The 72,089-nt window shown below is 39.0% G+C and overlaps 1 protein-coding gene across 1 annotated transcript; it reads right to left on the minus strand.

The window, feature by feature from the left end:
* Window positions 1-5,980: 5,980 nt before the first annotated feature.
* On the minus strand, window positions 5,981-52,581 carry fam20ca (FAM20C golgi associated secretory pathway kinase a). The gene is made up of 10 exons (XM_043235418.1): window positions 51,531-52,581; window positions 49,344-49,525; window positions 45,917-45,995; window positions 19,934-20,026; window positions 16,623-16,738; window positions 14,447-14,627; window positions 14,076-14,185; window positions 11,711-11,792; window positions 10,488-10,547; window positions 5,981-9,390 (listed from the first exon to the last, which is right to left on the minus strand). The coding sequence occupies exons 1-10, from the start codon at window positions 52,133-52,135 to the stop codon at window positions 9,126-9,128; spliced, it is 1,773 nt and encodes a 590-aa protein (XP_043091353.1). The 5' UTR covers window positions 52,136-52,581; the 3' UTR covers window positions 5,981-9,125.
* Window positions 52,582-72,089: the final 19,508 nt, after the last annotated feature.

Here is a 72,089-nt window from a genome sequence, read left to right on the forward strand (position 1 = left end):
GCCTGACACAGAGGAGTCATGTTAATGAGCGCTGGGTTCGGAGAGAGAGGGATCTTTGGGTCAGACGCTCTCATGAGCACATGAGCCTCATGATCAATGGAGAGGAAAGGTGTGTGTGTGTGTGTGTGTGTGCGCGCGCTGGGGGAGAGGGTGTCTCACTGTTACCATAGAGACGAGAGGACAGCGGTCTCGAACATCACCACCGGGCAGGAGGGATGCTCATACAAGCTGTGGGAAAGGTTATAAACGCCGCTGTGCATGAAAATAAGGTACGGGCTTCGGGTGAGACCGGGGACGCGGTGGCGTCGAGGCAGAGCCAGAGCCGATCTATCATTATTAAACATTTCAAACACTTCACACAGAAGGGCCGCGCGCGTTTTCGTAGCTGCTCTGCAGTGGCGCGAAAAGGCTCTCGCCGTCAGAGCGGCGCTCCCTTCCGACACGTTCACCGGAATCGTTCGGGACGCCGTCGTTCGTTCGGCGGACGCGGGAGGATACGCGTTTACTACGCCGCCTGCGGCTGAAGCGGACACGGCTCGGGCGAAAGCCGCGGCGATCGCGCAAGCGCCGCCACCTAGAGGTGACGCGCGCGGCGACACGACGCTTCGGAGGCGCGCGCGGTGTTTCGACGAGGATCAGAGAACTGCGCGCTGAACCCCGGAAGAAAAGAAACACTGACTTGCGTTTTAGGGTATTTAGCCAAATTAATTCATAAAGGAATAAAAATGTGGGAGAGTCTGTTGGCTTGAGTTGCTATTTATTGATTCCTGTCGCCATCTAGTGGATAGACACGGAAAGTGCTGCAGGTCTGAGACTGAGAGATGTTGCGTTTAAATTAGAGTAGAAATAATGTTCTTTATTTTATTTTAAATTCTAAGCAATTAAGCGTATTAGCAATACGTTTGCACCTGCTGTGCATTTCATTTTATATGGGTCCTACACATATTTATAGGCATTATCATTTTAATCAAATTCATTTACTTTCATTTATTAATGTTTTGAATCGCCTTTTTATTTTTGCATTTCATTTTCATTTTAGATGAAGCTCTAGTAATTGTAGTACACACATTTTCAAGCTAGGCGATGGCAATGGTTTTTAAACAAAGATTTGTAATTTTAGTTTAAGTTTTAGTTTATTATGTCGCTTGTCAATGTTTTTTTTTTTTTAAATAAATATTATTTTGCTTATTTAAATACTTTTTGTAAGTTAAGTTTCTAGTTTTCAAGTTTTTTTCAGTTTACACTCATTTAATATTTAATACTTTAATACTTTATTACTTTAATAACTAATTTAATTAATACTTTACTAAATAAAGTGTAAAAGTATACATATATATATATATATATATATATATATATATATATATATATATATAATTTTCATTTTAAGTTTTCAATTTTGTTATAAGCTGTTTTGTGTGTGTGTGTGTGTGTGTTTTTAAGTATTTTTATTTTACTTAAATTTATTTTAGTTTTAGTAATTTTAGTACCTTTTTCAGGTAGTTGCAAAGACACCATTTGTATTTTAATTTTCTACTTTTTTTTCTCGTCCAATATTTTGTTTTATTTGTGATTTTAAATAAATAAAATAGTTTACAGAAATAAAGGTATAAAAGCTGCCGCTGGGGCGGTCCCTTTTCAAAAGGTACGCTTGTACCAAAAGGGTCCATTTTGGTACCTTAAAGGTACGTATTAATACTTGAAGTGAAGACATTATAAACTTGCATTTGAAACAAAAAGCATAAAAAACATGTGCAGAGAATTTTTCTATAAACATAGATTATAAACACAGATCCTATCACTCTGCTGTGTGTTTCTGAAGAAGTCATTTGAAAAACAAGCTAACAATCATGATCTGTGCTGTGTTGCAGCCTTATATTAAGATCTGAGCTGTACTTTAAAATCCTAAAAGAGTTTTTTTGTGTTTTTGACACTGAAGAAAATTTCCGGCTGCTCTATAGGGGGATAAATACTCTACAGGTAATTAACGTACTGTAAATTGCATTTAAGAGTTAATTAAATGACTTATTAGTCATAATTAAAGGTAAAGTGTGCGGTTTCTGTGCTGCTAGTGCCATCTAGTGGAGGAACAATAGTAAAGCGTATTTTTAAATTTTTTAGCTTACCTGTGGAAAAGCAGTTCTGCAAATGAAACCCAAACATCCCATCAAACTCCTCCGTTGTCTTTCTCCGTGTATTTTGGTATTTTTTATTTCTATTATTACTAGCAGCCACTTCTCTAACGAAATCTGAATTGGTTTTGCTGCTCCAGCTAAACACCCTTTGGCCGAGCTAGCTGCAGTAGCCACGCCCCACACTTTCTCTATTGGTTGATTTGATCTTGATTGACTCGGCTGCAGCCCGAGAGGGGCGGGGCTTACGCGTCTCTCCGCCCAAAGATTGTTTCATTGGCTAATGATAATCAATGGCGGAAATGCGTTAAACGCGTGTTACCTAAAAATATTAAACAACATAACGAATATATTGTGAACGTTTTTACGACTTTTATTTTTAGTGACATCATCCAAATGTCCAATATCGACACTAAAAATACACTAAATGTCTATAAAATTATATTTTGGGAATATAAATCCTTGAATGGTTTATAAAACGCATTGAAAAATAAACTGGGTTACGAGAATGTATTTTGACAGATGCCTCCATATGCCTTTCAGCACTGACGGCCTTAAACCTGACAAATAATTTGTAATAATTTGAATGTGTTTCTTTAAAACTGCTACAATAATAAATGGGCAGTCATTTTAATGACCTTAGTAAGTATTAGTGCTGTCAAACGATTAATCATACACAAAATAAAGGTTTTGTTATTGGCGCGTGAACTGTGTATATTTATTATGTATATGTAAATGTATGTAAATGTATGTATGTATCAATATATCAACATATACGACAATTATCTTAAATATATATGTGAATATGTTTGAATTTATATATGCACAATAAATACGCACAGCACACACACATATATTATGTAAACATAAACATATTTTGGATGCAAATAATCTCAAATGAATCGTTCGACAGCACTATATTGTATCGACACTGGCTAATATCGGGCCAGCAATTGCACATGCATCTCGAACACTTATGAATTACTCATCGAGGCGCTATGAATAATAAATAAACAGAAAAATAAAACAAAACTGTAATTTTTCAATTGGTTGCGAACCCGCCCGAGCTCGACTTGCACCCCGAGGGCCGATGACACATGTAAATGCAGCTCATAAAGTAATATTAATTAAAAGCTACACAATCAAGCCACCTGTCTGTCTGATGAATATGCATGACCCGTTCGCATGATTTGTATATTAATTTGTCACCGTCACAGCACGAACGCTCCAAATCAGACCCCTCAAACCTCTTCCATATTAAACGCCTTGTCTTACTTAACATAATATTTCACTAAACTAAAAAAAAAAGTCAAGTCAATCTGTGCCAGACGGGAAATATCACTGCCCTGCGTACGAAAACGCAATTAGGGGCCACGTATTGGTAATGACCTCTACGAGTGACACGCGGATAGAGGCGTTTCAATCCTAAACGGCCGAGGCAAAAGCTCTTTCGTGCATCGGCTTTGAGAGTTTGGGTATTGCAGGTAGATCCTTTTAATTTCAGAAGAAAGGTGAAAAGGCGCCCCCTTTGAAAAGCGGCCTGCTGTTTAGCAAAAGGAGATGAACAGCGCACCAACATCTCAGTTTTGTTTACATGCGAGATACTGGCTCGCAGTGCGCCGCAAGCTGTTGCCTGGAGACAGCAGTTGGCCCTTCCGTCATCTCTCCGTCTAATCCGTTCGGCGGGGCGCAGGTTTAGAGGGGTCCATTTCAGGACATGAAACGCCTCCTACTGTACTCCTCACATGAAAGCCTCGGGATGATTCGGCTTTGTGAAGAAATAACTAAGCCGAAACAACAGTATCTGCAGGTGCTCAGAGAACTTAAAAGAGAGAAGAAGGCATCCCGGAGTATCTTGCTGTGCCTCGGTAATACGCATATTTAAAAAGCTTCTTTTTTTTGTGTGTGTGTGTTTGTAAAACGTTGTATCGCCATCCAGTGGTCACGTAATAAACTACACGTCCTGTCGCCTCTGATGCACTAAAATATTTAGGACTAAATTAGAGTTTTATGGAATTGCTAGCTAATAAACCTGATGCACATTTGTCATTTATAAATCATTAATTTATAAATCAGTGAAAGATTTGTGTAATGCTACAAATAAACTGAATGTGTTTTAAACACACAATGACCAACAAGTTTGGTTTAATCTACATTTAGCTGAATTTTAGTTGATTGATGGCACGCTGACATTTAAAAAAAAAACAAAACAATTTACAACACTTTAGAATAAATAACACTCTTGTTAACTATTAACTATGACTTTTTTCTTAATAAATTTAATGTGCTGCTTGTTAATATTTAGTGAGGTAGCTGTTAAGTTTTGGTATTGGTTAGAATTAGGGATGTAGAATAATGTCATGAAGAATAAGGCATTAATATATGCTTAATCATCACTAATGAATGGCTAATATTCTAGTAATATGCGTAGGTGTAAACATGAAATAAAGTGTTACCAATGATTTATGCTGATTCTAAGCGATTTGAGTAAATGCATTTGAAACTGCGATAAATTATGTAAAGAGCAATTAAATAGATGCCATGTTTTAATTTGAAAATCTTTTTTATTTATTTGATATTGATGCTGAAACATCACCTGTATCTTACCTGTTTTATGTACCGACAACTAGGAAAAAATTTCAATAAGTTCAATATGACAGAAACATATGCATAGCATGAAGCTAAATAGTTACTAAATCTGTATAAATGGTGTCAATTTTATATGTGAATAGGTCTTAAAAGTGTAAAATCTTAAAATACATACATCTTGACTCCATTTTATTTTTTTATTTTGAGTGTTTTTTGGTGACATTTGTAAAACGCATACGAACAGACAAATAAGTCCGTTTTGCTCTTTATCGAACGGTGACAGACACCAACAGATGTAATTGAAGACTAGAACTTCATCTTCAAGGTCACGGTGACATTCCTGTGTGTCCTGCAACCGCCTCAGCATGCCGATGATTATAACGTAACAGAAGTGAATATAGCAGGATATGGGTGAGAGAGATAGAGGGTTTACGGATTAGAGGGGTATTATGTATCGCCTCTAAATGTATGTCTGCATGTGACCCGGCAGAGTGTCAGAGTAAGAGCAGCCTCGCGCATCTGAAGAAGCACGGGACTGATAAATCTGCCTGCTTTCGAGCTCCGTTTCACGCACAGTCTAAGATATTCAAATACAGTCACAATATGCTCTCTTCATAGACTTGATTTGAGAAAGAAAGTTACCGGTTGAGCTTGAGGCAAGTCCACGGAAACGACCAGAACGAGACCAGACGAAAATCACTTCATGGCATTATCTTTTTATCCCGTATTAAAGGAGTTATAGTAGGTGAAACCGATCAACGTGGTGTGTACCGGGATATCAGAAAGGGAGCGTTCAAACAGAGAAAGGTCCAAACATACAACTGTAACCGCTTGTGAAATATAAGCGCACTTCAGCATGTTTCTAAAAAGAGCGCTTGTTATGAAAAAAATATACTGAGTGTCATGTTTTGGTATATTTTATTGTGTTATTTGCAGTTAAAAGAAGATGTGTTATAGCTCAAATGTATATTAAATGCAGGTAGTTGTCTTTGAAATGTGGTTTAAGTACAAAGCCAGTTAAACTAACATATATAATTGCCACTGGTATGAAACTAATGTGTCATGTGTTTAAATATATTTCCATTTATACATTAATAGTGATGAAGTTGCAATTTAATTGGCCTGTATTAACTAATTAATATTAAATGATTTTGTTCAAACGACTTTGAGCCTTGCATGCTCAAACTCTGGCTCAACTTGAAGCTGGGATATTCGTTTAAGTTCGTTCGTTTGATCCTTTTCTTTTCACGCATAAAAGATTTCAACAACATAGCTTCATTTATTGCACACTTTTATCATTTTGCAAACAGATCTTCACAGTAACAATGCCTAAGAGAGGAAAAGAAAACTGAAGCAATTGTTTTGCTCCGAAAACAGCCTTTTGGATCATATGTACAGATATGTACAGAAACACTGAGAGTATTGGGAACAAGTCTGTTTGGCTTATAGTAGCCTTGACCATCTCTTAATTACTTACTGCCAACAAAAAAAAAAAACGTTGAGTCCAGGCCATGGGCTACTAAAAAGGTCCGTTTGTGAATAATCCCAAACATTCAAGTTTCTTGAGCATTGCACAGGCACTGGGGTTAAACACAAAACACACGTGGCCCCTAATTTTACACAGAGCAGTCAGACTATCATCTTTACAATATCTGTGAGCGACAGGGACATTTAAAGCACAAAAAAAAAAAAAAAAAAAATCTCAAATGCAAAATAAGACCTAAAACCCAACAAGATTTCCTCGCAAATGTACTCTCTTTTAATAAATAGCAACGTGAGCTCTTAACATATAACACACGACTACTTCCAAAAGGTTCGTTTAGAGTCCGCCTAAAATCTCTTTAAGATTCAATGCTGTGAATATGAGCGAATGAACGAGACTGGAGGTGGCAGTCACCACTGCTATAAAGATAAAAGGCACTCTATTGCCTTTTTGGCCATGGTTTACGCAATACAAAATAAGTGAGAGCTGAAAACACATTTTATACAGAGCTGTGGAATAATAACTTTTGCTGAAAGGTCAGTATATGTGAGTAACGCTGTAAAACAAAACAGAACAGTAGGAAGGAAACGATACCCAATTATAAAACCATCTATAGGCCTAACCACTTTTCACAGTTTGCTAATCAGTGCTGGATTCATGAATGATTCTTAAGAGTAATCTTAAGCTATTCTTAACTGTTGTTTTCTTTCTACTTCAAAACCTAAAAAAAGCAACAGTTTAGGAACTATTGCGAATAACCTAATAATCCAAAGAAGATTGGACAACCTCCATCTTATCCGTTGCGTCAGATATTAAGCACTTCAACTACAAAAAAATAACTTATAAGACACCACCGATTGATAAACAATGTTCGGTCGTGATTATGAGTGACATGACTTTTGACTGCATGCGAAACGCAGTAAAACTCATGACATTATTACATCTCAAGAAGATTTTCATGAATCCAGCTCCAGATCTCCGAAAGTCAAACTGTCTAAAAATCATATTTGGGGAAGTGCAAAGGAACGCCGAGTAGATATTGATGTACGATCACGCTAACGTTGGAGCACACACGGAGTTGGACACTGTTAGGGTTACTCCACCTCAAAATGAAAAATGTTGTTCCAAATTCATAAAAGATATTTTTGATGAAAACTGGGTGGCTTGTGTCTGTCCCATTGACTGCCAAGTAAATAACACTGTCAAGGTCCAGAGAAGTATGAAAGACATATTCAAATTGCTGAATAAAGTCTTTTTTTTTAATTTCTGTACAAAAAGTGCATACTTTCTTGTCAGTGTTCAATGGGACAGTCACAGGCCTCCCGGTTTTCATCCACATTATCTTAAACTGTGTTTTATGGGTTCGGAACGACATGGGGGGAAGTGATTAATGACAACATTTAATTTTCAGGTGGAGCAACCCTAAACATTTGATGCATTAATGAGTCCAAATTTCCATATTTCATGAGACTAAAACCAGAAAAACAGGCAGCGTTTGATTCTCACAGAACAACAAGTGCTTGCACTGAGTACCATTATGTAGCCTCCCCGAACCGGTTTCCAGGACACGTCTTCAAAGACAGGAGCATTTGGTTTGCTGTGTCGTGTTTTGAACACCGAGCGGTGAACCGGATGAGCAATCAGATCCCACGTCTGACTGAATGGAACGCAGCATGACACACAAAAATGTAAAGCAGGATTTCAGACCAGTGGGAGTTCGCTGTTAGCAAAACAAACTAACAAAAAAAAACTGACTCAGAAACAGAAACCAACCAAAATATCTTATCCAGAGGTGTCCAGTCCTGCTCTGGCAGAGTTTAGCTCCAACCCTAATTAAACTCACCTGAACCGGCCAGTCAAGCTCTTTAGGCTTGCTAGATACATCCAGGCAGGAGTTTTGTGGTACATTGTAGGAAAGTGGCCCTGCAGGAGAAGGTTTGGTCTCAGGTCGCTGCTTATAAGCTGGACAAAAACTAACATGAAATGATTATCGTTTGTTGCTTCCTGGTTAGGACCGATTGGTTTGTTTCATTCCCTCTAGCCTGTCCCCTACTCTATAATCAAGCGCTGAAATCACTCCACCAGATGAGACTCGAGATACCTGCAGCGTGAAGTACGACTAACATCATTAAGAACTTCCTCTAGCATAGCATCAGCCCGTCCTTAAGGTTCTCATTAAGAGAGAGCAGGTGTATTCAGCATGAGGCCTGAGATTGGAAACACTGACTGCGGGCGCAGGACGCCCGAAGAACCAATCAGAGCAATTCTCTCGCTCTCCACGGAGACGTTTAAACACGTGCTTCACCACTGAATAACCTCAAATGAAGCGCGCACTTCACCTCCGAATCTCCCTAAGTGAAATAACAAACGTGATGAATCTGACACGGTGATTGAAGGCTTGACGGCACAATGGCGCAATTGAAACGATGGCTTAGTTCGGGTGATGTGGAACTGTGAACGCACAGGGGAGGATGGGTTCAAGTGTCCTTGCACAGTAGCGCTGCACTGCAGCACTATCATTAAAGCTCGTTTACGTGCCCTTATGTCGAAGACCTACATGAGCACAGTTGCGTATTTGAATATATAGATCCGAGTCCCGAAATCAACTCGTCTGTACACTCGCCGACTCGAAATGCGCGAATGTCATAAACTATGTCAGCGGACTCGTCGAACGAATCGGGATGCGACAGAAAAGTGTGCACTGCAGCTCCGAGCACAGCTCAAACACAAGCCTCGGCCATCCAGAAACAGCGTCTTCGTCCCAGAGGTCCGCATCCACACACACACACAACAGGGTGGCTCCTCGGAGGCATTCAGGTGGCTAGTCGTGGAATTCACTGAATTCAGAGCGTGACTCGAGCACGAGCCTCGGCGGGGCTCATGGCGGGGGCTGACTGGAAGGAACCGAGGTTCGGGCCTCACTACCTCCCTCCGTGCGCCTGGTGGTGGTGCGAGGAGGGCTGTCCGTCCAGGTCGTTCTCCACCACTGATGGGAAGCCTTCTTTCTCCACGCAGTCGGCCAGCACCTTGAGCACCAGACGCAAGCGGCGGTCCATGGCCTCCAGGTGGGGCTGGATGAGGATGGGTGCCAACTGGTCCTGCAGTAGCGACTCTTCCATAAGGGAGCTCAGCTTGAACTCCTCTTTAGCCAGCAGCTGTAGACGCAGGTACGTCGACCTCTTCACTCTGAGGGAGAAAGAGAACAGTAAAAGGTATAACGCAGAATATCAGATGATTTATTAGTGTATAGGGCTCTATGGACTTGAAATGAAATTTGATTTAAAGCATAACGTGGAAGGTCTGGAAATACAAACACGTGATCTTAATCTCTAGAGCTGCTCATTAGCATTTTATTAGATAAAACTTTCATTAGATGTCTTCATGACAGCCCGTCAGGATAAGTGTTTCTTTAAATTAAAGTAATAGATAGAAATTACTTTTTAGAATTAAAAAAAAGTAAATAAATAAATAATATAAATAATATATAAATATATAATATATATATATATATATATATATATATATATATATATATATATACACATTTTAAAAGATTAGTTATGGTTAGTTAAGATTAGCATGTCTATTATTAACATATTGGTTATTCATTAAAGTACATATTTTTCTGCATGACCAAATTCTACATTCCTAATTCTACCTAACACCTAAACTTTGCTAACTAACTAACTAACTATTAATAAGCAGCAAATTGAATAGTTTATTGAGGGAAAAATTTATATAGAGTACTTCAATTGCAATGTTTACACAGAACACATGAACGGCGAGCAAACTCTAGAGATTTATTTTTACTTTTATTAGTGGCAAATAATTTTTTTAGAACAACATGTTGTGGGCAAGATGGGCAAGTCTTGAGTGCAATAGACAACCGAACATAGAAAAATAATGTGAAAGTAGTCAAGCAGAATGCAAAACGTGTTTTATGTGAACGGCTCCCTAGAACAGCACATTTAGCCACATGCGGAATGTTAGCAACAAAGTGATGTGTATATACGACCGGCTTGCAGATTTATGCAAATTGGGAACACAGTCAGTGTTTTTTTTTGCAGCCATTCATATAGATTGTTCCAGCAAGAAAACATCAGCCACAGAAAATAAATGTAAAAGTGCAATAAAGGATACAGTTACAATAACAGTGCACAGCAGACAGCAGGATGTGGTTGTGTCGGTGCTATACTGAATTACTGCACTGCAGTCACTCTCTCAGTTGGGAGGCTATTGCCTCAATTCAAGAGATGCCTGAAAGTGGAGAAAAACAATCTTACCTGCAGCACTGAGTCAAAGGGACCAGGATGGACATTTCATCATGTGAATGCTTTCCGAATCTGAGAGGTGAAAGAGAAAGAGAAGTCAAATGTCTGATATTTTTAAACGGTTGCCTGGTAAAAAAAATGTGTTTAACTGTATTTCATGTGTACTTGTAGTGTAGTTCAAATCTTCAAACACACACACACACACACACACACACACACCATTATGACCATATTTCAAAGACAATAGAAGTAATTATGGTACTATTGGTGTCTCAAAAAGCACTTTAAAGTTCAACGTACATCTATTACACATTCAAAATAGTATACATTTTTATTTAATTGCAATTAACATGCAAATTACCTACCCTTTAAAAGTATGTCACGTGTACTTGGTTTTTACTAGGGTAAAGTTGCTAAAACAACTATTTCCAACATACTATATTTAACTTAGAATATGACAAGTTCACCAATCTGCACGTGCAAGTCTCTACTTACGAAACAAACAAAAAGCCACCATATAACATGAATCACTTAAATGACTTTCACTGTTACTTTCATATTGGTATGTAAAACTCTACAGCACATTACTGGGGTAGTTCAGCGGGGCGGAAATGTGTTTTCAGAAGCCATATCTCACAGTTAGATTCTTATTTACAAGTACAATAATATGTATTATGCAAAAATGCAAAACCGCACACAAGTAATGGCAGAAAGGCAACTTCAACAAAACCGACTTATAAAGAGTAGTTCTTTACATGACAGCACCTTGCAAATCATCTGTAGCAGTAAAACCCCATCAGAAATTCAGTTCGGTATAAATTTCACACAAATAGAAGAAAATAAATGTAAATTTTAGTCGGGGCTTAGATTAATCTGGCATTGAGAGACCTACGGCTCTACACAGTGGCCTGCTTCAGTAACAAATGTAGAGAATGAAAAAGCCGCCACTTCAGTCGAGCAGAATGTCAGTTTAATCAAAATCCTTTATCTGTGCGAGCACCTGTGTGACTTCTACCCACCGCGAGCCCTTCAACGCCACACATATTACACCCTGAGACATGACGCCATACGAATCTGACCTTCCACTCAACATCTACATATTCACGCCTCTTAAGATAGAAACACTCTGTTTCCATGGTTTCGGTGTCAAAAGGAAGTGGCTCGTGTGGAGCTGCTTTGAGGAGCGAGGTGTGAAGGACGGGCGAGGACGAGAAAAAAAAATAAAGACGGCTTACCCTCTGCCGTTGTCCAAATGAATAATGAAAGTCTCGTTTCCAAACTTCTCGAAAGTCTCGTAATGGTGGCGATCCATGTTGCCTGTTCAGTGCGATGAAGGAGAGAGGGAGAGTGAAATACAGAAAGATTGACGTGGGATGTTGTAGCAACTATAAAATCCATTGCTCCTCATTTCTTTCCCAGTTGTTTATCTTCAAAGACATAACCGACGGTTTTTGTAACTTGTGTGTTTTTAAAATAAACTCATGTATTTGACAGTTTAAGTGCAATAATAGATCATGGTATGAGAGAATGTAGTCATGTGACTGCCGCTTTCTGCATTCATGACCATTGAATGACCATGTAATATCATATTTAGGTTGATAAAACATTTTTATTAACATTTTAATTTGATATTTGTCTATTATTATAACATTTATACTTCAATGAAACACTAGCTTGCAGTATTTATAATTATAGTCTATTAATTAGACCAAAGATTAAACATACTATATGTTAAATTCAAGCATTAAACTGCATTGCAGTAAAAATGTCAAAAAAAAAAAATTAACATAAGAAGTCAAAGCCATGAGAAATTGATGTCGAAACCTCTAAAAACCATTTTTACGTTCTCACAAGTTATGACATTCCCACAATTTATTATTTTGCGGCCACAGCATATTATCACGTTCTCCCTCGTTAATATGTCATGGGCACAAAAACTAGGGGAATCGAACACATCCCCCTCCTGGTCAGGTAAAATAGACATGGGAATCAAAACATAGTTTTTAGCAGCATATGTGAGGTACCAGCTGTGAAAGCTCAACATTATTATGATAGGGGGAGGAAACAGCAACTGATTTGCATTTAAAGAGACTCGCACTAAAGCAGCCTGCTTCTGTTTCCACTCAAAACAGGCACTTTCCAAACGATATAATAAATGATCTGTGACGCGTTTTGGGCTGAAAACTCCCAGACACATTTTAGGAACGCCTGAGACTTATTCATATTGTAAAACGTGGGTCTCCTTTGAGTTATTTTCCAACAGATTCTAATTCTGCACTTGATAATTTTAGTCATCTTAATGACTAACCTTGACACTTGAAACTGCTGGAGTTGACGCTTGAATCAGAGTCTATATTTACCCACACATAAGTAGGGCTAGAGGAGTTGGTTTCTATGGTGTTCACATGTTCTCACAGAAAAGCACCAGGAACTTCTGATGAACAGGGGAAATTCCATCAGATCAACCTGAGGTTAACAGCCTCGCTCAAGGGCACACGGATCACGAACAGATCAAAACACTCTGGAGAACACCCACAGACTGCTCATAACCTTACAACTGTGCAGTTATATCTTGCAGTTGTGACTTTATTGACTTTTTTTATATATTATATTTAACGTAGTTGTGGCTGTATATCACAGTGTATATATCTCAAAACTGTGCCTTTATTTAGTCTTTACTTTATATGTTACTTTATATGTCACAATATGATTTTATCTCACAAAATAACTGTTATATACCGTATGTGACTCCTGTAATTGTGACTTTATACTTTTGGTGACTATATCTTGCTGTGTGACTTTTTTTAATCTCACAGTGTGACTACACACTATTCCACAATATCTTACAGTATATGACTTTATCTCACAATGTGACTTATTATACGTATGACTCTATTTGACTAATTGTGGCGTTATATTTAAAGATTGTGACTATATCTTGCAGTGTGACTTCTGCAAATCTTTCTTGCAATGTCTCTGCATATCCCCCAACTGTAACTCTTACGCAATTCAACTTTTTCATGCGACAATGTGACTTTTTTGACTCTATATTGACTTTATACCTTCAACTTTTTTTTTATATCACACTTTTTTTTTATATCACAATGTGACTTTGTTACATTTTGAACTGCATATCTTCCACTTGTGACTTTATATCTTACTACTTGACTTTATATCTCAAAACTGTGTATTTATTTCTCAAAAATTAAAACTTTATATCTCCCAGTTGTAACTTTACATCACAGTGTGATGCCGTTTTACAATGTGACTTTATATTTGCCACAGATGTGAGTTTATCTTGAGATCTGACTTTATATCTCACTATGACTTTCTCACCGTTTGCCTTAACTCACTTAAATTTGACTGTTTATAATCTCTCTTTTTTTACCTCACATTGTGACTTGCCACAATGTGTCTTTAAACCTGAATTTGTATGATAATCAACCATTTATATTTCACACTGACTATTTATTTCACACTTTTATTAGTTGCTACTATAGGAGGCATATTGTCACAAAAGCTGTATCCTGTAAAACACTTTTCTCCCCAGTTTCCCCTACTTCTGAGCTAAATTTTATAAACACTTTTTTAAACACTTACCCATTAGAAAGTCAAAAATAGTCATGTCCATGATGTCCAGGAGTCGTGTGCCTCGGTCATACGGAGGAGTCTGTTTGACTTCATCACAATAATCCGGATCCACTTCCCACCTTACAATAGAGAAAGCGACTAAGAAACTCACTTCACCTTTAAATTTGAGCTGCATTCTGTCCCTTCTCATATATAACCCTGCTAGCGTACAACTGCCATCTCAAACAGGATGGCCCATTGTTTTACTGCACAGATAGGATTTCTCTCAGAGTAAGTGAGAAGCGCAGTAGTCTTTTTTGCTGATAAAGCCAGACTGTAGTTTAATGAAGATATGGGGTGGTGCGTGGAGACCTGAGATAAAGCGGAGAAAAAGAGCTTACTCAGCTTTCTTGCGTTTGTGGTAGGAGCGGCGCCAGGGGTTCCTCCAGGTCTTGCGCTTAGCTAGTGCCAAGTCAGGAAGAAATGCGGCCAGGGAGCCCTCGATCTGGTCGGGCTTCCCACATAGGGCATGTTCTGTGGAGCAGTAGTAGGAGCACTCGCCGTAGAAGCAGATGTTGTTGGCTGCAAAAGTGAGGAAGAAAAGGTTTTAGGAACGAGAAAACCGTTCTTGGGGGTCTTACAATGGACCACCAGCGAGGCGAAGAGAAAGGATGAGGTTAAGTGTCTTCAAGCAAACAATGGTAATAGCTCATTGATCGCCCATTACTGGGTTTGAACCTACAACCTTTCACAATCCCTGGATATTTAAGTCAAGTTTTATATAATGTGAAGCAGCTGTTTTTTTTTACTGATGCACTGATTTTTTAATGAATACATAATCGTATCTTTTAGCTTGCATTTATCAATAATAAAACCTAAAACAATAGAAACCAACACAGATTTGGCATTAGTTTTACTGGTTATAGCAGGAATTGTACTGGTTTTAATGCAAACTGTAATGGTGCCTATTGGTCTCTATTAGTAATTGGTGGATGTTAAACCAATAAATCCTAATGGGATACGTCCCAAAACACACTACAGAAAACCATTTTGAATGGTTAAAAGTTGGTTATAACAATGGTTTGTAACGTTTGTAAAGGTATTTACAGCGGAAACCATTACAATGTCTGTGATATTTTCTATTGCTTTTTTCCAGCAGCAAAAAGGTCACTTAAAGTGTATTTAAAGAGAGACACTGTAATGACTATGATTCTTAAGGTGCTTATAGTGCGTACAGTATCACCTTTAAAAAGTGCCCATTGTAATAACGTCCAATTAAAAGTTTAATTTAAAGTACATTTTAAATAATCGTTTAATAATCTTTTGTCTTGCTGTGCTTGTTTTGATGTAACATATTAGAGCACATGTAATGTACTTGATTTTAAATACATGACATGCAAGGTTCAATAGAAATAACATTAAAATAAATGCTTGTCATTACATTCAGCTACACCTTAACCTTATTTCTATGCACAATTGAAGTAACTATGACAAGATGACTTAAATTCTACTTAAGTAGGTCAAAGGCACTCTGCATTAATTGCATTGAATATAAACATAAACTATAATACATTTTCACCTAAATGCATATAACACGCCCTTGAACTCCCAAAAGCAGCCTTTCTCCATTTTTTAAGCCAAATAAATGTATCTATGTGGCAGGAAAAACAGTTGTGTATATCATCACAACGCCAAGGCCTACCGTCCACCATCATGATGGTAAACACGTTTGACAGCAACAACATGCTACGACAGTCTTTCGTGACGCAGCCTTGTTTATGGCGTTAATACAGTTTGTAGAAAATGTCTTTGAAATAGGTGACTTCTCCAGATGTGCCTTTATGTGATGAAGGATGTCAGTGATCTAAAATGCTCGGATTCACCAAGGGCTCATTAAACGCTGCTGTTTAGCCAATGATGAATCATTGTGTATAACGCCTTTTTCAAATGTTTCCTGACACGGCTCCCCGGGGGAAGAGAAGCCCTTTCACTCGTTCCCACAAAAACACATTTGTCATGAAAAGTGGAGGCAGAATGCTAATGATAGCCCTGCAGAGAAAGAATATGGCCAATCTGTGTGCCTCATCCGAACACTTACATCATCTAAATGTCTGTAATTTGGTTGCCAAACTTGCTGCACGTGTGTTTTTGCATGCTTGTTACTCCCCAATTAAACGCTGTAATTAGCCTAGCATCTTGGCTGGGTGTCGCTAGCTGGTCTACGACTGGTCTACTGAACGCTTTTTGTGCTAATATTTGTCACAGCCTGTAATTGGTTAGTTTAATGGCTCTTCATAGACTTTTTAAACTGTTAAAAATGGAATAAACCGTCATAGCAAGATGCTAACATGCACAACATATGATGTAACGAAACTGCAACAAATTTAGCGAACATGCTAACATTTCGACACCACATAGGCACAGGGGAGTTTGCCGAATGACTGGCTAACAGTTTCTAATCTGTTTCTAATTCTCAGAAATGTGGATTTTCCCATTGTCTGAACCCTATATGCGTGAGAAGCCAACAATCCTGGCCTGATGGGGTTGAAGAAAAGGCCCTGCGGAAGCCACTCATACCTGGGGATACGAAGAATGTCCGCCAGAGCTTTTTGTCACGGGTCACGTCTCGGATCTCCCGTGTCATGTTCACCAGCCTGCCGGCCACCGGGGGAACTCTCCGGAAATCCAGGACTCTGTGCGCCACAAACAAACGGCACTGTCAAACGATTCATTTGCGATGCATTATTATATACAACAACTGGGCTGTATCTTGTTTCTTGTTCAGTTCACAGGCTGCTTTATGAGAACAGTGATGCCAGACATTCAATCTCCTGCCGCATTCAATAACGAGGAAACAAACAATAAAGAGCACAGCAAATCTATAGAATTAAGCCATTTTTAGAGTGGCCGGGTAACGATTTTTTTCTTCAAGGTGCTAATACTAAGCAACTGAGCCCACTCTTTACTCACTGCTTTATGACACCTCTGTGATTGCTCTTTATTAGACTTTTATTGGCGTTTTAGCATCTGGCCACACTGCAGGATATAAATGCCCTCTATTTTCTCTCTTATTTTGTCTTTCTTGTGTACTCGTGTTGGGCAAAAGTCAGAATTGGATCTTTTTCAATTACGATTGAGCTCTTAATTAAACTGGCCACATGCCTCACAAGAAGTTGAATTGGAATGACAGGAATACAATTTTTTTTAACAAGATTTTCAATATCACAAATATGCATTTTCAGCGATGAAAACTTTTGTTTTACTCTTTTCTTCACATAAAGATATCAAATGGCTTCAGAAGTCTTGGAATGCCACAGGACTTGTTTGTAATGCTTTTATACTGTTTTTCATGATCAATTTTTGCAATAAAAAGCTGTCAGTGTACTTACATTTGCCTGATATATGTTTTAAATAGTTTAGAAGATTATAGGGGTAGGGGTGGGGTTAGGTGCTTCAAAGAAAGTATACATTTATATAAAATAATAATTTTTTTTTTTTACAAAGGCATGCAAACCATTAAATAAAAACAAACAACTGAAAACAATGGAGGACTCTGCAAGTCGAAATAAAAGGATAGCCCTGTGCTTCGAAAATCAACGCTATTATATTAATAAGCAAATTTATAAGCAATAATAAACAATATGCTAGCAATAAGCATGCTCATAAGCAATAGTGAACTAAATAGTATCTTACCATGATCAACATACTAATAATTTAATTACATTTATACTAAATATAAATATCTGCAGGAGTGTCAAACAGGGATTATTAATAAAGCACACTCCATATGTTGTACATATAATAATACAAAGATGATACCAAAAAAAAAAAAAATCAAACGTATTATTACAGACTGCACCAAGTTTGTCCATATTTTAAACCATTCCATTCAAACTGAAAGTTGCAAGTTCACCTCAAGCTGAGGAATTGAACTGCAATTTCAATTCAGTTCTGAATGGTGCACACGCATGCCTGAGGTTTCGTTCATCTCTCATTCTTTGTTCGTTGGGCCACCTCAGCGAAAATCCCACATGGCATGGTGCATGGGCTCCTGGCCCCTGAGACACAGAAACCCAAGCCTTTGAGATGAAACCACTCAGGGGTCGCGAGTTGCAGAGTCACTCTGGACGAAGGCGACAAAGAGCCCAGTGTAGAAACAGTGCATTCTAGGAACAGAGCTTTGTGGAAACAAGCCACGGTATAACCGCGAGGACGAAGCCGGTGGAAGTGGTTCGCGCTGACGTTGAGAGTACCGTAGAAGCGCAGCATTTCTTGTAAAATTCATTCGTTTCTCTCGCACTAATAGAATATCAATATACCATTTCACTTTCAAAGCGCTATCGCTCGGCTGACAATAAATTGGCATATCATACAATTCTTTTTCCTCCCCTAAATAAAATACATCATGAACATGACAGGCTCCTCAAATGAGAGCAACAACGTCCTGGAGGAAATGGAGTGGGTCTCACAAGCTCAATTAGCTCTCTGACTTCACAAAGCCTCTCTCTGTGGGGCTTCTTGTTAAAGTCAGCGGGGAGTTTCTTCTGACTTCTGACTGCACTCACATGCACCTTGTTACTCTCGGAGTAACTGTAAGGTGTATCGACTCTATCGCACTAAGTGCTTTTCAGGCCGTTGTCCAAAAAGTCTTGAGTGACATGCGCAGAGCGGCGAGAATATAATAAGAGTTGGTTTGGCTTTCTGACATCACAATGGTGCGAGTGCTCTCGTGCGTAAATGTGAAATGTGGAGATGCTTGTGTGTGTGTGTGTGTGGTTATGGTTTCTTTTTCCAGGGCAACGTCCATCCCAGGGCAGTATCAGAGCAATACAGGTGTTTTCAGGGGAAGAACTGGGAGGAAGACAGGCTTAAGGTCTCTGTAAAGGGGAGTTTCCTCTTAGAGGTTACTGGGCTGTTTGAATGACATTTTAAAATAAAATAAAAAAATTTTAATGTAAAAATTAAATATACACAATCATTTGTAACACTGGACTTTAAAAAAAAAAAAAACCTTAATAATAATAGTAACATCTAGTTAACTAACTAGATTAGTTAAAATGAACTAACAATAACAATTATTCTAGTATTTATTAGTTACGGTTCATTTAAGTATTTATTAATTTTAGTATTACTAATGCATTATTGATATTCAAATTTGAATCTATTGATGTTATTGATGAGCTGACATGAGCTAACAATGAACAGTTATGTTATTACTAAACTAAACATTAATAAACACTGTAACAAATGAACTGCTCTTTGTGATTTTAGCAAATGCATCCACTAAATTTAACTAATGGGACCTTCCTTTAAAATGTAAACCATTGCTATTATTATTACAACACAAATTGAACATAAAAGTAACATATATACGAAACATAATTGGTTTACTAGGTTATTTGGGATCCATAGCCAAAAGCAGTAGTAATGACGCTTGTCTATAAGCGCAAGAATAACAGGAGAAAAAACAGAAATAACAGAAAGTACAATATAAAGTTCAGACAATAATAATGACATTGTCCAATGCCACGACAATCTAATATTGTCTCTGCTAACCTTATCATTAATGTCAGACACCTTAAAACAAATTCCCAGACCTGTCAGATCTAAACACCTCCAAACATTTCTGTCAAACGAAGATAAAGGCCGAGCAAACACAAAGTAAACACAGCGGGATGCTAAGCATAAACTCTTGGCAATGCTTAAGGTCACATGATCTCATTGTTATTCAGACGGTACCAGTTTGTGTCTGAAACAGACAGACGTACGAGAAAATAAGGAAAACAGCCAACAGAAACTGGAAACAATTTCCCGAAACTGGCCACTGGGCTGCCCTACAGCGGCCTGCAAAAACTCTCTCTTTCTCTCCGTAGGTGTTTTAATCTTACCTGTCCAGATGAAATGCAGCGATCTCTGCGTTGTGCCGCTCAAAGTCAGAGAAGTAGAAGAAGTCTGGGGGAGTTTCTTGTTCCCTGGTTTGTCTAGAGGACGGAGTAGAAAAAAAACTGATGTTAGTTTTCCGCCTAATTTTCTCGGAATGCAGTACTAAAGTAGTGCTTTCAGTGTTCAACTTATACTGTATATACAGTATTCAACACTTCAAAGAGTAACACTGCTAAATAACTTCACTGTAGCACCTAATAAATAATACATGCGCACATTTTGCATTCGAAATCCAATTTTGTGTAAAACTATTCCAACTTTTAAGAGTCAAATCAAAACATAACGATAAAATATGCATGTACCTGCATGTATAAAATATGCTAATAATCATTGCTGACTTTGCCTCCAGGTCATTGGCTATATTTAGAATAACATACTGCTATAATACGCTTGCTATTTATGCATTATGCAGTAGGCTATATATATCGGTATTAATAAAACGGCTGTATGACCCATTACTGTACATTCGCCATAATGCTTAGTGTGAAACAAAATATACAGCAGAGCTTCGGCTGTGGAACTTCTAATTATTCGGTCGGAAAATATAAACATTTATACACAAAACCGCATTAAATGTGAGATTATCATATTAATATCGCAACATAAGGAAGAAGGATTCCAGTATCTTGTTGTGTCAGGTAGCGCTATGCTAGCTTGAGTTAGCTGTATTTACATCCTGCCACTAGAAAATAGACAACATGGACGTCTGCTGAGTGGACCGTATGGCTGGATCAGCAACTAAAGGAATGTGTGTGTGCACAGAGCCGATTTTGGCAGGAAACAAACTGCAGGTGCATGTTCCCTCCACGTACCTTTGCATTCAGACAGACAGATTACAAGACTCAGACAGACAGGCGCAGGGAGAAATGCCATAGAATCCAGACAGACATAGAGTAAACCACAGATCTTAACTCTCAACCTACTACAATGATATCAGTCTCAACAGCTCATGGTATCTCTTACACTGAGTTGTCCTGAATCAACCGTAAGATCTTTTCCTGGAAGCGTTACGGAGCGGAGCTATGCTAGGCTAATGCTAGCTCAGATTCTAGGCGACCAACAAACACGCACGGAGGAGACACAGTGTATTGCTCATAAATGAATGGGGTTTCATTTTGTTGATGGGGAATAGCACATATATCACCGTTTAGATCATTTGTTCTTAAAAGAACCTGATGAGGTATGTTTCAGTTCATTTTGAAACATGAACTCAGGTTTGAGAGCCATCTTAGAGATCTTTTTTGAGAAAAATGTAAGATAACTCGAGTTATTAAAGAGATCTCTACAGGATGTTCAGCTTTTTTTTTTTTTAAAAAAAAGCCCCAGCCACCAAACCTCAATATCATGAGTTATTGTATTAACTTTTTAGTCCCCAAATTCCAATTTTCATGCAGCCATTAACTCTAAGTGCTGCTTATATCCTCTTCCCTCGCCACTGTCAAAACACTAATGGAAAAGTCTTTTTGTGACTTCATATATTTTCATTTGAGGGACAAAGCAAGCTTTTCGCGCTGAAATCCTCCTCCGCCATTATGATCCACTCAATTTCCTGGATCAAAAGGGAACTAATGGATTTTTATTTGCCAGATGAGGCCTAAAATGTACTGCTGATTCAGGCGACCTCTCTGGAGAGAGAACGGGGCTAAAGCTTTTGGCCCAGAATATAATGAGTCACTCAGCAAGCGACTGAAGTGACATGTACAACCACCTGGACCAAAGAGCGTATTTTATTCAGTCAGCGGGTGGCCTTAAGAATTGTTCGCTACTTAAAGTACGACTATGAGAGTTAATGAGAGCAGTCAAATGCAAAGTAATATACTTCAATAAAAAATGAAAATTATGCCATCGTTTACTCACTTTCATGTAGCTGTAAACCTTATTTGTTTTAAACCAATGTTGAGATACAAATACGATTGAGTGAAAAAATGTCTGCAGTACATCGGGCGGACTGTATTTGTGTCATTTTGTCAGGTCAATGCCTCAGATAGAGATGATGTGCGGTTTTGTTATACTGCATTTCGGTGTAATATGTATGGTTTCTATAGCCGTGGCATCATTATGAAGAGTTGCATTAGTTCACTGAAGGCCTAGGTGGAAAATCCACAACCTGCCACTGATTAGATCATATAAAACTGTAGGCATGTATACATACAGTATATACTGTATAAGACACATGTGTGCCTGATCGTGTTTGAGTGTGTGGTAGGAAGGTGTCACCGTCTTTTCTTGTGTCTGAAAACATTACATTTAGATAAAACTTACGTACGTTCTTTAAAAATATTTCTATAATAAGTAATCTAATTTAATAGTACGCTGAAGTGCATTGCAGTGGGTTCCGATATTGTTGTGCATCTTGAAAATGTTCCGTAGAAGAAATCAATCAATCTTATTGCTTCTAGTTTTTAATCTTACTTTTACTCTTTAAACCATATTCATTAGCAATAACAGTCAAGAGAGAACAAGAAATGATTGGAAGACGGAGGAAAAGGGAGCCCGATCTGCATCTCCACGGCACGTCAGAGCAAATTAGGCACGACTCTGAAACACGAATAGAAATGACTTTGGAACGTATACTAATGTATATCTGTACAGTTATGAATATCATGCAAATGCAGCAGAGAATAATGTAATAGACAATGACTCAATCACCTACCTAACATGCAAAATAGTGGAAAAGCAATGCTTTTTGTTTCTCATTATGCCCTCACATCCCCCATAACAAAACAAAAGCAGTGCTTTTCCAAATGCTCTTGACGGTACATCTCCCGTCACCTTGCACTGTGGCTAAAAAGCGCTCAGAGCACTTTACTGGATGCGCCGTTGCCTCTTACTGGGCTGTGATTGGCAGGACGGTTGCCACGGTCACCCTGACCCCGTGTGCAGCCTCCAGTCTGAGAAGAAGTCCTGGCAGTTTGACATGTGACAGCTCATGGCTCTAGGGGATGGTGGGTGTATCGCTCAGCAGTCGAGCCATATTAATGTGCTTTTTCTGCTGAAGAATGGGCAGATCAATTATGTTGATATAAATCTCATTGGCAATAAAAGCAGAAGACAGGCTGCGTATTTGTTTTTTCCAAGCGGTGGCAATATGCGTGTCACTCCAAACGGATACACAAGTCCCCGTCCGCATAGGTAAACAAAGATGGGTCACCTCTCAGTTAAATGGCAGCCTGCTGAGAGCACTTCAAGGACAATCTGTGACAATCCTGACATGAAACATATCGCCACACAGCAGAGCACTCTAATTGATATTGCCTCCGGGAAAGACACCTAATTTAATTTTAACTCCTGTCACGTAAGGCTGATGTTAAATACTTTTATAAACAACCAACAAATTAAACAAATGCAAACATAAAAGGCTTTGTTTTCTGGCAGATGGCTTTGACGAGCTTTGAACACTAGATAGTGGAGATGTCAGCCATCTGAGACCGTCACATTTCCATAGCATGACATGCGTGTCATCTGAACATCAATCATGAAAAGAGCTTGCTGGGTTCAAGCCAGCGAACAAAAATGCGCATCTGGTCCCGTTATACCGGTAAAATGATGTGGACAGAAGTATTGGGACACCTGACCATTGCGTCAACGTGGTCTTTTACATTGCACCTTGCATTCTAGATACAAAGACGTAGACATAAAGCGTTTGAGAGGTGAGGTACTGATGCTGGACCAGACGTCCTGGCTCACGAGTTCATCACAAAGGTGTTTTATCGGGGGTTGAGGTCAGGGATTTGTGTGGCAATAAAATGAATTAATGCCTTATGCATATATTGTTAGCTTGTGTTAACTAATGCAGCTAACTAATGGTAATATTGTTGCAAAATTAATAGCGCTTTAAGAAAAAAAAAGTACTTCAAGCAATTAATCCTCTTTAGAAGCCCTTTTAGTTTTGATGGTGCAATCTCTTGATGCAGAAGAGACAGACAGAAGACACAACAAAAAACCTCGCGAACAGAATATGCTGAACTGGCTATATGCGTAATTGTTCCTGCGATGTAAACTGAAATACTAATAAAATCTCTGGTCTGGAAACAAGCCTCCTAAGAAGACAATAAGAAATGTGGCATGGAAGTCATAAACAATATTGACTTTAAACTAAATTATATTTTTGCTGTGTCACTAAGGTGACCGAGACAGCCAAACAGTAATTTAAGAAAATACAGTAAATGTATGAATCATCTTTTCGCCCACTGAGGTTTTGGACAGTAATGAATGCGAGATCTGAATATCACCACATCAGCAAACAGAGATGCTTACTTATTCAACATGCAGTGTGAATCATTTCTCTTCTCTTATTCTTCTTTTTTTAAGGAAAACCAATTTCTATCTTTACTCTGAAATTGGTTTTCCACTTTTTAAGGGAAATGTTTTGGGATTACACGCACAGGTCTGCACGATTTATTTTTATAATACTTTAAGAAGAGGTTTTGCACTGTTTTGCATTTCTATTTTTATGTATTCAGTTATTAATTTGCTAACATTTGTCCAAAATGGAAGCGATTATGAAATGGCGCTATCTTCGCCCTGCAAGATGTTTTTTGAGCAAGAGCTTAGTTTAATAATTTTACATTCATTTTTTACTTTTTTTTACTGGAATAACTGAACAAAACCTTACTTTTACAGTCAGTTTGACGGCATGAGTCCAGATTAAACGTCAATATAAAAACATTCACAACCACTTCTAAAATATGACTATGTGAAACTGGTTATTCAAATGTTATCCATTGAAAAAGATTAGATTGTGAATGTGCTCTCTATGACAGGTGGTTGAAGAGGAGAGATTGAAAAAGAAGGGATACTGATTTCATCTGAAAAGATATTACATTTTGATTGAATATTACAAAGACAATTTCCTTTCTATAGAATAACATACGCTGATAAATAATCATGAATAAGGCCATCCGTGTGTATTAAAATAGCAAAAAGAATCATGTAAAAGCAGACCGATGACAACCTAAATTCATCCAGCCGTTACAAAATGATGCAGTTTGTAAATAATTTATCACTAATTGTCAATGCATACAGGTAGTTTATAGAAGAAAACTTCCAACCCGAAGTTAGCAGGGTTATGAGTGCGGATGCTAAAATAAAAATGGCATATCATCAAGGAATAGCGACAGCTGTCAGTCAGCTAAATCAGCAGCACTCGACAGCCCATCCAGATGGTTTTATCCCACCACAGATGTCCCAAACCACGCTCTGAGAGTGCCAGAGTTTCAACACATACATTTTTTTTCCTCTCTGTTTTTGCTCTCCTGCAGTGTCGTCCCAGCGTTTCCCACAGGTATTAAGAAGTCAGTGCCACCTGCTCAAATTCAGTGACCCGTGGTGCTGTCTGTGCTGGAGGGGCCGAAGGCAACGCCTCAACACTGTAACCAACACCTGAAACCTTTAAGCAGGTCGTGAATTCTCCCTGAGCGCTCAAACACACAGGGACGAGCTCCAGAGCCAGGCCCGCCTGCGCAGAACCTCCTTGAATCCTGTCCATACTCCTGGAGGCAGATCCAGGTGAGGGATCTATCATTCGGACGTAATCCCGGATATGGTTACTGCTTCGGTGACGGGACTGATTGTTAGAGCCCACGTGTGGACTGGGCTGGAGGGGACAGGTTAGCAACTCGTGTTTGACCCGAGCTCACCGTCTCTCACGTAGGGATAGAAAGAGCAAAATAAAAAAAAAAAATCATAAAGGAAACCTAAGTAAAGATGTAGGTAAGTATGAGAAAAAACAACCAGTAAAGAAGAGATAGATCAGCAATACAAAGCAAAGTTCTACATTCATCCTGAGAGATCAAAGATTTTAGAAACAAAAAGAAAATAAAAGAACTCTACGGAATAACAGATTTGTGCAAAAGGCCTGAAAATTTAAGGACGAAACATTAGTGTCTTCAGAAGGCTTACCCGCGGCTTACGTAAGCCAGCGCAAAGCATATTATACAGTTTTATCTGCTTATGAGGTTCTCAACCTAATTCAGACAAACAAATCTTTCCTACAACTGTTGCAGTGTTTTTTTTCTTTCCGTTTTTTATTCTGTGTGCCCTTTGCTTTTATATAAGTGGTTTCACGTTAAGATTTCTATATTATTGGATTCTAAAACGAAGCATTGCATTTTAATTTATTCATTAGCACGATTTTGGTATGTATGTATTTTGGTATTAATACGATCTTTGATATGTACACAGCTCAACTTTCTCTTCTCTTCTTCTGCCACATGAAAAAGAATGTAAATGAGTCTGAAATGACGTCTGCAATATGTTTGGATAACTGGATTGGCTGCATTTGGAAATCAATGAAACCTGACACATTTTCATAAGCTCTGTAATTAATGCAGCGATGATTTTTAGGGTCTCATTTAACTCTGAGATGCAATTAGGTTTCGGAAGCATGTTCGAGGCTCCGACCTTAAAGTGTGATTAAGAACTAGCGAAGAGGTTAGTGCTGATTGGATGCTGCAATAGTTGATGCCAGACGTGCAACAAAAGCAGCGGATGTTTCTAGTGACATTTTTGTCGCAAACGCTTTGCTTCATGACTTTAACATACATTAAGAGACATACAATAATTAGAAGCAGTGCAAATTACTGCCGTAATTATATTCCAGGGTTAAGAGAATTAAGGGTCATTGTGATTTTTAATTAGAATTGCCCTAGGGCGCATAAGGAAGATTATAGTACATTGATTTAATTTCTCTCTCTCTTGCCGTGCTAAACCTTTTTCTCACCAAATATAATTGACGTTTTCCCCAGGCTGTAGCGTCCTCACGGTTGGATATTCAAGCTTGTGTCAGTGTTTACTGCATGTCGCATTTCCCACCCAGCATGCCTAGAGGTGTTTCCTTCCGTCACCTTCATCATGCTGACCAACGTTTGCCTTTTGACGTTGACTTATTTTGCGTTCCCTCTAAGTCTGACGTCACTTTAGTCCCCACGCCGATGGACTACAAGGATCTTTGTAAGCAAAACAATCCAACTAGCGGCTGCCCTGCTGTAAATTTGGAGCGGCCCCCAGACGTCCCAGCATCCTCTCTGACTCCCTGCGTCTGTCTGAAAGGAGTGTGAAGCCTGGACATATGTCAGTAGGTTGTTTTTCTGCTAGTGTGCCACTGTGAGAGCGCATATGGATGACATGCTTCTCAAGGTCTCTTTAATTAACAAGGGAGAGAGTGAACACTAGCTGAGAATCTAAAGGGGAAAAACCGAAATGAATGAGGCGACAGAGCCAGACTCCTGCTCAGCACTCGAGACCCCTGAGGCTCAAAGCACTAATTGCAATTCACAGACAGACTCAGAAATACCTCGAAGAACAGACCATTGTCTATTCCATGCATGGCCTTCATTTTTTAATTTTTTGCTTAAATATTCTTAGAATGTTCTAGTCAGCGTTCCTTGCACCAAATGAGGTTTTCCTTTTCCATACTTTTTGACACTTTTGAATTAAACAGGCTTTGTAGCTAGTGCCACTTTAAGAGTCCTATATGCAAATTATCCTCTGTTATGATTAACTGACTTCCACTTACATAATCCAACAATTCAGTGCTTTCCGATTATTCTCAAACACCATCGCAAACTTCTGTCGTTAGAACTACAGCGGTCATGTTGTGTTTGCAATCATGATCTTCAATAAATCATGTGCGATAAGCAAAAGAACAATCAGTTAAATTCCATATCTTTCATTCAATTTAAATTTAAATATACACTTCGAATGTATATATTTTAGCCGATCCAATCTCACTGGAAAACTGAACTATTTTGCAAAGTGGTGATTTTGACAAATTCCTATGATTTGAATTGTATGAATTGTGTGATTTTTTTCATACAAATGACTGAGGTCGTTCAAGCCACCAATTCACTAAAATGATTAATAATTGCCGTAAGATTATGTTGATTTTAGCATGACCGTGATCAGTGTCGCTTAAATGTGTAAAAGCATAAGTTAACCCCCTTTAGTACGATGTCAGAGGAAAAGCTAAATACAACATGCTTGTTACAGCAGCATTTCAGAGGATTTGTTTAGGAGAAAGCTGCAAACTGAATGAATCACACCTTTCTTTAGTGCTGTGTAAACAAACTATAGTAACCTGACATTAATTGCTATCGCAATGTGTTTAATTACAGAAGTTATTACTCCTCCATCTGCAGATGTCAGTAATGCTGCAGATAGTTCATTTTTCTAACAGTGCATCATACTATGGCAGCAAAGCAGCGAGTGACGTCGTTGAATGGGAAACGAGCCCCGGGGCTGGCCGAATTCTTGGATAGCGAATGCGATGAGACACACCTGAAGTTAATAATGCCACGTTGCCATTAAATTCGCGACTCTTCTTGAAAGACCAATTTCTTCTCCCTGCATGCATAATGGAAGGGAGTGGGCAGGGGATCCTGTAGGATGGAAAAGTCACAAGGCTTCACAATTTGACATTTGAAAAACTTTGTAAGAGAAATAATTCAACTAGCTCCATCCTGTGAGACTTGATGAATGGTTGCTTCAACTTTTTCAACATCGTCAAACTCGAGCACGTTCCTTTACTCTGTTCACAAGGCTTGCTGGAGAATATCAAACCCTATGAAAGCTTCTTTGTAGCTCTGAGGTTCCCATTCGCTACCACAGACCCTCTTCGATCTCTGAGGAAATATTGTGAACCATATCTTCAGCAGGGACCTTTCCATAATTCATAATCCTCATCTTGAAATGGATTTCTTGGAAGGCAACGGTGGAAAATTCTTTTTTTTTCTTCCTTTTTTTGCTGGCAGTGCATAGAGCAATGAGAGGAAGCCAAGGTGGCACTGAATGAGCTACCGACTGAGCTACTGAATGGAAATAAGAGTAATACAAACACGTTCCACTTCATTGCAACCAATCAGAGAGATCAAATTAAAGTTGATTATATTCTTTGTTTGGTGACATTTTATGAATGCTGAGATTAGTACCAGTGGACACAAGCCATAAGCACTTGTAACACACGCTTGAGGAGCATTATTTGTCTGTGGAGCTGATAAGGTCCAGTTACCCACTGTACTCAAAATTTGTGGTTTTGTGATTTGCTCAAGTGATATATTGAGTTAGTTAGTTGAACTTTAAATCTGCAAACTAGTTCAAATTTTAGTTAGTTGTTAACAGTTCACTGTAGAACAAGATCATTCGTGAACTGGGTTGATCTCACCTATCGTGAGAACACATTCAATTTCTGAATTCTGACCCAAAAATGACAATTCTGTCATTAACTGCTCACTCTCATGTCGTTCCAGTTCTCTAAGACCTGGGCCTTGAGCGTAGTTATACCCTGGCTGTCATCAAAAATATCGTAGTTTATATTCACAAAATTAACAAAGGTCTTACAGGTTTGGATTGGCACGCGAGTGAATAATTAATTGCAAAATTTTCTTTTTTGCTAACTATTCCTTCAAGGTTTCATTACTTTTTTACTTGATAGTTAAACCATAGCATATCACGTTTTTAGATCACCTTTTAAGTTATTCCTGGAAATAGTGTGTTCCTTGCTTCCTTCCTTAATTTCTTCCTATTTAACTACAACCACATGAAACACAAATCTAAATAGTAAAGTGTTTTAACCTTTACCCGAAACTCCATTGCCATATCACTGACCCAACAACAAATTCAGTCTGTTCCTCATGCGACTTTCATATCACTTCAGATAACCTGAAACATACTGCATCAGTTGTTTACTGAGCTTTTGAATGTTCTTTAAAATTTCCCCCATTGTTTTACACATTTCCAAATACCACAAAATGGTGCTCAATTAATAACAACAGGTTTTTCACAACTAAACACGTTCCAATATGCAAAATACAAAAAATAAACAATTTATAGCACAGTATTTATAACATTCATTAACATTCCAAATAGCAGAAACTGGAAAAAAACTGCACTACATTTTCAGTTTAAGCGGCATGGCCCCCAAGTTTTAACATCAAAAAACCCATGTGTTTACATTACTCCGACTTACTTATTTCGCAGATAAACTTTTTTTGCTGTTCATCTGTTATCGCCCCACACTCCAACAACGAAGCCTCTCAACTGAGCGACACAGCAAGTAAATAACAAACTGCTCTGGAAAGTTAATGGATGTGTATTGTCAGCCATGGAGGGAACGGCGGTCCATTGAAGATACACACAAGCGAGCCATTACAGCAGGACCAGATAATGAAAGCACAATCACAGTTTAAGAGCGCCACGGGCTGGTCATTTTTCCTCGTTCCTAAGCTCTTTGTGTGCAGAGGCCAGATTTACCGGAATAATGGGCAGCCGAGATCCAGAAGAATTCCCCTCCCGAGAGCCGCAGTCAAAGGCCTCAATCCTTCACGGCTTCAGAGAGCACACAGAAGGATGGATGAGGTGTTAGAGGAGGAGAGGGCAGGCGGGGAGACGCTTGGTGTTTTAGCTTTACTTCCCGGGCTAACAGCCAGCTTTGGTATTAAAATATGAGTGCCCAACTAAAGCCGAGAGAGGGCGGCGAGCAGTGATCAGGAGCATTAACGATGACAAGCCCAACCACTTCCAGCTTCTTAACTCTGATAGCCATCTTAAGCACTTTTCCTGTGTCTTTCCCAGCACACAAAATCAATTGGTGTTTATCAAGCTCCTATCCCTGCGCCGTCTTGTATATCGAGTTGCGGTCTTTTAGCATGCAGCGTGCACCGGTCCAGGGATTGATGGCAATCCGAGTTGCTGCGCCTGGCGAAATTGCAGGATCTGCAAGAGGCTCATCTGAGCGCTTGACAGCCGCTGAGAACGAGTATAAAAAACACCCTGTTCTTCCACCTGAGGGCTGACTTTACATTCTAATCTCACAAGCATTTTTGGTTAAATGAGAAAACGCTACAGACAAAACGGAGCCACGCTTCCAATTTAAAGGTGTCGTTGTTGCCGGGAGCACGCAATTCTCAGGAGCTGACGAAACATCTCTAAAAAGACATGCCTCAAACTGTCTCGCCGCTGTACATATTGGGCTACCGTTCTCCCAGCAAAACACACAGAAGCTGAAGATAGAAAACCAGCCTGATTGGTTCATAGAGACATATTAGGAGCAGAGGACGAGAAAAGCAGGATGACCATAACAATTTTCTTTCTTAATAAATGTCAGTGGTCTTATTGCGTGCGATTTATCAGTGCATGTTGATCTTAAGAAAAAAACTTTTCTCATAATCTTTCATCAAAATGTAATCACTTTCTCTTCTCTCTTATGCTGATGTAACCAAGGTTGCGCTGGGAAAAATAATACGTAAGCGATAATGTACAGTCAGTAATGAACATTATTTTCTGCTGAATATTCTGCTTTGCTTCAGAAATACACCACTTTATTGCATCACACATGCAGTTTCATGTTGTCTCACTCTACAGAAGTGTAGCGAGGTTTTAAGCAATAAATGCAACTGCGAAAAGCTGGATATTGCACTATAGCAACCTAACTTGGTATGACCAAATGGTAGCTGGTTTGTTGCTGGTCCAGCTAATGAACAGTTTGGGCAAACCAATGGCAGTCTCAGAGCAGGTAATAATAATGGTCTTGGAAGAATTATTGCCTGCTTATAATAATATAATAATAATGACCTGCTTGGACCAGACAGTGACTAATTTGAACTAGAGAATGACAATCTTAGAGTAGCAAAAACAGCTTGGACCAAATAATAACCATTTTTAAGCTTGCTAATGACCACCTTGAGCAATTTAATACCCATTTTAGACCAGCTACTGTTTATCCTAGACCAGCCAATAACTAGCTTAAATTAATTATTCACAATCTTACAGAAAAAATCTACACAAAAACAATGTCAACCTTTTTTACAAATCATTTTATACCAGATAATGGCCAGCCTAGACCAATTAATAAGAATTTAAGCTTGCTACTGACAATTTAGAGCACCATAAACTAGCTTGGACCAAATTATAAGCATCTTATACCAGCACGTGACCAGCGTGGAGCACTTAACCATTTTAGACCCAGCTACTGACAATCCCAGACCAGTTAATGAACAGCTTGGACCAACTAACAGCCATTTATTAGCAGCTAATGACCAGTTTGGACCAAATAATAACCATTTCAGACCATCTCAGACCAGATAGTGACTGGTTTGAACAATCGTAGAGCAGCAAAAAACAGTTTGGACCAACCAATAACCATTTTAAACTTGCTATTGGCAAGCTTGGACCAGTTAACGACCACTATTAATGACCAACTTTGGTCTATTTGCAAAAAAATTGCTTGGACTAATTAATAGCCATTTTAGACCAGCCTGGATCAGCTAGAAGCCAAACAATAAAACACAGCTATTACAGCTATGTAAACTCAGGTATCTGAGTTTTGCTTCAGTTGCTTGGCCGAATTGTAAAGAGGCCAGTTTTAACTAGAAATAATCTGAACCTCTTTGGTTTTTTGAGTCACCAGGTGTGCTCTGGCTTTGCCATCTCAGCTCTAAAGCTATCCTCAAACTCCTCTTAGCTTTTGACTCTTAACATTTGACTAATGAATCTCAGCATAGTTGTTCTCTTCCTGCGCGCACATCGCTGAAGGCTTCTGGATAGGTTTTATGTTTCGAACCAAGTTTGAGAGTTTAAAGACTTAAAAACTTAGTTTTGACTAGATGAAGTTGAAAACTGTTTCTAGATGTGAGAATCTGGCAGCTGCTGGGAGTCTGATCAATAAACCTAGTGAGAATGAGGAAGACAAACGGCGACATGAAGAAAGGAACAGCGAGAGAGGGAGAGAGAGAGAGAGAGAAAGAGATACGGAGAAAACATATTCTGTCAACTCTCCATCTGTGTCTACTTAAACAAACTGGATGTGCCACAAACGACCACAATAACAGTGCGGCTTTTCACAGCTTTCAATTTTGGGCTCTTTCCACAGAGTTCAACAACAACAACAACAACCTAAGAATACACCGCGCCCCCTTGCGGCAACTGTCACTCTCTTAATTAAAACAGCCTGCTGCTCATTAAAATGTCATTTACTGGTGGCACATGATTCATAATAGAATTGCTGTTGATTTAGAATCTTTTATTTAGCTGACAGATGATTGGTTACTTTTTGGTTTTTGAAATGCAGATGTTTCTTGGTTTGTAACATGTCTTACAGGATCCAAAACTGCTCAATTTCAGACCCTGCGAAATTGCTTGTCACTTATGGCACAATAGGGCAAAAATGCATTTAGCTAATTAATGTAAATGAAAAAGAAAGAAAGATATTAATCATCAGCCAAATAAAGGTATGTCACAATGCCATAAAAGAGCCTTTTTGTCTAAATGTTTCTTTCACATCTGAAGAACCTTTCTGATTCACAAAAGGTTCTTTGTAGGCAAAAGAAGGTTCTTCAGATTATAAAAAGGTAAGGAAGAGATGCTTTTTTTTAAAGAACCTTCGACTGAATGGTTCTTTGTTGAACCAAAAATGGTTTTCTATGGAAGCTTGGAAACACCTTTATTTCATTCAGAGATTTTAACCTCTTGAGGGGTCCGTTTCTTTTTTTCCCCTCTCGTACAATGTTAGTGAACCCATCATCTTCTCTGTACGGTTTCTAAAACTGTATCTACTTCATAAATAGAACAAATGCATAAACAGCATTTAGTGGTCTTGGTGGAATGAGGGTGGATGGTGGTGGCTTTCCAGGATAAAGGGCTTTTAAAAAAAGACTAAACTTGTTTTTCCCTTTCGTATACTGAGAACTGTTCACTTCTGGAACCGAATTCGAAGATTCTTTCAGGTCCTTCTGAGTATCAGAGCTATATTTCTACACTGAGGTCCCTGGAAGGTATTTTCAGGCTGTAGGCTTCAAACACTAGCAAAACACTCTCAGGCCTCTCAATGGTGTTTGCTTGATTACTGCAAAACTTTCTCCTTTAGTTCCAGGAAAAGCACAAAGTGCTTGAAGAACCTGTCGGCAATTGCGAGCGAGGACTGAAACACTTCTCAAATAAAGCCATTTAGGCATGACTGCTGAGGGCCTTTAGCACCATTATAACACATCATTTTGTTCCACCTCTAACTGTGAGCTGAGTTTCTCTGTCCATGGCAGTTCAGCTGTGCCTTGGAACATTAACAATTCACGAAAAAGACAGTGGCTTAATGTCCAGGAAAACGATCACATGAGCTACCAAGTTGAAAGCTTTATGTGATGGCAACGTTGCAACAAAACCTAATATTTTTCCATCTTAATAAAGTATAAACTGATATTTTAAAAGTGCTACTGTTTAAGTCATGAATCATTTCAAATAGTTCATTTTAATTAACTGATTCAAATCACTGATTTAGGCATTTTAAAAAATGTAATAAAATGTGGAAAACATGCCATAGATATTCGGAGATATACATATTTAGTAGATATTTTTGTTCTAAAATAAATAACATGATAATAATATATAATATAAAATAATCCGAATCTGCTGGCAACAATGGAGGAAATCATAAATATTGAAATAAATACCGGATATTATCAAAACGCTGAGAAATATAATTTTAGCTTCATTAACCAGCACTAATTGCAGCTCTGCAGAAGCAAGGTGAAAAAGCCAAGATGTGGGATTACATTACTTCAGCTTTGACCAAGTGATACCTGACCCGACGATCAGAGATCTGACTATATCTTGGCTAGAACGAGCGAAAAGAAAGGGTTTGTGTAGCGATAATGATTGCTACACTCCTTCATGCTTGAGAAAAGAACATAATTAAGATGTAGTTGGAGCATATTCCGGTACTTGTGTAACTTTGAGAAGTCTTGGCCTCTCTAACTATTCTTCTTCATTAAAACATCACTCTTAGTCCCACGCTTAAGTGTGGGATTGTATTCCTTCATTTATTAAAGTTTTGTCATTTTACTTGGAGGTAAAACGGTTGTTAGAGATGTTCAAATGCTTTTTTCCTCTTGTAAATGGAGATTAGAAGTGAAATCTACCGCCATGGCACTGATTTAATGATCACAAAGAGCGGGAATGAATCCATTTTTTTCCGAATGTGCACTGAAATTTTCCTTGGCTAAATTAAATGTATTCATCCATAACATTTAGCATAATTGAAAACGCCACACATCTAAATGAATCTACCATTAGCACGAGCGGAAACACAAGTTACATTTTTAGCACCCACGCATGATAAATTACACAAACAGGTTGGCATAATCACAGACATTAAATCTCCCCGTTCAATTAGGGGGCAATTACTGATGGAAATTTTAATAAAGCATGTACGTTGCGTGCCTTAAACTGAGTTTCTTAAAGATGTTCTGTCTTCTCTGTAAGATATTACTGGCAACGCTTTACTGCTCTTTGTCCCTAACCTTATTCTTTAGCGTCTCGCTTCTGAAGCCGAATGTGCAGGTTATCGGACATTTCTGCACATCCCAGATTACTGGGGTCTGACGTGCTGTCAGGGAAGCTGTATCTGTTCTTTCCATTTAACATGAGAGGATTAATGAACTTGTCTGGAGATAATCTCAAACTCAAAGCCTAGAGATCACCGATTTGTCAGTTCGTGTGGGCCATTATTATACACTCCACTTTTTCTCATTCAGCTTCTTGATTCTCATAATAATGCAGTCACTCAAAGATTTCAGTACAGGAAATTGGTTAAAAAAAAAAAGTATCGGGGACTGTCGAAGTCCAAGAAAAAAAGGACCACACTCGTACAGAGTCCTTATAGCGCTTTTCCAATCTCCAGTTGTGTTTTGCAGAAGAACAAAAAAAGATATTTGAGTGAGCCGGTGCCAAGGGCTTTATCAAAATCTGTGTTGTGTAGATGCTATCAAACAAAGAATGCATTGGGCGGTCATGTACTTACAGTTGGAGTATGCAGGTCAATGCACAACACTTCCCCATAGACCTCCACTGTAAATAAATTGTCAACATGTTTTTGTTTCCGCAAACCGGAGATGAGTCAAAATGTGGTAGTCAGCAGCCTGCCAAAGACGATGTTGATTGAGCTTAATTTGTATTAAATCTGCAGCGCTCCTTTAAGCCACCAGAAGCACTCTGTGGCTTTACACTTGCACACTAGGCAAGCTAGTAGCTGTGGTACAAGACCGTATGCATTGCTTTCGTAAATTAAACAACAGAAGGGAACAGCACACAAAATCTGAAAATCTTACAAAATAAGGGTAGACATTCTGGAAATAGTTTTGAATGTTGCAGACGCGGTGATGCGGGTTGGCAATAAAAACACAAGTTGAAACAAAGACTCAAAGACAAAGTCTCAAATACTAAAAAAAAAAAAATTTTAAACTACATAAAAAACTACACAAAACCCCAACAAAATTACCCCAAACGTCAAGCACTGTTGTCTGAACAAAGAACCTCACGTTGTTAAAATGTTCAGGCTTTGTGAGTACCCAGCATGCATTGCAGCATGAATAAATTATGCAATTACTGTTCCAGGATTATGTTTTTGCTGTTATCTAATTTAATTTACACTTTTGTTGTCGTTTTATCGGTATTGTTAGTTGTTTGTTGTACTGTGATGTACATTTGTTTTAACATTTGTTGACTGTCATCATTCTAGGCTTAATGTGTCTAGTTTTGAGGCCTAGCCTTCAACCACTTATGTCTGTTTTCTGGACATTTTAGTCTTGTATGTATCTTTAAGTTGTTTGCTTATTAGACTAACTTTCAATCTTCCACCATCAAAATAATTGATCACATCGACATCCAAGAAAATTAAAAAAAGTTTGTTAGCTGAACAAAAAAAGAGACATGTGACTTTACTCAGTGGGTTGGGTTGAGTGAACAACTTGGTCCAAGTTGAGTAAACTCAAAAAAGCAGAGCTTTCTAGATATTCTAGATAGATAGCTTTTTTTTTTTTTAAATAAAGGTCAATGTAAAAACATGTACATTATAAGTGCAATGTACCAAATGATTTATTTAATGTAAGTACAGACTAGTTAAGGCCGCCTAATATAAAGTGGGACCAAAATTTCAATTGAGGATTGTTCTGGTAGCACAAGATGATTAGGACTGTGAAGTTGACTGGCATCTGCTGTGATGAGAGAGGATGGACAGATCAGTCTTAATGCAGCTATTATACACAATGGACCATCTGCTTTCTCAGCCATCATTTATGATGGGCAGATCACAGATGGATCAGGGTGGATGCCATAATGATATGATAAATATGCGCAAAACTTTTCAAAAATCTCATTATAATGTTCTGTAAATGTTTTTTAAAATGCCTTTTGATGACTAAGACAAGACTGTAAAAAGTCCCATAAGTCCACACTGCTGTTTCAGTAGTTACTCCTACCTCGTTGTCTGCAGGAGTGAGATTGCTGAGGTTTTTATTGTTCAAGTTCAGTGATTAATTCTGACACACATTTCCCTTTGTCACATACAATTCAGCAGATCTGAGGGCAAAGAGCAGGGATGCAAGTGAAGATACGAGATAGAAAAAGAGCTGAAGAGAGACTGTTAAAGAGGGTAGGAGAAAGAGAGAGGCAGAATGAAAGGAAAAAAGACAGAAAGGCAGAAAGAGACGGGAAGAGAGTTAGGTAAAGTGGGAAGGTGAGCAAAAAAATGGAAAGTGTGAAGACAAGTAGAAATGTAAAGAGTAAGTAAGAGAGGAAAGTAGTGAGATGGTTATAAACAGAAAGAGTGATAGGAAGAGACAGACAGGTAGAGAGTGAAGAAAAGAGAAACGGGTAGATTGAAAAGAGGGGAAGGGACAAGTAGATAAAGACAAACGTAAAAATAATGGCAGAGATAGGTAGAGAGGGGAAGTATGAAACAGGTAGACAGGAAGAAAGACAAGTAAAAAGGTAGACAGGAGAAAGAGACACTGATAAAAATGGAACACGACTGGTAGAGAACAGAAGAAGAGGAACAAGCTAATAAGACTAGAAAGAGAGGAAGAAAGAGGGAAAACCAGGCAAGGGGGGGTAGACAGAAAGAAAGACAGATGGAGAGAGAGAGACAAACAAATAGAGAGGAAGGAAGAGAGAGAACCGGGTAAAGAAGGATGGAGAGTTAGAGAGGTAAAAGGATGAGCAGATTGAGAAGGTCTGAAAAATAACTTGAGAGGCAGGGAGAAAGAGAGAAATAGTTGTGGAGAGGTAGGATAAAAGTTGTGAAGAGGCTGATAAAGAGAAGCAGGAAGAGAAGCAGAGAGGGAGGGCGAGATGAGAGCAACAGGTAGGCAAGTCAGGATTTAGGGAGAGATTCGAAAATGTGGGGACACAAGTAGGAAGATGAAGTGAGACAGGTAGGGAGGAAGAAATGACAGCAGGAAAAGAGACAAGTGGACATGGGGAGAGACAGGTAGACAGGGACAATGAGACAGACTGGAAAAGAGGAACCAAGATGACAGTCATACAAAGTCAGTGAGCGTATGCTCATGAGAGAAAGAGAGAGAGAGAAAGAGAGAGGGTTGTTATCTGAGCGTGTTTTGACTGCCTGCCATCTTACAGTTTGAATCACAAAGAGTGGAATGAGAGATGAGGGGGTGGGCAGAGGGTCACATTCGCCGAGCAGCCCAAACTGAAACTAAAACACAATGCTGAGATTGTGAAGCAGGAACCGCTCGACTCTACAGCAGACGTGGTTCCCAGGATTATATGCGGCGTGTGAAGCATGGCTGACGGGGGAGGTGTGGAAGAATCTGACCAAAATAAAACACAACATGCCACCAACATGTTTCAGACATCCAAATCAGACGGTCCCAAAACGATCGGAAGATCTGAAGATGCTAGTTTCACAAATAGTCAGTAGACAATGAGCAGGAGTCTTTTTTTGACAGTTTCCCGGTAATCTATGAAATAGATCCAAATGAGAAGATGAACCTTCATCAATCCTGACTTATTCCCCAAATATCTTTAAACACTGCATTCTGAAAATCATAACTAACAAACCGTTATCTAATGTGGCAATGAAACCCTAACTAATTTCCTGGCAGTAAGGTGAAAACTCTAACGGGACAATCGTCTGTGAAATCTGACTCTGGGCTGTTTGATAGCACGACTCCTGTTGGTTGGCTCCCTGGTGCATTACAAAATACTATCAGGGAGATAAATTGTAGTGTGGTTGTTCTCAAGGAAGATGAGGAGGAACTGAAAGAGCAAGGGCCTGTGCTCACAGAATTCAGAGCTAGCATCGGATTTCGCCTTCGTCACTGAAGCTGAGTCACCAAGCTAGTACAACAGGACTGTCCATGTTTACAATGACCATCCGGAAGCGTTTTTCCTGTTTTTTTCATGTGAATAGGAATAACAAAGAAGAAGACGAAGGTACCTTTGAAAATGCAAAGAACAACTGGGGTAGTGTTGTGAATTATGCAATCAAATCAGCAACAGAATACAAAATCAGGGGTGTCCAATCCAGTAAATTCATGTAAAAATTACTGGCAAAACATTTCATTGACTTCAGAATTCCCTGCACAAGTTTTACAACTACTGTTTTTTTCCCAGGTATTACATACCTTAATATTAAGTATAATAAGCAACACTATTGCATATTATAGTTACAATGGTAATGCTTTTGTGAAGGAAGGTTTTGAAAAAAGGACTTTTAACCTTAAGATCTCAACACTTGCGATTCACCACGCAGACACACGCACACACTCCAAGTCCCCATTCAGCTGAGCAGAGAAACAGACTTCCCTCTGTGCACAGAACCTGGATCAGTGCAGAAAGCCGTGCAGCTGTGCGAGACAGCTGTCAGGAATAAGGCAGACAATGCGCTTTGACATGTTGATTCACTGCTTGCTGGCTACGAGCAGCCTGCATCGCTTCAGAAATGCATGCATTAATGGAGGTTTCTTCCACCCTCCTCGGGGGGGTTCCAACATAAATGATTTCTGCTTGGAGGACTTGGAAAACATACAGACACGACTGGATGGTTCGGGTTTAACCACCGACTCGGCGAGCGAGCGCACCAAAATAAACTGTAAAAATCGCAGCGGGAAGGATCTAACACTAACATTTGTCTTTCTTTCACAGATATGAAAGTGATGCGGAAAAACCTCAACAACAAAAAAAGCAATTAGCCAATAGCAGATTGCATTACTAATGGCGACGTTTTGAATGCCCTAAAAATGGTCCGACACAAACGTGGAATGTTTAGTGGTATATATGCAGCTTGCAAAAATATTAAAAATAGCCAGTATACCTGAATACTTTTAAAAAGACGTTAATGGAGAAAGATGCTAATGATAACCATGCCGAACTTTCAGCCCTTGGTCCACAGATTAAACATTTTGTCCTTTTCTCATTAGGGTTTACCAGCATTTTATGTTGTCTAGATCTGACTGCATCATCAACAATCTGTTGCAGTCAGATTTGACATTCTGTAATCCCCAAACATCATGTCTTTCGGCAGGTCCCACGTCTGCCGCTCTCAAAAATCCTACCCTTCTCCACACACGACGCATAAATGCATCACTTCAGCTTAACTTCCTGCCACGGCTGAGGGCTCAGACAGCATGCTCTAAACATTACCCCAGTTGTCATATTTCATGGAGTTTGACATGTGAACTGCCGTAACAGGATTTAAACCTAAAATATTCTAAGCCTCTTTCACTATATCAGAATATTTCAATATAAGATCCAATATAGTGTGGCAAATGTACTGTTTTTATTTATTTATTTTAAATACGCTTATCCATTGACCATAAAACATTTTTTATCATGCAACTTTTTTTTTTTATTATTCCTGCCCATATTTTTCACTTTTTTTTTTTCATTTTACATGACAAAACGCATCTAAAGCTGGTAATAAACCTGAATTTTCCAACTGGATTTTCCATCTGCATTCCAAAACAACACAGATAAACCCTGCTTAGTCTGAAAGTCCCCCGATGCAGGTTTTAACATGCATTGTGCTTTAGCAAAATGATTTCCCATGTCATAAATCATGCATTAATAACATGCAATCTGTCCTAATGCCATGAACGCGCTTGCATTGTGCATAGCCCACAACAGAGCCACAGAGATACCACAGAGTTGCAGTGGCGATCAGAGAGAGTATGGGTTGATGGTATCTCCCCGGGTGAGCTGCATGCAATATTTTACATGATACGAACATATTCTGCATTATAGCATCGAATGCACAACAGCTGTAGCTGAGAATACTTTCTCTGTTGCTGCCGTGAGAGTTCATATCAAAGCGCCGCAGCAATTTGAGGAACCAATATGAGGAAAAAAAAAAAAAATCATTAACATCAAAGGAGTGGAAAACTCAAACTTGGCTCTTAGCTTAAAGATCCACGAGCTATTTTGCTGTGTGAGACTTTTTGTTCCTGTTAAGGCACATCTAGTCTGGCATACACTTTAAAGGGCTGCTCACCAACCCAACTTCTAGCTTGTGAATAAACAAGAGCTGTTTGAGGGGTTCATAACAGTGCCTAAAACAAACATGCTTAGTGTTCCTCAAGCAACAACCTTTACGGTTCCGGCGCAATGTTCCTATTAACCAGCCGCTGGCCTTTTAGAGGCTATGATAAGTTCCCGGAGTCAGAGAGTGAATTGCGGATGGAGCCGATAATAAATAGAGGAAGTCAAAACTTTGAAAATGCTGTTATCCAAAGCATCTTGCATTTGCGTTCAAGGCATGTCTTATAAGTTCACACTGAAATAAGCAAAAATAAATATTACACCGCGGAAATGAGAATACACCGATAAACACCACTAGACGCCATATAAACAATCATTTTTTTTTATCTGAGATCTAGTCGTGTTTATGAATATTGTGGCCTACACACCTTGTTTTTGGACTTCTGTTAGTGTGGTGAGTCTCTGGTTGTTTTTTGCCCTGCGAATCAAATCTTTGACTTTGCTAACTTTGCTACCGTCTCACTCTAAAAATGAAAAAACGTGTGAGCATTTGCATATTAACATTTCGGTAACCACAAAAGTTAAGATTCTAGGTCACTCATGTTCGGTTAATTATATTCTGTTCAAATCGTCCATCATTGTTTTCATCATCAACGTGTTGTTTGGCTAACTGCTAGGTTAAGGTGGTTTGTGTGAGATGAGCTGACAACAAATATAGCCCGAAAAGCAAACCTGTTTTAAAGCTTTTTTTGAAGAATTGCCTGGAGGAACCTCTCCGTGAAGCAGTCGTGGTAAAGTTTCATTTTTAAGATTGGCGCTAATGCTAACACTAGTTGACAGGAATGTTGTTACACGAACAATAAAAGATGTTGATTCAGGAGCACAGTCCTGGGTAAAGCACCTGCAAACAATCAAACATCTGATTCACAGGCTCTCATTGTTGTAACTTGATGGATGACTGGACGGGATCTTGATTTTCAAGTTTTTGTAAATCCACCACAAACAACAACACGTCTCCTTCCTTCTCTTGTGAGGGAACTTATTTGTACTGAATGTGCGCTTTTTAAATATGCTTTAAGAAGTCAACTTAATCTGCTGCGTTAACTAGCAAAAAAAACAAAACATGTAAAGTACACCGTAAGTTACATTTAAGTTAAATTTACGGTTAAATACTGTAATATCATTAACTGACATAATGTTGATATACCAACCTATAAAAAGTACTGAAATCTGTTTTGTAAGTAACATATATTTAAGAACAATTATAATATAATATATTATAATATAGAACCCAACAGGTTTTAAACTACTATATTTTAAATTTAGTAAACTGCCTTTACTACAACTTTATATTTACAAATATAGTTAAATGCATTATATAAAACATATTTTATATGATATAAACGTAAACTATTATCCTTTTTGCATTTAATTGCAAATGCAATTAAGTGTTTGAAAATATTACATTCAGATCACATTTAAGATTGTTCTTTTTTAAATACATTGTTTGTCCTTTTTAAAGTGTTTTTTTTCTGTCTCTTATCTCTCTCTCCTTTCTCATTCCACGGCGATCAGCATTCGTTGCCGTGGCGTGGAATAATTAAACCATTCAGCGAGCATGGCTTTCCTGTAAAGTACAGCTAGTCCTTCCTCATTTCGATGGGATGAGTGCTTTCTCATGGCACAAGTCCCACCGGCTGGACTCTGAATGAACATGGAGAAGGCAGAGTGAAAGGTTGCACAATGATTTATTGCTGCATTTGCACCTAGATCCCAGTCAGATAACTCAAGTTCAATAAACTCCTCTCACATACACACACACACGCGCGCGTGGCTTTCTAAGACTGCAGGAACCGGAGCTGTTAGCCCTCCATGCGCCTGCAGATAGATTAGCATCCAGCTCAAAGCAGCAGCACATCAAAAGAAGCTTTGATGCTTAGCACGGCTGCACAGAGGGGCAGGTGAGGGAAAGGGTGGCCCCGTGCCGTCAGCGAGGATTCTGGGAAATACTCTCAGCTTTTAGAGCTGGAAAAATCTATAGCCTTCACCGAGCGGGAGATAGACGTAGGGCCTGGGAAAAGGGGGAAGGAAAAAGTGCCTGGTTGCTGCGGTGAGGGTGGCCGTGCGCTCTGGATGTTCAGCGGTTAGAGAGGAACCAAGCGGAGGGCCGTTCACGTCAAAGATATGATGAACGGACGATTCTTCAAGCTCAGCACATGCTATTTCGAAGCATAAGCGGAGAAATGGACGCCAAGAGTTACACGAATGCCACAAGTTAATGAACACTTCCGAAGTATGATTGCTCACAACTGTGAAATGCAGCTAAAGAGAACTCAGCCTAGTCTCAGTTCTCTCTGTCTAAATTGTTGTTTAATTATTGCTTTTATTAAATGCATCGTTAAACACTCCACTAAAACGCTCTCTCCTTTCAGGATCTTTCTTGAGAGCTACAGCAGAAAACACGCGATACTCAAAATCTTTGTTTTTTGCGTTGAGAGCATGAATCATCCTAGCAAATGGGTGTCATCACACGAATCCAAACCGAGATTTCCTCCTGCAATCGTAAAGAGTCGGCGATAACCTTCTCAGATCTGGCCACGAGCGGTCGCATAATCTTTAACCCAGTTCGTTTGTTGGCTTCCGTGGGTGAAGCATGCTGGGTTTTCCGCAAAACTGGCAAAAGCCGGTTGAAATATTATTGGGTAAACTGCGATGCTTATTTTCAAAGCTGAATAACTGGCTGTAGCATTGCTTTTGGAGAAACAAGTATGTTTCCTAAATATCTGCAAATATATTATTGTGTTTTCATATGTCAGCACGATCAAAAAAACTACATACAAGGTGTATTTACAGATACATTTGGACAGCTATTATTTTTTATTTCCCTATTTCCCTATTATATTTTCCATCTTTCCATATTTTCCATCTAGAAGCAAATTCAATATAGGATGGTCTGATGATTAGCATATATTTTAGCAAATAGCAAATATGCTTTTAATGGCAAAAGGGCTGTTTGGAAATCGCAAGTTCCTACAGGCAAGCTAAAGTAAAAAAATTAAAATAATAATTTTAAAACCCTCCCCAAAAAAAACATCTAACTTGCCTAAGATTTCTGCACAATACAGTATTGCAATCAAACCAGAAGTGATTCATCTCGGCCTAAGCCAGTCGTTTTTTTTCAGCAGGCAGCGCTAATCCAAACACGCATAAGCCACCTTGTCTGGTGTGTGAGTTGCGCCGTCTCCTGATGGTACTGTTGTGCAATAACTGTGTGTGTTTTTAGTCACCAACTGTTTGCGTCTGTACCCACCAAGAAAGACTAAGAAATCACAGATGGCAATGACGAAGCATGATCAAAGAAAACGACGACGAGAAAAGGTTTTTCCTCTGGGTGGAAGCAATCAAGCATCCCCCAGCAATTATTTGATCACAAATGAGTCAGGTAGCCCTGGCAGTGTTGTTTCAACGGAGGGAATATGGCAGACACACTCCGTCGATCCGCCCTGTTTTATGTGCGGCTGCTACAGCTTCTGCTGGCAAATATCCCCGAGAGCGTGTGATAGTGTCTCGCAGTTTTTAATTAATACGTAAGCCTGGCGATGTTAATTAAAAGCAGACTGATCATTACCCACCAGGAAAGATCATACGGACGCTTGTGCTGCCGGCCAACAAATGCCGAACACAACTGAGGAGTTACTCTAACGAGCGTTAGGCTCAGGTGCAGTATTTAAGGGCTTAAATAATTATTTTTTAAATGGTTTTTAGGTAAATAACTGCTTATTCAATTTATCTTTGCTTTGTTAAATATCCAAAAGGAAAGGGGGGGGTCATAAAGAGACAGCCCACGCTCATGTGATTCAAACCTGAAACCTTTTTTATTATTATTTATTATTATAAGATGTTTTGAAAAATGCTGGTAACCAATACAGTATTTTATAGAATGTTGGTAACCAAAAAAATATGTATATTCAGAATATATGTTGAAAAAAAAGGTCGTGACCAAAAGTACGTTTTTAATAAAGTCTGTAACCAAAAGTACATTTTAGTGAATATTGCTAACAAAAATATATTTTATAAAATTTTGGTAACCAAAAATATGTTTTGAATAACACTGGTAACAAAAGATAAATATATTGAAGAATGCCGATAACCAAAAATATGTTTTGAAAAATGTTGGTAACTATAAGTGTATTTCGAAAATATTGGTAACCAAAAAGATATTTTAAAGGATTTGGAGGTTATCGACATTCTTCAAAATATGTTTTTGGCTATCAGCATTCTTCGAAGTATCTTCTTATTTTGCTCCACAAATGAAGGAAACATACAGGGCGAATAAATAACGGCAGAATTTTCTTTTTTTAAATGGACTTTCCCCTTAAGGCCTAAGAGCTCTAAAAATGATGTCAGTTCAAACGGATGTGTCATTTGTCAGCCTCGTTCTATTTTAATCATGCTTCTCATATTTTACAGATGTAGAACGACTACATCTACACATACCGCAGTCATCTTGATCAACACTCAAAAGCAGAACAGCATGTTTTTGTTGAAACACAAAAGGCTTAGTCCACGCCTCTTAAATACACTAGGAATGAGGCATGCGGGGTAAATTCTGAAAAAACTGGTTCTCCACTGGTCGTGCATTCACTACATTGAAAGATATCACTTACTTCATTGGTTTGAACAGGGCTTGACCGTAGTTCTGGAACGACATGATGAGCTTCAGCTGAGTTCCACCTGACTTCATAGCTGTGAAGGAAACACAATTGCTGTAACACCAGCCGACCTTCTTTCTAAAAACAAGACAATATGCACGCACACCCACACACGCTTCTCTTCCAGCCTTCGTGCTAAGAAGCTTTCGCTCTAACTCACGCAAGCGCGTACCAGCAGCGACGTTTTGCGGGCTTGTAAACAGTAGCGACGATTACTTAGCGTGTTTCATCAGGCTGCCAGACAATCTCGTGAATATATGCAGATTCCCACGACTAGCTAAACACCCATCTGCTGTTGATGAGTTAAACGGCCGGAACATCAGGAGCGACTTCCAGGTCTCAGGGTGCTTCGTATTGAAGGGTCAGGTGACGAGACACTTGTTCGTTTGTAATTCGCACCAGAGCAATACATTCAACTATATGCTAAACGTGTATTAATTAAGACTGTTTCGATCTTTATAAGCATGAAAAAACGTCCCCCCGGTGACCTGAGAACCGCATTAAACTGCATACATCCCTTCAAAGGAAGGCAAACAGATTTTTAGAAGAATGAACCGACGAATCATGCGGGCGTTTCATCGCCAATAAAGTCCCTTGCAATGGCGCGCAAGCGGTTTGTGTGTGTATAGGCCTTTGACGGCTTAGGTTAGTCACAACAAATCATATTGACTACAAAGCGAATAATCCACCGAAATTACACCATACCCGTCTACAACGTGTCTGCGCGCGTCGGATCGAGACGGGCTAGTTCCGGAAGTCTTAAAACCGCGAGAGAAGTCAGGGTGCTGACCTTAGATCGGCGGAAAACAATTTTGTCAGGCTGATTAATGAGATTGGACGGCAAAGATGGCTGATGCGGCTTTACGTTGAGTAATCCAAAAATTCTGTATCGTATTTCCCCAGAGGGCACCTGTGCAATTCTGCAGCAGTAAAGTCTTATTGAACTCATTAGCTGAGCGGAGACACGTCAGCTGGAACCAGGCCACGATGCCGTGGCTCTTAGTGTTATTATCTGGTGGATCTGGGTCTACACATGCACAAATAAGCATTGTTAAACCACGCGTTTTTTGATTCGCTTCGATCCCCGGAGTCCATCCTATTTTTGCTAAATGTTTCCAGTAAAACGCTATTCTAGAGTCGTTTTCGAAAGCACTGCAATCGCAACAGAGTTATGCATCGAGCGCTAAATTTATAACCTTAATTAATCCTAATATGACTGAAATTACCTCCAGGAAAGTGCTATTTGTTCCAGAGGCTGCACTGAAGCACGCTGTAAAAAGCGAACAAAGACATTTCCAAATGCACCACGGGGGGCTGAAGGGGGATTTTAAAATGTTAAATATCTTCTCCTATCCCTGTTTAATATGCAGAAACCTATAATTAAGCCATTTGTAACTTTGCGTACAGTTAATAAATACGAATGCGCTAAATTACATCTTTAGCATTAAAATATACGCAAGTAAAAATGTATGTTTTCATACGGCAGCACGCTTTTAGCCGTGTTGCAAGAGAAGTAATTATGAAATGAAATAGAAGGGGGTCAAAAAAGCACATACGCTCCGCTAATTTATTTTAATATAAACTTAAACGATAATCCATTTTCATTTAATAAACTGTGTTATTACCATAACAAGCACTCTCTTTAAAAGCTAAAGTGTGCTTTTTGTTCGCGACATTGGTGCAGATATCGCAGTACATCTATTTTCAACAACCCTTAACATCCGCTGTCAGGTTTATTACGTAATATTTTTCATTCAAATAAATCATTTTCACTTAGATTGTAAGCAAAGCAATCGGGAATTGGATGTCTGTGGTTACAGTTTCTGAAATCGAAGACCGTTTCATAATCATAATCGCAATACACTGGAGAGATAAGTCACGTAGGATCTTCAGGTGGACTTTCAGAGCCTAATGGAGGAAGAGCAGTTGTCAATCATGCTTTGTCTTGGGGATAAAAGGACGCTTCCGCCGTCGTTCTGCCTACAGAAATAGCTCCTGATGTTCACTAGCCTTCACAAGTGCCTGAGTGCATGCACACGTAAACATGTCTGCGCCTCACAAGCTTCTAAATAAAATACTTCCAAATGGCTCCTTTCACAAAAAGAGGCTACGAAACGATCCGAAGTCGATTTTTCCTTTTTTTTAGCAGATGAAGAGGAAAAAGATGCCGCTCATCCTTCAGAAATGTGAACCTCAGACTAAACGCTATGTTGTGTTAAATATTATATTAGCTAATTCTGATATTTTAGTAAGTAGACGCCCAAATGTACACATTCAATCATGACATAAGTTCTAATTAAGTTACGGGGATGGCTTTAATAAGCAGAAATGACTTTAAAAGTCATAATTATGACATAAAGAGTTTGTATTGGTCTGACACAACACAAGTGCTCCAATTAATTGTGAAGTTATGTGTGGGACATTCTAAGATGAACTGGCTTAAAACTGTGTTTATCTTAATTCAGAATATATACTGTTTCTGTATCACTGTCTTCTTCCATTAAGCTTCTATGGTTCAAAAAAAAACAATGCTACTGTGCAACTTATTCTGCTCGTCTGTAAACTGTATACTCTATTAATAAGTTGTGCACTAAACTTGGTCCTCCAATATCACCGTTTTTAGCATTTAAGAACATCCCACATATTCCTACTCTCCACAGTTATTCATGTCAGACCAAGTCAAGTCATAATTTTAACTTTTGAAGTCATACTTTTCTGTTTATATGTCAAAATGTAGACTTTTTAAGTCCCAGTTTTGTCGATTTCAACTTCATAGGTCATGAATCAAACTTTTTATCTCTTAATTTTTACTTTTTACATTGTAATCATGACAAGTACGTCATGATTTTTTATGACTTAAGTATATTGTGGTGGAAATGGCCTTAAAACATATACGACGTTGTTATCATATTTTATACACCTAATTGGTGACGGGGGTTGAAACTTAAGCCAAAGTAAAGTTATAGGGGCAAACTAGTTTAGTACGAAGTGTTTATTAATAGTTCAAACATACAGTGTATAGAGCATATAGGGTATAGAGCAACCATTTAAATCAAGTTATATTCGTCTCATGTTAGAGACATTTTGTGCATCTAAAGTTTTTAAAAAGCAATGAGACAGTGTACTTTATCAATGCAAATATTCCCAAGCAGTCACGCACACAAACATCGCACATGCATCCAAAAAAAGCCCCATGCAGCCCCTAAAGTTCATTGTAATTCAACCACAATTACACTTTGCAAACCATTGACCTACTTGGCTCATGTCATTCCTATAATAGCTCTCAACCACTTGGTAATAATTGCTTTTTGGGATGGCAGCACAGGGCCCGGAGCATTCCCACTTCAGCCGGGCTGCTTCATTAGACAGCACCAGAACTCACCTACGCTGGTGATCTTCTGGGAGACCAGGTCCTTCAGCAGGGCGCCGATGACGGGGTTGTGTCTGGAGTAGAGTTCGTATCGGTTAATCCCGATGTGGAAGCGGAGCCAGTTGGGATATGACTCAGCAGTGGCCTCCCCTGTCGGACTGTACTCCTCCTCCTCCACGTTCCCCTCGTTATGCCTGCCGGTAAAGGACGGTGGAGGACATTACTCACACTTGCTGCCTGACAGTACGAAAAATATATTCTGCATCTATTTTTAAGAACTTTTTAACACTTAAAATGAGGGGAAAACATCAAACGTTGCAAGCTTTTATTGAAGAAATACTCGTTTTTGAACTACAGCAGTGTACGTGTCCATATAATTTGCTAGGCCCAGATCGATTCTGTACCTATTTTCCAGTGATTTGCTTGGGAAATGGGTTCTAACATGATGAAACAAAGCCGAAATTACTACATTTTCGTTTCTCACCAAAATTAAACTGAATTAGCCAAAAAAAAGCAGCTTTCGAACGGAACACTTAATACGAACCTAGCTGATCGTGAACCGAATGCAATTCAAGTGCTTTATATTTGCTTCAACGAATAAATCAATGCAATCAAAACGTTCAATGACCCTACGCTTGCCGAATTGTTTCACTTAAACAGTTCGGTGTTTTATTTATTTACTGAAATGATATTAAAAAATGAGCGTGAATGTGACTGATTGTGCCATGCTCAGATAGATGACGGAGAAAAGACTGAAGATGCATGCGCTGTTCTCCACTTCCCAGAGGCCCCTGACCTCACAGCAACACACGAGCGCTAATAAAACACCGTGTCCCATCAAAAAGACGAAAAGGAATATTAAACAGCACTAACGTGACAGCATCTGGATGACAGGCTTGTCGCGTGCATTTTCAGCGATTAGCAGAACGCTGTTAAATCGGCCTTTTAACTCAACTGTTCGTGTTCAGTTCATCCGGATCCGGGATCAGTCAGGCGTGGTTAAAAGGCGCGTTTGGTTAATTCAGGCATGGTTAAAGGCAGTGAGAATAAGCTATCTCTGAAGGACGCAGGAGCTTGCCGGGTGAAGAACAAAAAGAGAGGACGCTGGAGCAAACAAAGGGCACGACACCAACAAAAGCCCCTTCGGCTTAATGCATCTGACAGCTCTGAAGAAAACAACACATCACACCAGAGGAACATAGATGGGTCCTAGCAGCAAAGCGTTTAACACTCACAGTGAGTCAGTCCGAAGTGGAAATTACAAAAAGCACCCAAGCCACAGTATCATTTCTTTCCACAACTTACGCCATCTAATTTAAAAACACACGTGCTTCTCTCCTGAATCACTGCTTTTAATCTCTATTTCCGCCGAGAACCTGTCCTTACTGCCATTATTCCTTACGCAGAACCAGAATATCATGACCCCTGGGTGTGATGCGAGAAACACTTCTTCTTAGCTGAAAGTTGTTTGTGCAGCTCTTAATTTCCCCGGTGCTTTAGGATAAACGCATTTTCAACGCTCTTCTCGGTTTCCGTACGTATGCGCACGAGGTACGTTCCTGACCGTAAAGAAAGCGTACTGGGGCATGTTGTCACAACACAGATATATCTGAGAGCGAGAACTCTCAGATATATCTCCACAGGACACCTCTACAAGAAACCACAAAATGCTAAACTATTAATGAAACAACACAAATATGACATTTGGTAACTAGGTGCTCATGCAAACTAGATGAAACTCACATTTTGTCTAATAGCTGTGACAACTTAACAACTAGCACCAGTCTCCATTTATATTTTAATTACGCAAATAACTGGAATATAAAAATCATGTCATATGCATTTGGGATAAAATATGCTCCTTTGGGATAAAATAGGAGCAATCAACTTTAATGCTTGTCTTCATATTTCTCTCTCTCTCTCTCTCTATATATATATATAATTATTTTTTAATGCTGTGGATATTTCTCAGCACAGATTTGTTTTCTTATACCAGACACACCTGATTTTGCCAACAAATAAAACACTGTGAACCATTTAGAAAGGCATGGTCACTAAAAACCATGTGTGGTCGTCACAATGAAACCTTAACACCTTTATTAACACTTTTAGGAAAACTTCTTCGTTTAATCACGCACTTCATAGCTTATTTTTACACACAGGGATTGCATTTCGCGCCAGGCGTAAAGAAGCACTTGCCATTCTTGTTGTCCGCCAGCTTTGGGGTAGAACCTGATATCATTGTTGAGGTTGAACAAGGTGTCGTCTTCAGAGAGATGAGGCAGGTCGGTCTTGTAGAGGGGATGCTCGTAGAGCGCCTTCAGCCTGGAGGAACCCTGGACAGCTCTCAGCCTCTGTCCGCTCGCCGTGTCCCTCATCAAACCCCTCTTCTCCGAGCCCGGCTGCGGCTGTCTCGCTCTCTTCTCGGACTCGGCTTTCTCCGTCACCTTCTCCCGCGAGTGCGAAGTGAGATTGGAGTTGGGTTCGTTGCTGAAATCCTGCAGTAGTCTCAAAGAGTGTTTATTAGGCCAGCCCGGTTCGGCGGCGGCGGCGGCGGCGGCGGCTCTGGCGCGCTGTTTGGCCCAGGATCGAGGCTCCTCGCCCGGTGTGTGAGCGCAGGAGCAGCCGCCTCCACCTCCTGCGCTGGAGCTCGCTCCCGCCGCGCGCTTCTCCAGCTTGGGTAACAGGTCTATCATGATGTGCATGGTGCAGGCGACGAGGAACACCATTAAAATCAACACGCGAAATTTACGGAACAGGATCATCTTCAGACCTAAAGCGCTTGCCACAACACGATACGGCATGTAATGAAGAGACCGAGGGGCGCATGTGGTGTCCTACTGTAATCCGCGCTACGACGGGAGATCCATGTTCAAATAGGTGCGAAAAGCTTCTTCTGCATCCTGCGGTTTCCAGATGTATCAAGACAGGTTTCTTTTCGGCATGGTCGCGGGTTTCGGTGCTAGGTGAGGTTCAGTTGTCCTGTCGCATCCTTGCAGGTTCGGGATAAAGCGCGTGTCCCGGTAAATAACGACAAAACGCGAGGAAATCGCCGCCGTGACTTCTCGAGATCCGCGCGGACGTCGGCTCGGCAGTCCCGTGCGTGGACACCTTCAGTGCGCGGAGAGGGAGATGAAGTGCATTAGTTCTTCACGAGGAGCAGTCAGTGACAGGTGTGGATGTATCAGTGCCCCGTGTGTTAAATATTGGGATCCTGCCTCTCCTCGTCACAGCGTTCAGATTGGCTGAGTCCGCGAGACTCGAGGAAGAGCGACTCGAAGATGTTTGGCTTGGAATATCGGTGCAGTTCCTGCTCGTGGAGACAGAGGGCGCTGATGCGCATCGCACCGACGTTGCTTTATTCATAAGCGCAGTTTTTTTCATTAATGGAAAGCTAAATAATGCTTATGAGATCAGGCCTTGCCGTGTGGCTGTTAAGAAACGTATACGGCGTTTTGAATGTGTATCTGTTTGGAGTCGAAGTAAAACTTTTTCCTCAGTGAAAAGTGAATTCATACAGGTTTGAAACGGCGCAGGGGCGAGTGAGTGAATAATGTTTGTTAATGTTATTCATGAAAGGCGTTATTGGATTGATCTGTTCGAGCTCAGCATTTAAGTTTTTAAAGCCAAATACTGTATCGCGACAGAGCTCTCCTTAAACGCTGAGACGCCTGGTTAGGAAAGATCAGCAAGTGCTAATAAACAATTAACAAATGATAGTTAGCAAGCTGATTAGCCTCAGAAACAGAGCCATATCAGAACAATTGTAGGATTTTATTACCACCATGCACTTATAGGCACCCTACTTGATTAAGAGTTATGAATTTGATACGGCAGTCTGCCTGTGGTTTATGTCTGGGGCATGTATTTTGATGAGAAAGCATTTATCTTCTTTGCTTTGTCTTAATAAGGATTATTACTGACTCAAAACAAGCAGATGAAAAATGATGTCTCCTAATTAATTAAGGTTTAACAGGAAGCCCCTTGGGGATGTTCTATTTTTAATACATCTGATTGAAATGTTAAATTTAGAAATAAATAATGAGTGGAAATCCATGCAATAATGCCAGAAACAACAGTCGATTCATCTCGAACGTCACCTTTTGAGCTCCAGGAACGCGATTTTAATCAGGAAAGTAATTTTACCTGACCTCATTATGGATTTGTTTTTATTACAGTACATGTCTTGCACGGCGCTGCCGGTGTTGCAGAACTCGGTGTTATATTGTTATAAATCCCGCTATATTCGCTCCCTCTTTACTTATCTGTGCTGTAGGATCTAGCAGCTGCTGCTAAAATTATCCCTGATATTTCCTAGATCTGCCGTTGAAGCATTCGCTGGAAATTCAGCCAAAATAGTTTTGCAGAAAAACACATGTGGGTGTTTCTTCAGCTGCTTTAATAAACTTAACTTCTTGCTTTGCGAGGGTCACGGTTAAACTCTTAAAAAGGACGTGCTTTGTAGGAGAGCTACGAATATGGTTTCAGAAAATGTACCAAGACGCGATGTGCTCTGTCCTCTCGCGCCATATAATAAACGGTAATTATATCCTAATGCAATTCTCAGTGGAAAAATATGAAAAGGCTTGCGTATTACACGAGGCGCACTGTACGTAAGTGTTACGAAATCTGTTCTCGGAGGACATTGTCATGCCGGTGTAGTCTGAGCTAACCTAGAGGATAAAGCTCCTAAATTTTCTATATATAGAACGCGTTTATGAATACGGCATGAGGGTGAAATGAATCAGGCTTATATGTAGGCCAGGACCCCTTTGTTCAACTGCTAAATGACTTTAATGAACGTTTCCATATTTTGCACTGTCCTCCTTAATGTAAGCCAATTTCGGCTCCTTTTCAAGATGTAACAAAGGATCTGGAGCAGTAAAGATGTTATCCTTTCTGCTTCTGTCCTTAGCTCTTGTGCTCTTCTGACGTGATCTGAGAAATCTGAGCGCTTGTAAGAACACACCATTGTGTTTATTATGAATCAGACAGTAGAGCGCCTTCGTTAATAGACGGCCGAAGGGAGCGCGACAAAAGGAGAGCACCTTTGTCCCTCTCGTCTTTTGACATCATCTCCTCATCACAAGCTGCATATTAAACATGTTTACCGCGTAGACGGGCTTTTCAGTTTTCAGTTACACAATTGCGCCACAGGTCCGTTCTGTTCAGACAGGAGGAAAACAACCAAAACAATGCTTATCGCGAATAATAAAATGCAAGCAATCGTATTATCACTAGGCTGGAAAATGTAATTAGAAATTAGACCAATTTAGAAATTAATCAATGGAAACTATGCAGCGAATGGGTTATAATTAATTTTTTTAATTTTTACTTTGCTTTCTCAAGTGAAAACGGTCTCATCTCTCTCTCTCTCTCTCTCTCTCTCTCTTTTATTAAATGCTTCCCATATCTTTTCCACCAAAAGCCAATACAACACAGTACTTTTCAACGTTTCATTTGAAGGCCATTTTTATAACGTCCTAAAAACAATTTTAGTACTTTTCCAAAGTAAAGCCCAGGGTCCCGAAGCGAAACAATACGATAAGCGCTACTTAAAAAGCACATAGGTGCTACCTTCTTTGTGGCTGAGCCAGAAAAAAAATGATGAAATGAATTCCAGCGTCTCGCAACAGTTTGAAGGCAAACAAAGTGTCAGCATTTCACAACTCTGCCTCAAATTGATTAACATTCCTTTTTGTCAAGATTATTCATGGCAGCATGAGATGGATTTTTCAATGCAGGCTAGAATACGGCGTTGAGGGGGTGTACCGGCCTAAATAAAGCATTGTAATCATCCTAGCTGTTGCAACAAGATTTCATTACCTCTCAAACAGGTCTGTGAAAATCGCAAACACGCGCGTTTCCTTGAAGCCCCCGACAAGGAACACGAACCATTTTTTGTAAACCCAGAATGTTGATGAGCCAGTTGGATGAGCTTGTTGGCAGAATATCCCATTTATATTCGATATAAGCTCACGGATATCTTTCACATTCTGGGTTTGGATAGCGGAACCTGGCCCTGAGATGCGCGAAAGAGCAACGTGAAGTCATCCGTCACTACCTTCGCGACATTAAAAAAAAGAGGTACGGCATCCTTCGTTTGGATCCGTGTACCGCTTTTGTGGGAGCAGTAGTAATTTCTGTGACTTAAAATCCTGCGAGGAAAATAAAAAAGGTTTTCTGAAGAGATAACTAGAAAATGTGAGTAGTGCTTGCCTAAGCAAACAAGTCACTGCCACTGTGCCGGAGTGCTGTGGGTGGTTGTCAGAATCCTGTAGTAATGTGGTTGCTTAGCTTGTCAGAGTGGTTTCTAGCATGTCGGTGTGTTAGTATTGCTAGAATGTTCCGGCTGGTTGCTAGGGCATAGCTACAAAATTGGTAAGATGTTCTGAGCGCTTTTAGATTGCTCGTGCAACAATATATAGTTGCTAGTTTTATTGCTGGCAGAACTGTCAAAAAAGCCACCTTCTATGTGTTTACAGTGTTCTTTTCTTTAGATAGTATCCCATCTTCGGTGTAAAGGTGCGGTCACTTTTACAGCTCCACCAATAAGGGCGGGGCCCCGGAGCCACACCCACCTATTACATAATTGCAGTTGACCAATAGAAATTCAAAGGTGCTTACCAGCGAACCTTTTCTAGAAAGCTCACTTTAGCAAGTCCGAAAACGAGCTCCAAATTCATTTTGAGCAAAATCAGGACGTCACACCAATGCATTCTTCGATTTCGTCTGAAGCGTTTAGGGCTCATATAAATCCATAATCCTAAGTGTGCAAAAGCAATACCGATATTTACCTCACTCCACCCCAAAATGCAAATTTTTGGATGTTTCGTTCGTTTCATTTTATATGTTTTTGATGAAAACCGGGAGACCGTCCCATTGACTGCCAAACAACTACGACTGTCAAGCTGCAGAAAAGTAAGAAAGTGGTCTGAATGCTCCATCTGCCATCAGTGGTTCACCCGTAATATCATGAAGCTACGGGAATACTTTTTGTACGGAAAGAAAACAAAAATAGCCAGTTTATTTATCACTTCAAAGTCATTTACGTTAGCGCCACTATGACAAAATGTTCATTATGGGATGTAAGCCTGTAAGGTTGTGATACAGTTTGAGAGTGAGTTTTGCCAGAATGTGCAGTTAGGAGGAATCGGTGCTAGTTTCCAAAAGTCAGAGTCAGTCTGAAGATTAGAATTGACAGATTTCACAGTAAATCATGAAGTGCATGATGGGCACAGACACTGATTTTCTAGCTTCCGTCCAGTTGGAGGATATCAAGCGCGACATTTGAGCTGATCTTAATACACATGTTGTTTTAATTTGCCGCGCATCTCCTAGCAACGAGTCGCATGTTTCTTTGTGAGTTTGTCGCGTTTGGAACGACTTGAAAATCGCCTGTAATTTGTACTCATTTAGCAAACAATCCCCAGTTTTTCTCTGTAACCATTTACAAAGTCAACAAGCAAGTGTTTTCGTGTAGCGTATTCCACCATCTAGCAAGCAGCCGAGACTAATTCTTACTTTGATGCCCACGTACTGTGATTCAGCACTATGAAGACTTCCTGAGTCACTGAGGGGTGTGTGTTCAAGCCCCTCCGAATGGAAAAGTGGTAAAAACGTAATCCAGAACGGCCAATTCCCATATTTGTTTTGCGTTGTGTCTTAAAGACTCTATTTTATGCATGCCAGTAAGCGTTTTATATAGAGAGAGGTCAATGAGGTGAAACTTAGCATTTTTCCATTCGCCTCCTCAGCTATGCTTTTCCCAGGGTGTTTTCGGAGTGTCATATTTATAAGTTGTTGTCGCCAAAGGTTGATGACCTTTGGTCTTCTGCAATGAGTGCTAGCTCAGACGTGGCGTGTTCGAGCTAGAGGAGAGGCGGCTCATTCTTGGCACTGGTCCGAGGTGGACTCTTTGCCAAATCCGGGAGGTATTTCAAGAATGGATTGTTCCTCCTCCAGGAGAAGAAAATTGGAATGTGGGAATAAAACGTTGAAGAGGGCTGGTATCTGTGGATCAATGTGTATTCATGAGTCCACACCATCCAGGTCCAGCTGGGTCTACTTCAGAAGAACGCTCAGTTTCTCTATTGGTTTTTTTATAGTCCCTCGCAGTGTTTCGGGGCATCAGTTTGACTGACATCCAGACTGTTCAGATGCATGTCCCTCAGTAAAATGAGGTTTATTGCAGCATTGTGAGGTGGATAATTGAATTTCTCTCATGTTTTTGTGGCCTTTTCTCTTCGTCACACGGAGCGTAGTGTTCCTTTTTCAGAGACTTTGACACGATGGTCCGCAGCGTTCCCAGCAGTATTTGAAGTCTGCAATGTGAGCTGTCTGACAACTTGATTGAGTCCAAGGTGCAAATTGTAGCTAATCTTCAGATGTTGTTAAAAAAATTAAAAAAAGTGGTCCAGAAAGAAGTCACAATTAAATGAATTAATGTCAGGATTGCGTGACAAGCGAGCCAGAGGAAAGTTTTAGACGATAGAGGTGTTTTTATGACATCAGCATGATATGTGGCAAATACACGTATTATTTTTGAAAATGCCCTTTTCTTTATGTTTTAAAGAAATGTGAGGAACACAATAAAAAGTAATATTTTTGCAAATGCATGCTTGGTTGCACAAACAAACATCTACTTAATTTCTTAATATATATAATATATATATATAATTATAATAATATATATATATAATTATAATATATATATAATTATATATAATATATATATAAATTTATTATAAATTTATTATTATTTAATTTTATTATTTTATAAATAGTAATAATTTAATTCACGGTAATTTCATTTTTCTGGTAAATGTTATCAATACGCTTGCTTTGCATGTACCACGTGTATTTCAGATAAGTTATTTATTTGTTTTTTTGATTTGGCAGGCATGGGGAAAAGTGTCATTTTGGTCCCTGGTGGCAGTGACAAGTCATTCAGGAAAGAGCAGGTACAGTGGACACGAAAAAACCACAAATCGCTTGCATCTACAAAGCATCGAGAAGATCGCATTGCATTCCGGTCAGAATCTGGCTGCTCATTTCCACTTGTCACACAAGAACAAAGAACGAAACGAAGAAAGGGAGGAACGGAAGGGTTTCATAACTGGCACGATCTCAAGGGCTCCGCTTTCTTTTTGGACGGACAAATGTCTCTTTGAGCTGGCATTTATTTGCCTCTCTGTAAACGATGATCTCAACTTGAGTTTCAGCCCGAGGCAGATGAATTCTTTACATTATTGATAACTGCAGTGGCTGACCTTTTACATGCGCGCAGACACCATCCGCAGAGCTTGATTTATTTATAACCAGCCGAATGCGTTCACTGTTGGTTGAAATTGAAAAAAAAACCAACAAATCTATTCAGCATTGTAATTGTGATGAAAATGCGTTTGTGCCATTGGCCGTAAGGTTTACATTTAAAAGCCCTAATGCAGGCCTCATGATGAATTTCTAGCAAAAGTGCTTTAAATAGTGTATAAATAACACAATCGTCGTACCGTCAGAGGCGACCTTGACTTCCCGACGAGCGTACGCTGAACGTGCAGCAATGAAGAGCCTGCGCACCCACAGGGTGTAATTTCTCGCCTGTAGAGCCAGCGTGAGTCATGCCTTGCCAATCTAACATCACTTCATCCAAGCATCCATCAACTAAGATGAGTCCAGCTTTCTCCCGCCATTCATCTTCCCCGCACTCGTCACAACAATGGAGACTACCCAACAGTACAATGAGACGCCATTGAAAACATACGACGACGCTCTACATCGGTCACCTGTCGTTTTTTACATTTTGTCATTATCTATTCTATTTCATTTATTACATTGCATATGCAATGCCTTGTAATATAAAATACTAAATGATCGAATCATCAAAGTCACGTGAAGTCAAACACGAAGCGGCAGATGCAAGGTTTTCAAAAGCTTTTTTAAAATTCGTCTGTTTTTTGTTTCTTTATGTTGTACTCGTGCTTGTTTTTGTTTTGTTTTAGTGGGTTGATTTATTTTTAGCGTTGGCACCCAAAATAAATGATTGTGTTTACATAATACATCTGTGCGTGTATCTGTTGTGCATAAATAAATGCTCACGCATACAGTATATATTTAGAAAATATATTTCCATGCATATATTATAGTCACGTAATTGACATAACATATAAATATATTTAATACGTAAACATTCGTCTCTTAAATATATGCATATATACATATATATATATACATATACACGGTATACACCCATATTATGTAAACTAAATTTTTATTTTGGATGCGATGAATCGTTTTTAAGCACTATTTATTTTTCCGTCGTTTTGTTTTTGTTTCTTTGTTTACGATGTAGGCTACTCGTTTTTTTGTTTTCTTTTCGTTTTCTTTTGTTCGGGATCACAAAAGACTATTATACGCAGGCCAGCCCCTCTCCAGTCACTATTGTGTCCTGCTATCGTTGTCCGATCGGGACATGTGTGTGTGACATGGGACAGCCGATAGCGTTGACAGCCGATACGCTTCAGAATTGTTCTTTTCAAATACAGATCTGAAAATCTGAGGAGGGGTTAAACTGAAAGAGCTTAAAGAACAAGTCATGTCGGGTTGGTACTGGTGTTAATCCAATTGATTCAGAGATGAGTGAAGTATTATAGAGAGGTCGGCGATAGATGGGAACTAACACGACGGTGTAGTTCATGACCAAAGCAATAGGCCTAATGTTCTATTTTAAATAAACGATGGCGTTTTAAACTTTCTGTTCATCAAAATGGGTCAAAAATCTCAATAAATAATAACCTAAAGAGTTCAGGCCCACGCGCGCTATTTTCCATTGTTGAACACATGCGGATGGGAGGATCTGGACAATGGAAAAACCTTTTGAATCGAGAAAGAAAGACATGCTAGAGAATAAAAACCAGATTTTGACTTTGATCGCTCCACATCAAACGGGTGGCTCGGAGCCATGTCATCGCACTGTGTACGAGTGCTCGAGAAATAAATACACGCAGGAGTGTTTTCTATTATCTCCCTGCCTAAATAACAAGAAAGAGTCCTATACGTAACGTTGCTCAGAAGAATAGAGCCGCTCGAGGTCGCATTACTGCTGTCGCCGGACCGGTCTTAAACCGGCGGTCTCGTTCAAGTGCGCCGATTCAGTCGTGAAATGAGGCGATGCGTCCTCCCGGTGTACTTTAGCTAAAGCCTGGGATAAAGAAAGGCGTAGAAATCCCCTCGGTTGAGGTTAAATCCCGTCGTTTTAACCTTTCTCAGATTTCCAGCAGAACATCTGCGGTGCAAAGGGCAAAGCAAAACACTTTTCTCTACCGAAGGATTACACTGTATTGAGCGGGCAGGTGGCTGGAGACAATGTAACGCCGTCCAGTGTTCTTATAATGAATCGATAAATCAATGAAAGATTTAACAGAACGAGATTTTTGCACGTTCAGATGCTTATCTTAGCAAACAGTCACAATGAGGGTAGCGTATGGGTATTGCTAATAGAGGGATTGCTGTTTGTAGGATATTATTCTGTAAAAACATGATAATTATGATAATAATAATAACAATAATATTATAATAGCCATTCATTATTATTAATAATAATAATTATTATTCAATTATTATACACATTATAATTTTAATATTATTATTAATGCAAAATTTTAAGCTAAATCTTAAAAACGTATATATATATATTTTTTATGAATATCATATTTTATACACCAAGCTTTTGGGGCTCATATAGTGTAACAGGAGAATAGGAAGCCCAGCTTTTCAATCAAAAATATGCATTTTGGTGCAGATGCTGATATATGGACTGTCTTAAACGCTCAGATTTATATAAAATTGATGTTTATAATTTGTATTTATATTTAAACGCACTAAACCCTCTGTAGTTTTAACTGTGGAAGGTTATTTCATTCTCACATTTTAATATGACTTAATAAAAAAGTTATTTACGGATACCGAAGGTGCTTCAGTCAGTTCTCATAGTGCTAAAAATAGTTATTTTTACATTTATGTTATACAAAAAAGAAAGTGTGAAATGACCTAAGGGTGGACGTTTTTTGAATTATACTAGATTGTAGTAGGTTGTAGTAGAATGTAGATTTTACGGGGTTAAAAAAAAGCCCATCTAATCCATATCCTCCGATTTATGACCTCCTGATAGTTCCCACAGATGGTACAGTACAATTTCTGATCTTTTAAGCAGCAAGCGCTCACTGGACATTCAAGAGCCGTGACCTGACGTGTTTGATTGAAGGACGGATCGACTCGAACCGTCTCAGTCTGAACTTCAATCAGTCAACATTTGCTCTGATTAAAGTATCGTGATCATGCAAAAAAAAGAAGGGGATGTGGCAATCCCGTGGGCAGATATTATGCAAGCGTTTAGGGGCGACTTCCTGTCAGACGAGCGTAAGAAGTGTCCGTTGTGAAAGCGGCTGGGCTCAGCCACAGCTGCCGTGGGCCGCTTCCTGACTTTTTTCTACTCGTGTTTATATATGGGTCGGTGTGGGACGGTCTCACCTCCAGACTCACATTTGACATCATCGCTCAGACTGAGCACGACTGGAGCGGAAGGGAAAGAGCGAAGGTCTGATGAGAACGGCGCGCGGTGCGTCTCATGTTCTGCCAGTCGCTGGCATGTTGGGCTTGGCTTGGGTTCTCCCTCCTGCCCCTCCTGCCCCGTAATTAGACGGGAGCGGATGCTCTCTCAGTAGGAAGAGGTTAAGATGGTGTTTGCTTTATGGTTTGTGTGGAATTAGTGGGCTGAGCGGTCACAGGAAGTGACAGGAAGTTACAGTACCCATATTAGCTAAAAGGAAAGGGAAGTGACTGCAAACTGGTCAAAAGTTTGAAATTATGATTTATTTTTTTTATATGTTTGAAAGAAGTCTCTTATGCCTACCAGGCTGCATTTATATGAACAAAACACAGTGAAAACAGCAATTTTGTGTAAAGTTTAATTAACTCCAGTCTTCAGTGTCACATGATCTTTCAGATATAGTCTAATATGCTGATTAATTATAAGTAATTTTGTAGTATATATATATATATATATATATATATATATATATATATGACCTAGAAACTTTTTTTTGCATTTTTATTTTATTTATCAACATGTATTATTACTATTATTATTATTATTATTATTATTATTATTATTATTATTATTATTATTCTTTTGATGCATCTTAGCTGAATTAATCCTTATCTTCTTCCATAAAAAAATATATATGGTGTAGTTTTTACCAAAACATATTGAGGTTTGCTTCATATAAGCAAAATAAATGCTTTTCTTTCTTTGTTTGTTATTTATTTATTTTTTTATCAGTGTGTTTTAATGATTTCTAAAGGATCAAGTGACACTACAGACCGGAGTAATGATGCAAAAAATTCAGCTTTACATCACACGAATAAATTACATTTTACAATATATCCAAATAGACAGCAGCTGTTTTAACTGTAACAGCGCTTCACGATATTAATGATTCCACTGTATTTTTGATCAAACACGCGTGGCCTCGGCGAGCATAGCAGACTAAAAAACATCGAACACTTTGAATTATTCAGTTTTTGGCTTGTTGTACAAATGACGTTGTTTGGCACCTTTTTCCCAGCTTGTGGGTTTTTAAACGCAAGGTTATTGTGCAAACAAGTCGAGAGCGGATAATCAGAGAGTTCGGCTTTACGTAGTGTCCTAATCAGGTGTGACAGGATGAAGAGACGAGCAATAAATCCTATCTCTTTCATGTAAGTTTTCGTCCTAACCGTCTGTGACAAGCTACGTGACAGGACGTGTAAGGGCCGTTCACGGTGACATTGATTCAATCAGTGCAGGTCACCGTGCCTCTGTGCTGCTCCTGATAGGTTCACACTCCGATGTTTCAGGTGAAGTCCGATGTTGTCATTCTCCGTCGTTATTATTAAAACTCTGCTCAACTTTGCAGAATTGGCAAAGGTGACCATCTGTCATTGAAAATAAATGACTTCCAGTCCTCTTGTTTCCGCGTTTCGCTGTCATTGTTTGATGCCCCTGTGGACGACACTGACTATTCCTGTCGCTGGTTTGACAAAATGAAACTTCGGCGGTCTAGAGATCCTTCCTCATGTCTGTAATATGCAAGTCGTGTGAGTCATTAGCGATCCCAGACTCGGTTATTTTAAGCGCGCGGTTGTCGGCGTGATCTTGTGAAAAGCGTGCACTTGAAAAGTGCAAATTAAACGAATCCTAAATCGCGTAGTTCAAGGCGATGCAAATCCGAAATGACACACTTAAGTCCTACGGTGCTTGAGTGGTTCGATAAAGCACTTGTTAAATGTAAATTACGCATAAAATGCGCGTATGCGTTTTTCCTTTGCTTTTGATTAAGCTGCAGTTAAGCGTATGTAGAAGTGGCAACAAACACACGTGAAAGAAAGAAAGAAAGAAAGAAAGAAAGAAATGTAATTTTCTAGTATTCACCAGTGTTGTATCCCAGTCCAGCGTAGAGGACTTTTAAAGGGTTAAAGAGTTCAAATTAATGAGATAATTAAGGGACTAATTAAATGAAGAGTGTGCATTAATGATAAATACCTGCTGTTATTGAGAACTACAAAGGATCTGATGGTGTTTTATTGGTTTTATTACATAGATTTCGAAATTCATTCACTCTAAGCTGTTATACAAATACTAAACATACATAAATACACACACACACACACACACACACACACACACACACACACACACACACACACACATATATATATATATATATAATAAAACAAACACTAATTTCCATGCTGGTGGCATCATTTTTATCCAGTATAACATCCCCATCTGATCCTCTCTAATTTTCAATAGCAGCAGGTGTTCATCACTAATGCGCATCATCATTTAATTAGTCACTTAATTATCACATTAACTTTAAGTCTTTAACCAATTAAATGTCCTCGACACTGGACTCGGATACAACACAGAACTGTTCTAAAACTTCTGAGAGAAGCGCAAGTACCATCCATGCAAATTTATTTTGTTTTATACAACACAGAAGACAGAACAGAAAGCCAAAAATGACCATAAAATGCCATAAACGTGGCAAAAACACCATAAAAGTGATCCATACAACGGTTTTGTTCCTTTCTTCTTCTTCTCCTTCCTTTTTGTTTCTCTTTTTCAAGCTTAAAGGCATGTTCATTACAACAGACGCCGCTTGAAAAGAACTTTGTCAAGATTCTTCAGAAAATCTCCATCTGTTCAGTTTTGGGTGAACCGTTTCTTAAATAATGATTGCGACGGGGAAAATCAAATGACTGTAACGTTCAGTGCTGCTTTAAACACAAATAAATAAATAAATAAATAAAAGAAATATATATAGGACTCCAGATGCTTTTAAAACCGATTGGTCACAGCTATCGTCACGTAGTTTTGTATTAAATGTGTCTCAAAAATTTGTCTTTAACCCAAAATGTTTGAAATGAACTTTATCACATATTGACTAATCTTTAGCTGACACTGAGGTCATCTCTTTCTCTAACTAAATCAATACGCTTTGCAGTCTTTGTTTGTGTGTGAGACCGATATTCCTCGATGGACTGATGGGTGTGAGCGAACCGACCAACCTAGACAATGCTTTTGATTCATCCGATCTCTGCAGACCTCCAAACAGCAGCTGACTAAAGGATGTCTTCTGACAAAAGAAAATGTTCCGGTTTCCATTTCCCCGAAGGGATTTGCACCCTTCCCTTATCGCTCGTCCTGGCAGCCTCTACTAGGTCATTATGGCCCGGTGACCGCGTCCTGAACGCAGACCGGTCAGCAAATAACAATTAGTTGGTTCCCGCGGCTGTAACGTCACTTTCTTCGATCAAATATTCTGGATTTACCTAACACACCTTCGTGCCATCGCTGAACGGGACTTGTCACTTCAGCTTCCTTTTACGCAGATTTCAACTATTTTGTCGAACCGTAGTTACAAGGGATTTCAACCGGAGCCCCTCGCCTCTCAAGTACATCTCTGCGCTCCATGAGTTACCGAATAAACCCACCGTCCATAAAAACCCATAGATACGAAGCTGGATATATGCAAAAAGCATCAGTTTTTAAATATCCCAGCATATTCAGGTCATAACATGATATCGTTCAATTGTGCAAAAGTTACTCTTTACGTACTAAAAAGTGCACCCAGGTAGATTTATGCCACGAGACAAAAACACTAAGCGAAATATTGTTTTTTGAAAATTCATCACCTTGACCAGCTGAACTGTTTTGCTATTCCTGCAGGAGTTCTGCTTCGCACACGGCTACACTATCAACAATGGACTTTTATCGCCCACGAAATTTGACTAACCGTGGCCTCACGCGGACATATCCGCAGCGAGTCAGACTTTGCATCGCTTCCTGTCTTACGAAAACTGCCAACAAATCGGAAATGTGAAAATGATTTGAATAAAAACATTTCCGATTTTTTTTTTCAAAGTATTTTATTTTTTAGCCACACTGACAGAATGACTCGCACAGAATAGAGTCTAATTGGAGCCTTTCAGTCAGAAAGGACAATGAGACGCTTTTAGAGCTGGATTCTGCCCAATATGGCGCCCCGTGGGTGAAAGCACGCTGGCAGTCAAGTGTAACTCATTAACCACAAGGTCAAACTGGTTCAGACGATCCAGATACAAGCACGGGCTTCATGCATTACCCCTTTACATGCCGCGTTTGAGTTTCTTTTAAAGCTGTCGGGGATAGCCTTCACTTTTTATCACAAGCGGACAACAAAAAATACCTTGATACGGTAAAAATGGATTGCGAACGTTTCCCCGAGGCTACAATTTTGATATTTAGACTTGTGAGAATAGATAACCGTGCATGTAAATAAGTGAAAATGTGTTTGCACTGATTGGTTCAACTTCACTGTAAGTGTTTGCTATGGGCGGCATCAAACAACCAATCAAAGTGAATCAAACAATGGTTCTTTTGACATGCAAAGTGCGCCGCTCGGTCGTCCCCTGTTGTTTTTGTGATGCTGAAATGTAAAAAAAGGCTCATTCGGGTTAATATTTCTTCATTCTGCTTCAACTTTGTGCTGCGTTCAAACGCTCCAGCGGCTGTTGTTCCTGTTCAATCAGAGGGAGTCTGTCGAGGCATTGGATAAACATGTGAGTGACAGCTTCGACGAGCCAAAAGTGAAGAGCCAAATCGAAAGTTAGAGGAAAGAACTGAAGCTTTGACATTTTCATCAAAGTAGCAAAAGGAGGTTGAAAAGGTTGATATTGAAATATGGTAATGTCGAGGAGAGCTATTTCGGCTTTCAATATTTATGAAAAATGGGGCAAAATGAGGTTTGTTCTGTTTGATTCAGCATTCTGTTAGCGCACAATGACAAGTGCCTGCTTTCTCCAACGCTCATTTCAAAGCTCACGTCAAGATACGCCGGAAAGTGTTCGAACCCTGTGCGTTTTCAGAGGCGAAACGCTCAATCTGGATTTTCAATTGCACAGTATTCAATTATCAGACGCATTCTGATTGATGCATTTGATGGTAAATGGCTTTAGATGACGTCTTGTGTCCACACTGAGGGTCCTTTAATGTTTGCCCTACACTGTTCTAATTAACTGCAATAAGGTCAAGTACAATTTAAGAAGGACGTCTTTGGGCTGGCTTATTAAAAGCTAATTGGTTCAGATTAGCATGCTGTGAATATGGTTAATAGCCTTAATTGTGTTAAGAGCAAAGCCATTAATCCTGTTCCATATTTCCCAGCCTTCTATATATATACACACATTTTTCTTTCTTAGTGCTTTTACAACATGCTCAAAATGTAAATCTTTAACATAACAACAACAATTTATTATTATTATGCACATATGTTAATGTAAATATATAGTGCCATTTGAGCATATATAAAAAATAATAGAAATTAGAATTAGAATGCCTTTATATATATATATATATATATATATATATATATATATATATATATATATATATATATATATATATATATATATATATATATATATATATATATATATATAAGCCAATTTTAATGTGGTCTATGACAAAAAAATAAAAAACAAATAAATAAATATATAAAAAAATAAATAAAAATAAAAAGATAAATAAAAGTATATATATATATATATATATATATATATATATATATATATATATATATATATATATAATGGAATACATATATATATATGGAAGAACAACATGGAGAAAAAAACATGGAAGCACTATACTACATAAAATATAGCTATTATTGATTATTGCTTAACTAAACTTTAAACACATGAGTTGTTTAAACGTTTTTCTTGATGGTGGCGGTAATGAATGAGGTCTAGCATGGGGAGATGGCATGAAATTATCCCAAAGAGGTGTTTGTTTTGCACTTAAAAACAGGGAGATAATTCGAATGAGTCACAGTGAGAGGTGCATGCTGGGATTCAGCGGAGTGGAAGCGCATGCTGGTGAACAATGTGAGGATCTTGCAGGATCTTACTGGTGCTGCTTGTGAGTCCTACCAGAGGCAGAAGAATCAAAGTATTCACCGCATGACTCGCGTTTCAACAGAAAGAACAAACAAGATTAGTGAAGCGGAGACATTTTCCCCCACCACAAAGACTGCATCTCCTCCCGCAGCCTCTCAACAATGTCCGTTACTTTATACCACATCGCTCCTGTTCACTTGTAAAAAATAAGACTCATAAAAAAAAAAACTTTTTATTTAGTTTAAAAATCTTATAAATGTATTAGGTCTTTTATCCAACAATCACTTTAGTAAAATGTGTACTATTTTCTGCTTATTTTGATTATGTTAATAAATATACTGTCATTAAAATATGGTAATATAAAACAGAGAAACAAAATCATTTTAATAAGTTAAGAACCTGAAAGTATTGAAAATTATATGATATATTTTTGCACTAGTTACAAGAAATTTGATATTTTGTTATACGATTAACAGCACGTTTTTGAATATATTTGCTTCATCCCAAACATAAATCGATATATCATATCTAATATATGTATCTAACATCATGTCAACAAATAAAAAAGTCAGCCATCTATTAATTATCATGTTAATTACTATATTTTGTATATTAATATATTTGTATATATTATTTTGCTATTTAAAAACTATCTCTTTAATCAATTTAAACAAACATATATTTGTCGATTTTAACGAATCTCAATTATATTGTACTTAAATCGACAACATAAAAAATGAAAACAGCACAGTCAGGAAAGTCTACTCTGGGTAAGTGCTTATGTGTTTTTTTTAGGTCTTGCCAGCAGGTATCCACAATATATAAAGCTATTTAAAATAAAGCGCAGTACACGTGAACATTCAGTGCTATCAGGCTCTTTTGTGACGAGAGTGAGTGACCGTGAGTATTTTACATCAGTCAGTCAGTAGGGTTTTAGTCTACAGCTTTATGAAGGCGTATGTTTTTTATTCCCATCTCTATAAGACAGGAGAAAAATGACAATAACCCGGCGTCGACTCCTTTTGGTTCATCATCACGCCTACTTGAGCGACACGCACCCTGAGGCTCTGCAGTCACCACCAGGCTTGTTAGGCTGGTCTGCTTTGATGGTTTTAGAGGAGTTTTGGAAACTTGTCGGTCGGTCGGTCTAGGGGAAAAAAAAAAGTTACAAATCTAAGACTGGAAAAAACCCCTTTGGCTGGTCTACATTGGTTTAGCAGAGCTTACAGCATAGCACACACTTTTCTCCACATATCAAACAGCCAGGAGAACAAAGTATGTTTTCTTAATTCTTAGAATTCTTTATTAATTATTCACACATTAATTACATCCACAAACATTTTTGTTCTGTTCAAAAGTAGTGCTATTTGCTCACCAAGGCTACAATGCAGAAAAAAACAGTAAAATTTTATTTTACTATTTTAAGGAAATGTCAAAAGTATAAACGATGCAGATTTATTTTTATTTTCACAACTACTTTTGCTCCAATTTACCAAGGGTGCCAATATTAATGGAAGGCACTATATATGTGTGAGACAATACAAACGTTATTACTGTTACTATAGGTTCATTATTATTATTTTTCTTTACGTACAGGACCCACACTTCTGAATGGTAGCGTACATTTATTAAGTAATTTTCATTTTCTGTAAGCGGCCTTGGACGATTATTAAGCTAAAGTGCGTCCCCCTCTAACTGCTACGTCTCTAAGCAATAAAATAAAAAAGAAAATATCTAGAACGGTTGCTATAGCGTCGGACCAGAACTGATGCGGGTATTATGCTGAGATAATATTGTTCGGCTCGTTTCTGTAGTTTCATGCATCACATTTCATTCACGAATTAAATAATTTAAATTAAGAACAAGGCCGTGCACGGTTTGTCTGGTCCGAGGAAGAAATTAAACACCAATAAAATATGAATCTGTCCGAATGCATGGCGCGATGTGCAATGTCATATCTTTTTTAATTCATTTCACTGCTATTTTTCAAAGATTAGTATACGGAGTAGAATAACCAGTAAGTATTAAACCAGTATTACAACCATGGTTTGCTGATTTCCACTTGTTTGGAAGTGGATGGGAAATGTCGGGCCAGCGGGTCGCTTTTATACTCAATACTGTCAGAACGTAGCGTGTGTGAAATCCTTAAAACGCTTCATGCCGTACAGATTCCTCCACCAAACACAAACACACAATGACGCTGATAACGGGGGAAAAGTGATATTCAATATTGCTCAGCTTGCTGAAAATCTTATCGTTCCTGAGAAACTGAAGATAAGCGCCGCAGGAGCCGCTGGCTAATGCACTCTGGAGGTTTGAAAGTGGGGAAAAAAAACCTGAACAGATGTGTCTGAATACACCCCTAAGTCAAAGGATCACATTATGTGCCCCAGCTGTAGAATATCTATATGATTACAGAGCTGAGGTGGATTAGTACCGCCGTGACCTTTTCAATGGAATATACCTCTTATATGAGACTGACTGTTTCTCGTTGGTAGCTCTTAAATACTTTCTCGTGATTTTAACAATGTTAGCGTTAACTAAGATGTAGAACTATCGTTCATTCTTAGTTCATGTTTACGTCACGTTATTAACCTTATGCAACCTCATGATATGCAACAAAAATAACTTTAACTTTACTGAAATTAACGCAACAAGTATTTAAATATATTTGTAAAAACAAGCGTGTGGTACATTTGAAACATTTATTGCTTTAAATATCATCTCCAAGCAGTTTGATGTGCACTATGTGAGATTCAGCGCTGTTAAGTGCACTTCACTTTCATAAGGGTTATAGTCACTGAGCAACAATGGCTTAGAAAGACAGGTAAGCAGCATTTGAGTCACTTGATGCCGCTTTGCTTAGTATTTATTTGAAGCGCGTAACCAAAGTGTAGCATTAAGGGTCATTTTTGGGGCCGCTTTATTTTGGGTTCATTGCGAAAGCAAGTCTGCGTTTTTTGAGGAATTGAATGAGTTTACGGTACTGAACTTGTTGTTAGTATCGTGAAGTTCCTTACAGGTGTTAGGGCTGCTGTTGGCCCTCGGTGAACTAATATAACTGCTGTCATGGGTGCTGTGACAATATAAGAAGTTTAACTTTTTCTGCTGAAGTTCTCGGTGTCTCTGTGACAAGGTGCATCTTGGTTTTTTTCCCTCCCTCTCTTTCTCTGCTTGCTGGAGGACTGACTAGCTGGTGCAGGTGCTGTCACAGCTAATGTGTCACCCTGCGAACGTATAACTTAATAATTTGACGCTGAGAACGGACGTTTTGGCTAGATTCAGTATCGTTCCGGCTGCATTTAAAACACAAGCTTAATGAATTTCTCAGTTCCGTGTGATACCCCTCTGCATTACGTGCGCAAGCGTCGCTTTTCTTTGCTATTAGCCTGCTATTGAGGCTGATTCCACGGCTTTGTCTTTAAAGTTGTTTCCGTATCCCCGAGGCTTCTCTTGTTTGGTGTGCGCGCTTCTGTTGAAGCCCCGGGGAGAAAACTCAAGCTCACAGTGATCCTACATGCTGGGGCTGAAATTGTTGAGGAGCCAAAAATAGCCTCCCTTTGGGTTTGTGCTAGGAAGCGACGCGACACAGCGCTGATTGTTCTACCCATATATCACGCATTATAAAGAAGTGCATTTAAATGGCTTGCTACTAATGTACCTATGCGAACTGATAATGACAGGTCTTATATAGAGTAAATGACAAAAGCAAGGACCTTTCCTGCCTCGTCGTCCAAAGCAGAGGGTTTTAAAGGAGAATATTTGCATGGAGAAATAAGAGAGGAAAGCTAAGCCCAACTGCAATTAATTTACTCCGGATCTGCTTTGGCACGACACTCGCTCTTTCTCAGCGAGGACTAGAAATGTTGCGTTTTTCTATTTTAACCAATTTGATTTGTACTCCACTAGATTGGCTAAGCAGCTCTGCTAAGTAATAAATCCATTCTCTTACCGCGGCGCATTTTGCTAACCTCGTGCATTCATTATGCGCATCTGATTATTAAGAAAACTCCACAGAAGATTTTAGGCTGTGATGAATTAACGCTAAAATACAAATCTCTTAATGGTTCTGTGCAACACCTAGGGTTCAGGAGAGAGACCCTTTCAGATTTATTGTAAAAGTTTCTTAAGATGACTAACCCTTGTAGTTCTATGTATAGTTCTATATAGGTAAATAAAATGGCTTGAAGTTAAATTATAACTTCCAGATCATTGCATTGGTTTTATTTACAGTGTCGTTTATTAAAAAAGAGGAATGAATTTAAATAGTTTTATCAA

Source organism: Puntigrus tetrazona, chromosome 3, assembly GCF_018831695.1.
Source record: "Puntigrus tetrazona isolate hp1 chromosome 3, ASM1883169v1, whole genome shotgun sequence".
Classification (NCBI taxonomy): Eukaryota; Metazoa; Chordata; class Actinopteri; order Cypriniformes; family Cyprinidae; genus Puntigrus; species Puntigrus tetrazona.

Coding starts and splice junctions, on each gene's coding strand:
- fam20ca (XM_043235418.1), bottom strand. CDS start 52,135: ATGCCGTATCGTGTTGTGGCAAGCGCTTTAGGTCTGAAGATGATCCTG. Junction 20,027..45,916: donor GCCCTGTTCAAACCAATGAA/GTAAGTGATATC, acceptor TCCGTCCTCTAG/ACAAACCAGGGAACAAGAAA. Junction 11,793..14,075: donor TATTTTTGACTTTCTAATGG/GTAAGTGTTTAA, acceptor CGCACTGAACAG/GCAACATGGATCGCCACCAT.